This window comes from Salvelinus namaycush, chromosome 2 (assembly GCF_016432855.1).
Source record: "Salvelinus namaycush isolate Seneca chromosome 2, SaNama_1.0, whole genome shotgun sequence".
In the NCBI taxonomy this organism is placed as follows: domain Eukaryota; kingdom Metazoa; phylum Chordata; class Actinopteri; order Salmoniformes; family Salmonidae; genus Salvelinus; species Salvelinus namaycush.
Window position 1 is genome coordinate 55892075 of NC_052308.1, and position 64015 is coordinate 55956089.

General features: G+C 42.4%; 1 protein-coding gene across 1 annotated transcript; it reads right to left on the reverse strand.

The window, feature by feature from the left end:
• Positions 1-1428: 1428 nt before the first annotated feature.
• Positions 1429-51436, reverse strand: LOC120064694 (CMP-N-acetylneuraminate-beta-galactosamide-alpha-2,3-sialyltransferase 2-like). Its single transcript, XM_039015318.1, has 7 exons — positions 51339-51436; positions 14718-15581; positions 7958-8151; positions 4679-4858; positions 3975-4020; positions 3771-3890; positions 1429-2981 (listed from the first exon to the last, which is right to left on the reverse strand). Exons 2-7 carry the CDS (start codon positions 15051-15053, stop codon positions 2811-2813), a joined length of 1047 nt encoding a protein of 348 aa, XP_038871246.1. The 5' UTR covers positions 15054-15581; positions 51339-51436; the 3' UTR covers positions 1429-2810.
• Positions 51437-64015: the final 12579 nt, after the last annotated feature.

Genomic DNA, 64015 nt, shown 5'->3' on the forward strand with positions numbered 1-64015 from the left:
ATTTATTTTTTCTGTTTAAATCTTCGCCCTTGTTTCATTCAGTCTCCATATCTGCATCAATGAGTCATCCACAACCAGGCCCTGATAATGCTTTCCAGATTAGGTTTTTACCCTCGACAATATCCCTCGGCAGGCCCTGGCCAAGACATACTGTACATCGCACAAGATGTAGAGTAGCAGGGAGAGAGAAAGACAGAGGTAGATAAGAGTATGAGCACAGTGAAAGAGTGAGGGAGAACAAAGTTACTCAGGAAAGAAAACAATGGAAAGGAAGATGGACAGACAAGTATTGCGTGTCTAGTCCAACCTAAAGATCCCCTTTTGTACAGGATATCATGTGATACAACTATGCCAGAAACCCAACGTGTGGGGAGGGGGGGGGGGGGGTTATAGAAGAATCACTTCCTCCTCTGGATTCTCAATTGGCCATCTGGTTTTCCAATGGAATCTCCCTGGAGATATTTGCAGTCACAAAAACAGACCAACTGAACTAACAAACATACAAAGTGGGTGTGGATGGGTCTACAGTAGATTTTGTGTGCAACCCATCGACATTTAATTTTGTCCTCCCAGTATGGATACGTTGAGGGCCAGCCAAACAAGAAAGGCCTGTTCCCTTCATCTTTCGTTCATGCGATGTCTGACAAGCCAAAAGAGGGACATGTTCTGTAAGGCAACCTGCCACCCTTCCCAATGACTTCAGGACCAAGCTCAAACTACCCGAGGATCATGGGGCACTCTGGAACTTTGGTTCTGATCGTGAACATACTCCGTTTGAAAATCACTGCTCACATTTTCCTCATCTTGGGGAAGCCATGTTTTGCATTAAGAACAATGGCTGTGGTTGTTGCACACACTACACAGCCTTTGTAACAAGGCAAGTTTTGCCCAAAGATATTGCGTCAAATTACACTGCCAGTCAAAAGGGTCACTGTATTTACCTACACAAGCATTTCACGTTGTTATAAAAACTTAGGCCAGGATTCAATCCTACCCTACATTACTCATCTCATATGTATATGTATATACTGTATATCATCCACTGCATCTTGCCATCTTTATGTAATACATGTATCACTAGCCACTTTAAACTATGCCACTTTATGTTTACATACCCTACATTACTCATCTCATATGTATAGACTGTACACTATACCATCTACTGCATCTTGCCTATGCCGTTCTGTACCATCACTCATTCATATATCTTTATGTACATATTCTTCATTCCTTTACACTTGTGTGTATAAGGTAGTAGTTGTGGAATTGTTAGGTTAGATTACTTGTTGGTTATTACTGCATTGTCGGAACTAGAAGCACAAGCATTTCGCTACACTCACATTAACATCTGCTAACCATGTGTCTGTGACAAATAAGATTTGATTTGAACCCGTTTCAAAATTAAAAAGGGAGGCGGTGTGGTGATTGTTCAGTATGCTTTTTTTTTTTAAAGACACTACAGATCATAGTCAATCACACATATACTCACAAATACAAAAGGTATGGTTTCTTGGTATCGGGTACCAATTTGGTATTGGGTACCAATTTACTTTTATTTTTTAAATCCTAAATGGTTTTGAGATTTTATTTAAAATAGGAGCCGACTTTGAAACAAACAAACTTAATGTTCAGTTAATGATGATATTAAAGTTGCATTGATTGTTTCTGGTTTTAATTGAAGGTGTTCATTTTTACTTATCGGGTCACAACTGTCTAATAGTGGTCATAGATCAAACTCTAATAACAGCGGGACTCTTTGATTGACACAAAGGTTCATACATCCATATAAAAAAAGTTATCAAAACTCCCTGTTAAACTGGCTCAGAAGGCACATCACTGGAATCTCTCTTATTAAAGCATTCATTCTTTTTAAGAAATGAATCAGACACACATCGTGTGTTCCCTCCTTACACAGCGTTCAAAATTTGTATTCCTTGGGATGGCAACACAAGTGAAATTTCCATCATCTAAAACATGTTATTAGATCAAGTTTAGAGCAACATAATAATAGGCAACATAATTGGGTGTGAAAGCTGTACATTAATATGGTTTAATTGACTACTATGGCAGCTCAAAACTGTTTCTACAGAGACATTAAACCAATCCTTATAGTTCCAATGCAGTATAAATTCTTGAATTAATTTGACTCTAACTGTGCCCTTTTCCATCCTCACAAAGAAGAGAAATACACGCAGATGTGGTTTTTACACTCTTGCAACACAGGGCTTCTGTCCTTAATGTGGATTCTGTGGTTTACCCCTTCAGTCAAAGGCTCTCAGGTTCTTGAAGGGTTCTTCAGTATAAGGCTAGTTCGGTGCAGCATGCCGTGGTTTTTACACTCTTGCAACACAGGGCTTCTGTCCTTAATGTGGATTCTGTGGTTTACCCCTTCAGTCAAAGGCTCTCAGGTTCTTGAAGGGTTCTTCAGTATAAGGCTAGTTCGGTGCAGCATGCCGACAAGTACAGAACAGGGAAGAAAGCTGGCTCAGCGTAAGCCGCTCCGCATACTTTCTATGTTCGTTTTCCTGATCTGTCTAAAACGTGCATGTGTGGAGGTTTTCCGTCCCTGTTAAAATGTCTTTTCGGCCATATATTATGCTGTTGACATGCAGTGCATGTTCAAATTACATGATTCAAGTTCTTGTTTTGGTCTGAGGACTTCTGTTTGTGGTTTTGGTTGTATGTGTAGCTCACAGTGCTAGTTTCAGAGACCAGGGCGCATCACAGGTTTCATGTCCCTCTTTGACGGTCTCTGACCACCACACCCAACACTAATGGCTTTGTCCTGTACACACCACCCTTGCTCATTCTCATCTCTTGTGCAGCTTAATTTTGCCCTCTGTGTCCAGCTTTTGGATAACCTCCGTCTCAAAATCAGCATTGTGCACTCCAGTTTTCCTAAACGCACCAGCGTACTTGTTGTCCTCCCAGTAGTGGTGCCAGTTCCCCTGTTGGTCAGCTCCATAGCCAAACACAGACACCTGGAGAAGGACGGCAATGTTTAGCTTTACTAGTGTTATTAGCATTCTGTTTACTTTCAACCAGGCTTGTGATACTAAAGAGAAGTCAATTTCCACTGAGAATTTACCCCCTAAAAATCTGACTGTTTCCACATCCATGGCCCAGCTCCAGTGATTCACTGGGCTATGGCCTCAGTGGACCTGTTCTGACTTGGGGGCCAAGGCGAGGCTAAATTTACTTTTCAGTTGACATTTACATAACAATGGCTGAGCATGAGCTATTTTTATTTTTTATTTGACCAGGTAAGTTGACTGAGAACACATTCACAGTTACAGCAACAACCTGGGTAATAGTTACAGGGAAGAGGAGGGTGGATGAATGAGCCAATTGGAAGCTGGGGATGATTAGGTGGCCATGATTGGGAAATTAGCCAGGACACCTGGGTTAACACCACTACTTTTACAATAAGTGCCTGGAGATTTTTAATGACCAAAGAGTCAGGACACCCGTTTAACGTCCCATCCGAAAGACGGCACCTTACACAAGGCAATGTTCCCAATCACTGGGGCATTGGGATATCTTTTTTAGACCAGAGGAGCTAATCACCTTTCACAGTTAACACCATCTCACAAAGTAACTGTGTTGATATTGCAAAGGTTGTTGATTCTGCTCTTCACAAGTCCTCAGTGTCAGCCCTAGTTATGGAAACACAGTTCCCCAAAAATTACACTAGAGCTTACATTAACATAATCACTGGCGAGACACTGATGCTGCTATGGAAAAAACTCTTGATGTCAAAGGATACTCACCTCATCGCAGATGTGAAGGGCAAATATAACGGCCAGCATGCCCGTGGAAGGGTACCTGCCATGGCGCTCTGTCCACCGGTCGTGGGTGTACTTAAAGAACGCTGGATTCACCACTATAACCTGCAAACGAGAAGGTGATTAGCTTTAACACACAAAACGAATCAACATTCACTCAATAGTTTTGTACACCATGATAAGCCTTACCCTGTCCTTGTCAGCCTGTACTCGACCTTTCACCCTCATGTATGTCCTGAAGAAACATGCAGGGAAAACAACTATTTTATTTTACCTTTATTAAACAAGGTGGGTCAGTTGAGAACCAGTTCTCGTTTATAATGATGGCCTAGCCAAGAGGCAAAACATTGTCACGATAAAAACATGAACATTCTAAATATAGACTAAAGGACCATTGTACTTGCCTACGGAGCAGCAAGAGCACCCCTCCCTACATTCAGGCTCTGCTTAAAACCTACACCCCAACCCGAGTACTTCGTTCTGCCACCTCTGGTCTCTTGGACCTTCCACCCCTACGGGAGGGCAGCTCCCACTCACACTGTGATATGTGGTTGTCCCACCGAGCTATCTTAAGACGAATGCACTAACTGTAAGCCGCTCTGGATAAGAGCATCTGCTAAATGGCTAAAATGTAAATCTATAGACAAAGACAAGTCACATCAAAAACAGACTACGACAAGGTCAAAAAGCTCAACAATGAATTACGCCATCTGTTGTAGTCAGTCAGACCCATACCATGCATTAGTCAGTTGAGTGCTTTGACAAGTGTTGTTGTGGTCAGTAGATGTGTGTTTGTAGTCAGTAATTGTGGTCTGTATTGTGTGGTTGTCGTCAGTAGTCGTACATTTGGGAGTGACAGTGAAAAGCTTGGGATTGGCAAAGAGTGGACCTACGTTTTGATCTCTCCCGTCGAAAGGGCACTGGCCACCCACTGTAGATCGCGGAGTTTAAAGGGCAGCAGAACGAGGTGGACCCCAGGGGCGATGTCCACTGCACTTTCAGGGTACATGAAGTGGTGCGTCGTTCTGTTGCCCACGTCGGCTTCAAACCCTGCTGTGGTGGCTTTATTCATTCTTTACAGCAAAGAGAGAACATTGTTTCAGTTCACAGGCAGGTCATGAACCAACCTGTGCCTTTTTCATACTAGAACATGAAAAACGGTTCGGTACAAGAATTTGTGTTACTTTAGGTATTTCTGTCAAATGTGTCTCACGGATCAAGTCTGTCTACAGCGCACCTAGCCTGCACTGGGAGTCTAGGCTGTATCATGTTAGCTTCTCACTCACTCATTTTTTTATTTTTTTATTTCACCTTTATTTAACCAGGTAGGCTAGTTGAGAACAAGTTCCCATTTGCAACTGCGACCTGGCCAAGATAAAGCATAGCAATTCGACACATACAACACAGAGTTACACATGGAATAAACAAAACATACAGTCAATAATACAGTAGAAAAATAAGTCTATATACAATGTGAGCAAATGAGGTGAGATAAGGGAGGTAAAGGCAAAAAAAAGGCCATGGTGGCAAGGTAAATACAATATAGCAAGTAAAACACTGGAATGGTAGATGTGCAGTGGAAGAATGTGCAAAGTAGAAATAGAAATAATGGGGTGCAAAGGAGCAAAATAAATAAATAAATACAGTAGGGGAAGAGGGTAGTTGTTTTGGCTAAATTATAGATAGGCTATGTACAGGAGCAGTAATCTGTGAGCTGCTCTGACAGCTGGTGCTTAAAGCTAGTGAGGGAGATAAGTGTTTCCAGCTTCAGAGATTTTTGCAGTTCGTTCCAGTCATTGGCAGCAGAGAACTGAAAGGAAAGACGACCGAAGTAGGAATTGGCTTTGGGGGTGACCAGTGAGATATACCTGCTGGAGCGCGTGCTACGAGTGGGTGCTGCTATGGTGACCAGTGAGCTGAGATAAGGTGGGGCTTTACCTAGCAGAGACTTGTAAATAACCTGTAGCCAGTGGGTTTGGCGACGAGTATGAAGTGAGGGCCAACCAACGAGAGCATACAGGTCGCAATGGTGGGTAGTGTATGGGGCTTTGGTGACAAAACGGATGGCACTGTGATAGACTGCATCCAGTTTGTTGAGTAGAGTGTTGGAGGCTATTTTATAGATGACATCACCGAAGTCGAGGATCGGTAGGATGGTCAGTTTTACGAGGGTATGTTTGGCAGCATGAGTGAAGGATGCTTTGTTGCGATATAGGAAGCCGATTCTATATTTAATTTTGGATTGGAGATGCTTAATGTGAGTCTGGAAGGAGAGTTTACAGTCTAACCCGACACCTAGGTATTTGTAGTTGTCCACGTATTCTAAGTCAGAGCCGTCAAGAGTAGTGATGCTGGACGGGCGAGCAGGTGTGGGCAGTGATCGGTTGAATAGCATGCATTTAGTTTTACTTGTGTTTAAGAGCAGTTGGAGGCCACAGAAGGAGAGTTGTATGGCATTGAAGCTCGTCTGGAGGTTAGTTAACACGGTGCCCAAAGAGGGGCCAGAAGTATACAGAATGGTGTCGTCTGCGTAGAGGTGTATCAGAGAATCACCAGCAGCAAGAGCAACATCATTTATGTATACAGAGAAGAGAGTCGGCCCGAGGATTGAACCCTGTGGCACCCCCATAGAGACTGCCAGAGGTCCGGACAACAGGCCCTCCGATTTGACACACTGAACTCTATCAGAGAAGTAGTTGGTAAACCAGGCGAGGCAATCATTTGAGAAACCAAGGCTGTCGAGTCTGCCAATAAGAATGTGGTGATTGACAGAGTTGAAAGCTTTGGCCAGGTCGATGAATACGGCTGCGCAGTAATGTCTCTTATCGATGGCGGTTATGATGTCGTTTAGGACCTTGAGCGTGGCTGAGGTGCACCCATGACCAGCTCTGAAACCAGATTGCACAGCGGAGAAGGTACGGTGGGATTCGAAATGGTCGGTAATCTGTTTGTTAACTTGGCTTTCGAAGACCTTAGAAAGACAGGGTAGGATAGATATAGGTCTGTAGCAGTTTGGGTCTAGAGTGTCACCCCCTTTGAAGAGGGGGATGACCGCAGCAGCTTTCCAATCTTTGGGAATCTCAGACGATACGAAAGAGAGGTTGAACAGGCTAGTAATAGGGGTTGCAACAATTTCGGCAGATCATTTTAGAAAGAGAGGGTCCAGATTGTCTAGCCCGGCTGATTTGTAGGGGTCCAGATTTTGCAGCTCTTTCAGAACATCAGCTATCTGGATTTGGACAGAAGCTGAACAGAAGTTAATACACTTCAATAATGCGACACGGCATCTTAAAACTGTTAACTACTGTTTATAAAACAATGTCCATATAGGCTAGAACACTTTACAATGCAAGATACCGGTAGCTTCCAGCTCTGTAGGCCAACTTTTCTTGCTAGCTTACAGCTGAAGCTACTGTAACGTCAATTCACTACCCTAGTACTTTGTGTGCAAACCATAACGCAAAATGTTGATTGCTACCAAAACGTTATTCATTCACTTGGTCTCTAACTTCTCTCCAAAAGAGTATCTATTCCCTCAGCAAACTGAAACTGTGTGTGTAGGGCTCTGAAGGGCCGCCCCCATATTGCCTCATGAATGATGTCATTACTGGTTATAGAGACAGTGCACACTTTTATAAAATAAGCTACTTCTATGCAAATGTTGTTGATCAGTACAATAAATTAAGTCCCAAATAGAAGGGAAACAGATTGCTTGTCATCTGTACCCCCATGAAATCAGCCAAAATTAGTTAAATGCATGCACACTCCTATTGAATATGCATTCACCTGAATTGTGAATAGGCCTAGGCTACATCGTGATTTACCCTGTTTATCAAGAGACGTATCATTCAAATAAATGATTACCGTTATGTAGTTATTGTTTTTACGAAAGTCAAATTAATTGTATGATTGTATAAATTATTAATTAATTGCTGTCTTTGAAAATGTTTTACATACATCTTTTTGAATGTAATGTTGTTGAACTCAAAACATGCCCAACGATTGAACAGAGCAGTAGAAGAGTTTATCTGTCTGGCTCAAGTGCCAGTATGTGCCTTCTTTTTCTGTCGTGGTATCGAGTATTGTGATGGTATCAAGTATCGTGATACTAAACCTGGTATCGGTATAGAAGTCAAAATTCCAGTATCGTGAAAACACTAGTTAGGTCATACCTTATGACACTGTTATGTGAGTCTATCAAGGAGCCGTATTGAGAGCCGAGCAGGTTTCCTGAGTTCCCCACCACTGCACACTTCCTGCACTGAGCTTGTTTGGGTTGGACATCCACGGCAGGGGGAGCGATGACCTGGAACATCTTCTGGATCACCTCGTATATTGTCTGCTCATCGGTGGACCGCTGCAAAGCCTGATGGGGATGTTTAAAATTCACTTTAGGTGTGGGGTGACAATGATATCTCACAGGACTAAAGCCTGAGCTCACCTTTGGCAAACAAACAAAAACAGGGCAATATATACAGTTGAAGTCAGAAGTTCACATACACTTAGGTTGGAGTCATTAAAACTAGTTTTACTCCACAAAATTCTTGTTAACAAACTATAGTTTTGGCAAGTCGGTTAGGACATCTACTTTGTGTATGACAAGTAATTTTTCCAACAATTGTTAAGATTATTTCACTTATAATTCACTGTATCACAAATCATATGGGTCAAAAGTTTACATACACTAAGTTGACTGTGCCTTTTAAACAGCTTGGGAAATTCCAGAAAATTATGTCATGGCTTTAAAAGCTTCTGATAGGCTAATTGGAGGTGTACCTGTGGATGTATTTCAAGGCCTACCTTCAAACTCAGTGCCTCTTTGCTTGACATCATGGGAAATCAAAAGAAAATCAGCTAGACCTTAGAAAAAAATGTGTAGACCTCCACAAGTCTGGTTCATCCTTGGGAGCAATTTCCAAATGCCTAAAGGTACCACGTTCATCTGTACAAACAATAGTACGCAAGTATAAACACCATTGGACCACGCAGGCGTCATACCGCTCAGGAAGGTGACACTTTCGGTCTCCTAGAGATAAACGTACTATGGTGCGAAAAGTGCAAATCAATCCCAGAACAACTGCAAAGGACCTTGTGAAGATGCTGGAGGAAACAGGTACAAAAGTATCTATATCCACAGTAAAACTAGTCCTATATCGACATAACCTGAAAGTCCGCTCAGCAAGGAAGAAGCCACTGCACCAAAACCCCATAAAAAAGCCGGACTACGGTTTGCAACTGCACACGGGGACAAAGATCGTACTTTTTGGAGAAATGTCCTCTGGTCTGATGAAACAAAAATAGAACTGTTTGGCCATAATGACGTCATTATGTTTGGAGGAAAAAGGGGAATGCTTGCAAGCCGAAGAACACCATTCTAACCGTGAAACACGGGGGTGGCAGCATCGTGTTGTGGGGGTGCTTTGCTGCAGGAGGGACTGGTGCACTTCACAAAATAGATGGCATCATGAGGGAGAAAAATATGTGGATATATTGAAGCAACATCTCAAGACATCAGTCAGGAAGTTAAAGAATGGGTCTTCCAAATGGACAATGACCCCAAGCATACTTCCAAAGTTGTGGCAAAATGGCTGAAGGACAACAAAGTCAAGGAATTGGAGTGGCCATCAGAAAGTCCTGACCTCAATTCTATAGAAAATGTGTGGGCAGAACTGAAAAAGCGTGTGCGAGCAAGGAGGCCTACAAACCTGACTCAGTTACACCAGCTCTGTCAAGAGGAATGGGCCAAAATTCACCCAACTTATTGTGGGAAGCTTGTGGAAGGCTACCCGAAACGTTTGACCCAAGTTAAACAATTTAAAGGCAATGCTACCAAATACTAATTGAGTGTATGTAAACTTCTGACCCACTGAGAATGTGGTGAAAGGAAGTAAAGCTGATATAAATAATTCTCTCCACTATTATTCAGACATTAGACATTTCACATTCTTAAAATAAAGTGGTGAACCTAACTGACCTAAGACAGGGATTTTTTTTTCCGACTTCAACTGTACAAGGGGCCTTTAATATTCGGTATTAAGGGAATCACCAGCCTCCAGAGGGAGACTTGTGTTACATTGGAGACCATGTGTTAAATGTCCCCTTTCATGACCAGCCAGCCTCTTTTTGGTTATTACCTTGTTTTGGCATGGCATTCTTATCAGACCAACCATGGCAACAGTGTGTGTATGTCCTGACCACTGCTTTTCAGTGCCACGGGAGCCATCACAATGCCAAGCTTATCTTAGTGTTGCTTTCGAAACCTTGAATGCCTCAAATTATCTTTAAATAAAACATATTGAAACATGCTCAGACTGGAGAATGGCTTAAGGAGGGCGACTTCTCCTTTCTTTGCTCAGTCCCTTCAGGGAGTTTCTTTTGGAAAGTAATCACCCTGACGATTACAGTGCATGGAATCCACCGCAGTAGGTTTTAATGACATTTGGCCATGGAATGATGGTAGTAACAGAGCACATTTAGTTTTCACTGTGCAGCACAGAGGCTGTCTTTTCCAGATGTTTGCCACGGAATAAAATGTTGACTTCAAACATTGATATTTGCAGCATGCTTGAGAGATAAGAGTAGGACTACTAAGACCCTCATAGGAATAAAATGATAACAGATGAGTATATCTGGGAATACACACATTTCTCATGCATATCAGCACATTTTTGCTGGCCACATGTCTTGATTTATTTTCAAATGACTGATTATTGAATGGTGGTGAACAGGTCATGCAGTGCAATAAAAAAGGTATTTGCTTTCAGATTTTCTCTAGTCTTGCATGTTTTTTTTATACTGAATTTAATCAGATCTTCAACCAAAACCTAATATTAAATGAAGGGAAACTGAGTGAACAAATAACAAAATGTTGATGCTTATTTCATTTATTTAATAAACAACACCCAATGTCCCTGTGTGAAAAGTAATAGAGTACCACAGTATGTGTGTCATAATACCCAGAAAACCTAGTGGTCAAACAATGAATAAATTAGCTACATTTCTTTAAATTTATAATTCTGTGAACTGTCTGGTGCAAGTTTTAAATTGACACAAAACCTGTTAGCAAAGGTGTCAGCGAAAGATGACGTGCAGGAGTTTGCAGGGATTTGTAGTCTTGCATGATGTCTACTTTGATGCTTATTAGAGCACATTGATAAAAGTCACCTTGTCCGAGACAGATAAACAGGGTAAACTTACAATAAACAGTTTCTAAAATTCCCTATGGGAAAAATGAATGGTGGAAAAACGATTGGAACCATTTCCCTGTTTGACTGCTAGGTTTAATGGGTATTATGACACCTCCACTGTTGGTCTCTATAGCCCCCTTACTCTCAATAACTGGTTGTACCACCTTTAGCTGCAACGAAACGCTTCCTGTAGTTGTTGATCAGTCTTTCACATCGTTGTGGAAGAAATTTCACCCACTCAGCGACATTTGTGGGTTTTCAAAGTGGCAATGCAAATAGTCTGGGTAGCCATTTGATTAGGTGTTCAGGGGTCTCATGGCTTGGGGGTAGAAGCTGTTTACAAGCCTCTTGGACCTAGACTTGGCGCTCCGGTACCGCTTGTCATGCAGTAGCAGAGAGAACAGTCTATGACTAGGGTGGCTGGTGTCTTTGACAATTTTTAGCATGGTATAGAGGTCCTGGATGGCAGGAAGCTTGGCCCCAGTGATGTACTGGGCCAGTCGCACTACCCCCTGTAGTGCCTTGCGGTCGGAGGCCGAGCAGTTGCCATACCAGGCAGTGATGCAACCAGTCAGGATGCTCTCGATGGTGCAGCTGTAGAACCTTTTGAGGATCTGAGGACCCATGCCAAATCTTTTCAGTCTCCTGAGGGGGAATAGGTTTTGTCATGCCCTCTTCACGACTGTCTTGGTGTGCTAGGACCACGTTAGTTTATTGGTGATGTGGACACCAAGGAACTTGAAGCCCCATCGATGAGAATGGGGGTGTGCTCTGTCCTCTTTTTCCTGTAGTCCACAATCATCTCCTTTGTCTTGATCACGTTGAGGGAGAGGTTGTTGTCCTGGCACCACATGGCCAGGTCTCTGACCTCCTCCCTATAGGCTCTCGTCGTTGTCGGTGATCAGGCCTACCACTGTTGTGTCATCGGCAAACTTAATGGTGTTGGAGTCGTGCCTGGCCGTGCAGTCATTAGTGAACAGGGAGTACAGGAGGGGACTGAGCACGCACCCCTGAGGGGCCCCTGTGTTGAGGATCAGCGTGGCGAATGTGTTGTGACCTACCCTTACCACCTGGGGGCGGCACGTCAGGAACTCCAGGATTCAGTTGCAGAGGGAGGTGTTAAGTCCCATGGTCCTTAGCTTATTGATGAGCTTTGAGGGCACTATGGTGTTGAAAGCTGAGCTGTAGTCAATGAATAGCATTCTTACATAGGTGTTCCTTTTGTCCAGGTGGGAAAGGGCAGTGTGGAGTGCAATAAAGATTGCATCATCTGTGGATCTGTTGGGGCGGTATGCAAATTGGACTGGGTCTAGGGTCTCTGGAATAATGGTGTTGATGTGAGCCATGTCCAGCCTTTAAAAGCACTTCATGGCTACAGACGTGAGTGCTACGGGTCAGTAGTCGTTTAGGAAGGTTACCTTAGTGTTCATGAGGCACAGGCACTATGGTGGTCTGCTTAAAACATGTTGGTATTACAGACTCGGACAGGGAGAGGTTGAAAATGTCAGTGAAGACACTTGCCAGTTGGTCAGCGCGTGTCCTGGTAATCCGTCTGGCCCTGCGGCCTTGTGAATGTTGACCTGTTTAAAGGTCTTACTCACATCAGCTGCAGAGAGCGTGATCACATAGTCTTCTAGAACAGCTGGTGCTCTCATGCATGTTTCAGTGTTAATTGCCTCGAAGCGAACATAGAAGTATTTCAGCTCGTCTGGTAGGCTCGTGTGACTGCGCCGCTCTCGGCTGTGCTTCCCCTTGTAGTCTGTAATGGTTTTCAGGCCCTGCCACATCCGACTAGCGTCAGAGCCAGCGTAGTATGATTCGATCTTAGTCCTGTATTGACGCTTTGCCTGTTTGATGGTTCGTCGGAGGGCATAGCGGGATTTCTTATAAGCTTCCGAGTTAGAGTCCCGCTCTTTGAAAGCGGCAGCTATTGCCTTTAGCTCATGTGGATGTTGCCTATAATCCATAGCTTCTGGTTGGGGTATGTACTGTGTCACTGTCACTGTGGGAACGACGTCATCGATGCACTTATTGATGAAGACAATGACAGATGTGGTGTACTCCTCAATGCCATCGGAGGAATCCCGGGAACATATTCCAGTCTGTGCTAGCAAAACAGTCCTGTAGCTTAGCATCTGCTTCATCTGACCACTTTTTTATTGATCTAGTCACGGGTGCTTCCTGCTTTAATTTTTGCTTGTACGCAGGAATCAGGAGGATAGAATTCTGGTCAGATTTGACAAATGGAGGACGAGGGAGAGCTTTGTATGCTTCTGGTAAAATGGATTTAAGTTTCCCTGCATTAAAGTTCCCGGCTACTAGGAGTGCCGCCTCTGGGTGAGCGTTTTCTTGTTTGCTTATTGGCGGAATACATCTCATTCTATGCTGTCTTAGTGCCATCCTCTGACTGTGGTGGTATGTAAACAGATACGAATAATACAGATTAAAATTCTAGGTAGGTAGTGTGGTCTACAGCTTATCTTGAGATACTCTACCTCAGGCGAGCAATAGCTCGAAACTTCCTTTCCATGCACTAGCTGTTATTTACAAAAATACATAGTCCGCCACCCCTTGTCTCACCAGATGTCGCTGTTCTATCCTGCCGGTGCAGCGTATAACCAGCCAGCTGTATGTTGATATTGTCGTCATTCAGCCACGTCTCCGTGAAGCATAAGATATTACAGTTTTGAATGTCCCGTTGGTAGCTTAATCTTCCGCGTAGGTCATCTATTTTATTGTCCAAAGATTGCACGTTTGCTAGCAGAATGGAAGGAAGTGGGGGTTTATTCGATCGCTTACGAATTCTCAGAAGGCAGCCCGCCCTCCGGACCCTTTTTCTCCGCCTCCTCTTCACGCAAATCATGGGGATCTGGGCCTGTTCCCGAGAAAGCAGTATATCGTTTGCGTCGGCCTCGTCAGACTCGTTAAAGAAAAAAAAAGGATTCTGCCAGTCCGTGGAGAGTAATTGCAGTCCTGATGTCCAGAAATTATTTTCCGTCATAAGAGACAGTAGTGGCAACATTATGTACAAAATAAGTAAAAAAAAAAATATTTACAAACAACGCAAATAAATAAACAAAAAAACACAATCGGTTTGGGGCACATAAAACGTCTGCCTTCTTCTCCGGTGCCATCTTACCATTTTGTCATCGCCAGACTGACTTTAGTTGCAGTATAACATTAGCTAGCTAGCTAAGATTGAGGGGAGACCTCCAGATTTTAGCTAGCTAACATTAGCATATCTTGCTATTTTTTATGAACTTTGCTAGCTAATGACAACATTGCCATCTGTCTAAAGTAAATTTGACAACATGATGATGCTGGTAAAGTTGTTTCCTACGAAATATGTGCCTACTTTAGCAATGTCATAGTATTCCCAAGCCCCTATAATGTAATTTAGACTAAACAGTCATTAGCCCTGGTTTAAAGTCATTAGCCCCCGTTCCACATTTGAGCATCAATATGGCTGCGGCATCTGTAGAACGTTGATAACAATGGCAACGACACGACTGAGTGACCCATAAATAGTAATACAAATGTATTACATTGTACTGATGTACTAATATTAATGTACAGGACAGATTTTGTTTGGGAAAGTGACAGATTCCTTCATATTTTTTCTTAATTTGTCATATAATTTTCTGCTGTGTAATCCTACACCTTTAACAATAAGCTGACAGTTTTTGGCCACATACAGTATATAACCACACTATTTGGCCCCTCTCATCAATAATAAACGTCTTACCAGCCACCACTTCAGGGCCAGGGGGTCCATGTTGTTGTCTCCGTCTGTGAGAAAGGGCTGTTGCTGGGGGTCATAGTGCTGAGCGAACCACTCCGAGACCTCCATGTCCGCTATGCAGGACGGACACCCACATATCCTGTCCGGGCTGGGCACCGTGGCACTCGGTGGAGCCCATGTTCGGTTAACAGCGTGCCCTTGCACAGTCCTGGAGGTGGCATGGATCTCCATCAAAGTCAAAGACAGGATGTTGTTCTTCTGAATGGTGTGGGTGGCAATCATGACAAAGAGAATCCCACCAAACAGAGCAAACAGGCACAACTTCCTCTTGAAGAGCATGACTGGACTGTTTGAGCCAGTGCCCTGAGTAAAAGGCAGTCCAGTGTTGATGTCTTGGCACCACTGCTCCGTGAATATACTTTGTCAGTGATTCTGGAGTCGAGGGTAAGAACCAGACACATTCAGCAAATATATCAGGAATCTCCCTGTTGTTCCAGCCAGAGGGAAGGTACACTTCTTAAAATTACTGGCAAGTTATACATGTAACAAACATGCAGAATAATTAGTTGATACCAGAGTTTATAAAGGAAAGAGGGCGTTTGCTGGATCGTGATCTTGGCCTAATGTGTCCTATTTGGCCATGCTGGTCTGCCACAGGAAGAGGAGAGTGAGATTGAGTAAAATACTTTTGTCTGCCGCTTATGAAGAGACACTGCCTTGCCCTGCTCAAGGCGATCGGCGAGGAAATTAAAAATAGAGCCTTCGGTTTCCAAACACCCTGTCTAGACCAAAGAAGGCCCCTCATTGGTTCAACCTCATGTTTCTCTCCAGAGCTCTGGGCTGCATGCGCTGCACAGCTTCCTGCTCCTAGAAGACAAACACATACAGATATCAGCATCTGGAGAAAAAAAAGTCAAACCAAGATGCGTAGGTAAGAAATAAGACGGGGAGAGAAATCAATTACTCCAAAAATCACATACTGAACAGTCACCGCAGCCTTTGATTAACTTCTTATGGCTGCATCCCGCTACCGGGATCGATATGACAGCAGCCAGAGAAAGTGCAGGGCGCCAAATTCAAACAACAGAAATCTCATAATTAAAATTCCTCAAACATACATGTGTCTTATATCATTTTAAAGGTATTCTTGTTAATCCCACCAAAGTGTCCGATTTCAAATATGCTTTTCAGCGAAAGCACTACAAACGATTATGTTAGGTCACCACCAAACCACAATAAGCACAGCCATTTTTCCAGCGAAAGATAGCAGTCAGAAAAAGCAGAAAGAGATAAAATTATCTTCATTAGATGACACTCATAGGACTTCATGTTACACAATACATGCATGTTTTGTTTGATAAAGTTCATATTTATAACAAAAAATCTGAGTTTACATTGGCGCGTTACATTCACTAGTTCCAAAAACATCAAGTGATTTTGCATAGCCACATCGTTTCAACAGAAATACTCATCATAAATGTAGATGATAATACAAGTTATACACATGGAATTATAAATATACCTCTCCTTAATGCAACCGCTGTGTCAGATTTATTTTTTTAACTTATGGAAAAAGCAACTCATGCAATAATCTGAGATGGAGCTCAGAACATTAGCCAAATTAGCCGCCATGTTGGGGTCAACAGAAACCAGAAAATACATGATAAATGTTACCTTACCTTTGATGAACTTCATCAGAATGCAGTCCTAGGAATCCCAGGTCCACAATAAATGCTTGATTTGATCGATAATGTCCGTTATTTATGTACAATTAGCTACTTTGGTTAGCGCCTTTGGTAAACAATTCCAAAGTCACAAAGTGCCTCCACTATAACGTGACGAAATGGCAAAAGTTCCGTAACAGTCAGTAGAAACATGTCAAACGATGTACTGAATCAATCTTTAGAATGTTGTTAACATACATCTTGAATAACGTTCCAACCGGAGAATTAGATTGACTTCAGAAGAGCGGTGGAACGGACGTCCTCCTCATGTGAAGGCGCATGGTGAATGCGTGATCAGCTCGTGGCAGTGATTACTCATTCCTGTCTCCTTCGGCCCCCCTTCACATTAGAGTCATCAGACAAAGTTCTGTTGACTGTTGACATCTAGTGGAAGCCGTAGGAAGTGAAAACTCATATGAGTTCTGTTATATGAGTTCTGTCAGAGTGTTTTCTATCCAATATGAATAATAATATGCATATATTAGCAACTGGGACTGAGGAGCAGGCCGTTTAATATGGGCACCTCTGTGCACCTTTCATCCAAGCTACTCAATACTGCCCCTGCAGCCATAAGAAGTTAAACTCCCCATCCATGCAGGGCTCAATACATAATCTTGAAAACGTCAATCAAACTCATACTGTGTGGATGGCCATACTGTGTGAGCCTTCTGTTGTTAGAACCTTTCTCCTGTTGTGGCACAGAAAGATGAAATCTTGCAGCCTCTTTCTTCACATTGAGTTCTCAGAGCACAACACGATCATCTATGGAGAGGAAAACCAGAACAACTTGCCTCTCCGCAGGCAGTAGAAACACAATGACTAAGCCTGAGTGTCCGCTCTGCACACAAGTTCATGAATAAAGTCACACGCTGGCTCTGCATTAATGCATCTCCTATAGATACACTGCCTGCATAAACTGTAGCTACAGCTGTCAGGAAACACAAATAGAAACCTTCTTGCCTTTGTTAAGAGACCATTAACCATTAAGCAAGGCTTTCAAATTGATGCATGTCAAACATACCAACTCCCGCGGCTCCCATCCAGTGGCTTTGAATCAATACTGAGCCCCCCTTTGGGGCCAGACTCAGTGGTACCAGGGATGCAGAATCACTTGCATTGCAATAAGCCAGCCTGCTGACTTCCCTCACTGGGCTGCTGCTGCCTCTGGAGTCAGACCAAGTTCTGAGCCTGCTCTGGAAGTTGACTTTGCCAGAGCAGCCTGTGCCAGAAGCGTCAGCAGCCTTCTCCAATACTCATAGACCTCATAGGTTGTTTCACAAGTTTGAACATCACATTATGGCAGTTTAGCACAGTACAGTAGTATTATTCAGTAGAGAAGAGTACAGTATGATACAGTAGTCGAATTCAGTAGACTACAGTACATTAGAGTAAAGTAGGGTACAATACAGTACACTAATCTACATTTCCTTATTCTACTGTGTACTCTAATATACTTTACTCTGCTGTGCTCGACTGTACTGTGCAAATCTAAACCAATTATAGACGTCCATGTTTGGGCCAAATATAGGCCGATCTGTACCAGATGTCTATGGACGTTGAAAATCAATGCCGGTGTGGACTGTACCAAAATGGCTGGTCCGGACCAAAAAAAGTCGCCGCCGTCGGTAAATGCTTAGTGTGTTAGGAATATCTCATTTCAAAACAGGCCATCATGAATGATAATTCTTCACGTTTTACCAGTGAAATGTCCAAAGTGCATGTCAATCATTTGATCTCAATCAGTTGCATGGGAATATGCATTTAGATCTTAAACTACTGTTTCGTGATTGAATAAATGCAGATTGTGCCTTTCTTTGTAAGCCCATTTTGTTTCCATCATCGCATATATCCTGCCTCAGTTTTGGCCGCATGAGAAAAACATTGACAGCTTCAGATAAGAAATGACTGAGGTTTTTTGGTGTAACATATTAGAGGCCTATGGTACAGTACATGCTATTATATTAGGTTTTGTTATGTAAAATACTAATTCATCATTGTGATCTTGCGAGACATTGATTCAGCTTTAATCTAACCATTGTGAGAAGCACCATTGTGAGAAGTGATAATCTTCCACTTTTAATAATAATAATAATAATAATAAAAATAATGTGATGAGTAGGACTATTAGGTGCAGGCAACAGATCTTGATGAGGGTTATTTTAAGCGATTTGAGCGCTCTTCGAATCGTGGTGCTGAAAGGACAACACCATAACACAGTGATCACATACAGTGGTTCCTCCTTTAAAAGTTGCGAGCTTATGCCGCGGGACTTAGAGGACTCGGCGTCATGGCTTCATTGCCCCAGACCACCGCAGGGGGGAATAGGGGCACTCATTATGCATTTGGGTCCGAGGTTTTTATATAACCAATCATATTGAGTGGTTCCAATGACGAATTTGACATTATGCCACCTGTCGCTGGTGACTTTCTTCAGCAAAGATGTCTGACAAAACCATTACAGTGGAAGCAAATGTAGGTAATTATAACGTCATAACGAGTCAAGCAAAACATGTACAATTGAGAGGAATATGTTAGTTAATGTAGAGAAACGATTGTGCATATTTTTTTGTCAAAAAGTTAAACTTACGAAACTCACTATTTAGCAAGTATTTTTTCAGTCATATCCAATACCAGGTGTATCAAACTCCATTCTTTGAATGATGCTGTGTCTGCATGTATGTATTACAATTATACACTTCAGTGTTTACCACTCTGCTCCTGGGACATCAATGATTACACATTGTTACTATGCAATAGACTAGAAACATGATTTAAGAAAAGGCTGATTTGTAATTCATATATATATATATATATATATACAGAAAAAAACAACTGTACACTACACTTCCTATGCATATCTAACTCCATCTGCATTAATCTGAGGAGGTTCTCCCAGCCATGTGGACGATTGAAAACAGGGCAGCAAAGTTTGTTTGTCACCAGAGCGGTTTAGAGCATATTACTATTTGCCTGTGAATAACCAAACCTTCATACAAACTTGCTATGCTGAATTCTTGACGTACAACCGAAGGTGCTGCCATATCCTGCCAGCACGCCCACAAGCGAGCCACTCAGGTGGAGAACGACGTGTGGAAGAGGGCGAGGTGGGAGTAACAATCCAGGATATTTGCTCTGGGACCGGCATAATAATGTAATGAAAGAAGCAGGGAGCAGGTTTCGAACCCTCAACATTCTAGCCCAAAGTCCGGCACGCTATCGACTGTGCCCAAATGTATTAATTGGGGTTGGGGCCGATTGTGGCTAAAACACTATTAATTGGAATCTTTAACAATTTTTCTAGGATGGGCTATTAGCTGAATAGACTATTCAACCTTTACTAAAGAATTGTCTAATAGCCGAGCTAGGTGTGAACCCCCCCAACTTGAGCTAGAAGTGAAACCCCCTCCTCCCCAACAAATAATTTGTACAGTTGAAGTCAAAGGTTTACATACACTTAGGTTGGAGTCAATTAAAACTAATTTTTCAACCACTCCACAAATTTGTTGTTAACAAACTATAGTTTTGGCAAGTCGGTTAGGACATCTACTTTGTGCATGACAAGTAATTTTTCCAACAATTGTTTACAGACAGATTATTTCACTGTATCACAATTCCAGTGGGTCAGAAGTTTACATACACGAAGTTGACTGTGCCTTTAAACAGCTTGGAAAATTCCAGAAAATGATGTCATGGCTTTAGCAGCTTCTGCAGGCTAATTGACATCATTTAAGTCAATTGGAAGTGTAGCTGTGGATGTATTTCAAGGCCTACCTTCAAACTCAGTGCCTCTTTGCTTGACATCATGGGAAAACATGGGAAAATCAAAAGAAATCAGCCAAGACCTCAGAAAAAAATTGTAGACCTCCACAAGTCTGGTTCATCCTTGGGAGCAATTTCAAAAACGCCTGAAGGTACCACGTTCATCTGTACAAACAATAGTATGCAAGTATAAACATCATGGGACCATGCAGCCGTCATACCGCTCAGGAAGAAGACGCGTTCGGTCTCCTAGAGATGAACATACTTTGGTGTGAAAAGAGAAAATCAATCCCAGAACAACAGCAAAGGACCTTGTGAAGATGCTGGAGGAAACAGGCACAAAAGTATCTATATCCACAGTAAAACGAGTCCTATATCGACATACCATGAAAGTCCGCTCAGCAAGGAAGAAACCACTGCTCCAAAATCGCCATAAAAAAGCCAGACTACGGTTTGCAACTGCACATGGGGACAAAGATCGTACTTTTTGGAGAAATAATGACCATTGGCCGTAATGACCATGGTTATGTTTGGAGGAAAAAGGGGGAGGCTTGCATGCAGAAGAACACCATCCCAACCATGAAGCACGGGGGTGGCAGCATCATGTTGTGGGGGTGCTTTCCTGCAGGAGGGACTGGTGAACTTCACAAAATAGATGGCATCATGAGGAAGGAGAATTATGTGGATATATTGAAGCAACATCTCAAGACATCAGTCAGGAAGTTAAAGCATGGTTGCAAATGGGACTTCCAAATGGACAATGACCCCAAGCATACGTCCAAAGTTGTGGCAAAATGGCTGAAGGACAACAAAGTCAAGGTGTTGGAGTGGACATCACAAAGCCCTGACCTCAATCTTATAGAAAATGTGTAGGCAGAACTGAAAACGTGTGTGCGAGCAAGGAGGCCTACAAACCTGATTCAGTTACACCAGCTCTGTCAGGAGGAATGGGCCAACATTCACCCAACTTATTGTGGGAAGCTTGTGGAAGGATACCCGAAACGTTTGACCTAAGTTAAACAATTTAAAGGCAATGCTACCAAATACTAATTGAGTGTACGTAAACTTCTGACCCACTGGGAATGTGGTGAAAGAAATAAAAGCTGAAATAAATAATTATCTTTATCATTATTCTGACATTTCACATTCTTAAAATAAAGTGGTGGTCCTAACTGACCTAAGACAGGGAATTCTTACTAGGATTAAATGTCAGGAATTGTGAAAAACTGAGTTTAAATGTATTTGGCTAAGGTGTATGTAAACTTCAGACTTCAAATGTATCTACCTTTCCACATCTACCTACACACAGTTAATGTTCTGATTTTTTATATATATGATTGTAAATAAGAATTTGTTCTTACCTGACTTGCCTAGTTAAATAAAGGTTACATTTAAAAACAACTGGCGGAAACGCAGCACAATCATTAGGAGGCGAACAGTGGCTGGTGCTGAAAATATAGCTAACTTGTTATGCAAGTGTTGCACACCAACAGATGGAGAAAACCTACACCAGTCGAGCAATTCATTTCAACAATAATCTTTATTTTAATTTGTCTTTACAAACAACAAGAGGGCTTATTTGGAGTCTATTTCTTCGGAGCCTAGACCAATATAAAATAACTTAACTGGCTGAGGTAGGCTATGAGGCTTACAGCCTAATAGAAGTAGGATTTTTTTTTATTAGGCCTCCTTACAATTGCAACTGGTCAAAAATGTAGCATCCTACATAAAACAATCATTTAAAGAAAAAAAGTCTGCACGTTCAAACTAAAACAATTAAACGAATAATGAAAAGCGCACATTTGTAAATCCCAAATTCTAAAAGTAATTGGAAAGGTAGATACAAATTACTTGTGACATTGTGGTTACAATAAAGAATGTAAACAAGATGCTGTGTTTTTATTTACAGTAGTGATGGACAACTGGAGGCATTTTGAAAACAGGTTTTCAAACGCTTGTTTTTCACAAGTGTACTGTAGTACGTGTAGCCCATCATGCAAATGTTTCCTATTAGCAGGACAATAGACTTTTTATAGCCCGGCTACTGTAGTGAAAATCCCTCAACTTGCAATGTATTCGATGCGCAAGTACTCTAAAGTGTTCCATTTCTAACTCAAAACAGCAGTACAGTATTTCATAATCAACATCTTTATACTTTTGTTAATAAAATAAGGAGAAAAAATACATTCAAATGCGGATGTTTATTTAAACTACATTTTAGTCGCACTTCCACATGTAAAACCTTGCTGAGATGAGTAGCATTTGTGGAGAGTCAGGCGGCATTGGCGGAGAGTCAGGTGGAGAATGACGCGTTGAAAAGGGCGAGGTATGAGATGGTCACAATCCATGCCAGGGACGCCTGTGAGCTCTGGAACTCCACCTCCGACAGGCAGAGTCAACATACGTGGCGTCGTCGGTTCACCCTGACATTTCCATTCCACTTTTGACAACAGACCAACTGCTCACCAGGCACAGCAAGGGCCGCCCGGACCATTATGCTGTTCTTCTATTACAAGGATGTGTAACCGAAGAGATACCACGAGTGGGCACAGAATACAAACTGGGATGGATCCCGAGGCAAATGTGGCTTACCAGTGAACCTCCATATGTTCATCATTAATCTTGTGTCTCAGAAGTTTCTGTCCAACCCAAAAAAGCCTTGAAGACAGAGTTAATGAGTGCTTGAGGTCACTGAGAAAGTCTGGACATGGCCTGCTCTCCCTTATGTAAAGAATTAGGCACTTTCCCATGTTTACTACAGTATGTACTGTAGGCTATGCCTACTTGTCAGACTGCACAGTAGCCTAAAACAAATGCAGGTGGCTTATATCTTCAAAATCTTTTAAATGCTTTATTATTCAAATTTAAAAGCATGTACTTTACAGTACTGTATTTCTTCATCAGCATCTATGCTTTCATTAATAAAATAAAAATACTCTTTCAAAATGCTGATGTTTATTTAGTTATGGATTCATAACAAATTACTATGGGAATAAATATCACTGAATGACAGAAATATTGGAACAAAGTTGTCTAATGGAGGCAAACAATTTAGACTTCCGACCGTCACGTTGTACAGCGCCATATTTTCCATTCCATCCTAACGGAAACCCTGAGGGTTTCGTTTATTGTTTTTCTAAGATTAGAAACATTAGAAACATTTGATTAATATTAGAAATATTAATCAAATTAATTAAGCCAAATTTCTTAAGAATCAATCCCATATACTATGTTATTACAAAAAAGGTTTTAAATTCTCTGGTAATGCCAATATGGAAGACTATCAAATGCTTCTCAAAGATGCCCTCTGGTGGTCAAACTAGCACTAACTTGCATTAACAGAAAAAATGGCTGACAAATAACATGCCACAGAATGCTGCAGCAGCCTGCAAGGTGTGCTGCAGTACGACGCAACTTTTAAAGGAGGAACCACAGTATCGTTCTGGGTTCCACTGCACAAGAGGGGGTCCATGGACCTTTATGAACATCAAGGCAGACACTCTGTGAATTTGTATCCTAGATCGCATTGGTGTGATAAGGTTCATGTGGTGGATGTTTGTCTGCATACGCAATTACGTTTCTGTAAGCTAAGTACTCGGACAATTGGGCGAGTTCAAGTGCGTCGTACATGAGCCCCAAGTCCATAACAAACTGTTTTGAGGACAGCCGTTTTAGCAGCCCCTGGGAGTTCCGTCTGTGGCAGTTCTTGCTACGTCGGATTTTGGACCGCTCAAAGTCAACGGGCCTCTGCACATGCCTACTGTTATTCATCATTCACGGCACCACCAGAGAGAGAGAAGACAAGTAAACGGTGGTTTCTTCCCTACCTATAGGCTCCTATAGCCTACATATTTACTTAGTTTCTCATTCTACTGTTTTTATGACATTTTTGTGGTAATTAAATATAATTTAAGATGTATAAGAATACATTTTCCTGAAATATTTGACCAGCTCTGTGTATTCTCTAATTGAAAAAACTGAGGGAGCGCTGCTCCCCCGCACTACTGGAGCACTACATCCCTGCTCCCCACCTAGCCTCTGGCTGCCAGGCTAAAGCGGGGTTGCAGGGATAATTCGCAGAGATCAGCTGATCCTCAGCTGATGCAGTGGAAGAGTTCTGTTAGATGAGATCATATCGGTGCATGTCAGTCCTCTCTGGTCCTGCTGGAGACCAAACTGCTGGAGATCTTATCCTCAGAAGAGCGCAGCAAAAGTAACCCAGTCAGCAAACCGGCAGGCCCAGGCCCACACACTTCACAGGAGGTTGGTGGCACCTTAATTGGGGAGAATGGGCTAGTGGTAATGACTGGAGTGGAATTGTAACAAATACATCAAACAAATGGTTTCCTGGTGTTTGATGCCATTCCATTTGCTCCATTCCGGACGTTATTATGAGCCTTTCTCCCTTCAGCAGCCTCCTGTACTTCACATTCATTATGCAATCAAATGAAGGCAGGAAACCCTAAATTACAGGGCAAGATAAAACACCCACATGGGGATACACAGGGCATCACAGCAGTCTGCTATTTATGTGCCCAGGAATATACACGTATGCTTAAAAGCAGTAGCTACTACTAGATTATAGGATATAAAAAAAAATACTGTATACAATTCTGATTATCCCTAATCTGCAAAAGTGTGCTTATTTTGCAGACTATGTTGGAGTGGCAGCTATCATACAAATTTGTGTTTTGATCTGTTCCACAGAAAAGCAGATATGGGGAACGTTTTTCTCAGTCTAACAATGCTTGTGATAACTAAGCACTAAGTTCCCAGTGTAGGGTAACGTGTCTGGTGCGTAGTTATCAACAGTACAGATCTGCAAAACTTAATCTAGGCTTCTTTTGCAGTTGTTATCAGGGCAGGATTAAGAAATCATAGGCCCTTCCCGGCACACCATCATTTTCTGTAAACAAATCTGTACACCAAGATGCAATTCGATGGATGGTCAAGTTACTGTTGAAGAAAAAGGGCCTTTATAAAAAAGCCATAATAACATTTGCCATGTGGCAAAGGCTACAGTTGAGCAGAGGCGATTTTATGATTTCCACACATGGGGAACATTTGTTAGCATGGTCCGATATTTTTTTTTGCCTTTAAAAACACATTCCATGCAATTCTACATCATTAACATGAAAGAAGACATTAGCTGAATCTTTTTTAATACCACAAATGACCAACATTTTGACACTGACGAACTGAGATCAAGCTGGTCTTGAATTCAAACAAACAATAGCCCATGCCAATGAAACACATTATTGTGGGAAGCTGCTATAGACCACCAAGTGCTAACAGTATCTGGAAAACGTGTGAAATGCTTGATAATGTATGTGATATCAACAGAGAGGTATCCTTTCTGGGTGATTCAAATATTGACTGGCTTTCATCAAGCTGCCCACTCAAGAAAAAGCTTCAAACTAACTCGTGCCTGCAACCTGATTCAGGTTGGTCAGTCAACCTACCAGGGTAACCTGATCAGTCAACCTACCACGGTAATTACAAACTGCACAGGAATGAAATCATCAACCTATATTGATCACATTTTTAGTAATGCTGCAGCAATTTGCTTTAAATCAGTATCCAAATCCATCAGATGTAGTGATCACAATTTGGTAGCTATATCTAGGAAAACCAAAGTTCCAAAGGATGGGTCATACAATAAGTTTTGTAGTGATTCCTATGTTGTTGATATAAAGAATATGTGTTGGTCTGTGGTGTGTAATGACCAACCAGATGCTGCACATGACACATTTATGAAATTGATTCCAGTTACTAATAAGAAAATTTAAGAAAATTTCCTCATCAATCCCCATGGATTGCCTCATCCCCATGAAAGGGATGAGGCAAAAGGAATGGCAAATAAGTCTGTCTGTACGACCGATTGGCAAACGTACTGCAAATTGAGAAATCATTTGACTAAACTGAATAAAAAGAAGAAGAAACTATACTATGAAACAAAGATAAATTATATAAAGATTGATAGTAAAAAGCTTTGGAGCACCTTAAATGACATTTTGGGCAAAAAGGCTAACTCAGCTCCAGCATTCATTGAATCAGATGGCTCATTCATCCCAAAACCCACTGATATTACCAATTACTTTCAATTATTATTTAATTGGCAAGATTAGGTGGATTGGGAAATCAAATGGAACCCTGTTTACAACTCTTTATAGAAAAGAAACAGACAGAAATACTCTATTACAGGGTGACAGCTTCCGCCATTAAAAAGAGGACTTCCAAGAAGCCAATTTTTTAGACTGCGCCGTATATACCACTCCACAGAGGATTATCTAGAAAAAGCAGTGGAGATGCGCATGAGGTTTCTAAGAAGAGGCTATTCGTCACAATGTGTGGATGAAGCTCATAATTTGGCATTGGAAAAAACATGAGATGAACTGCTACAAAAAAGACCCGCTAAAGCCAAAGAACACTCCGTAATGTTCACAACTACATATACTTGAATTCGCGAAAAGTGGGAGTGGTGTGGTCAAGAAACAGTGGCATATTTTATCATCGGACCCAGCTTTGCCGGCTGAATTTAAATATCCACCACGTATTGTGTATAGGAGAAGTCGCAATTTACGCGCTAAATTGGTTCATGCCAACTGCCAACCACAAAAGAAAATTAGCCAAGCTCTTATATGCCCTCTACCAAATGGTAGCTATAAATGCAGAGGATGCGCACAGTGCAACAATATGATGAAGTGTGAATATTTCTGCCACCCACACACAGGAAAACGGTTCCAAATAAATGACATTATTACGTGTTCCACCACCCATGTTATTTACATTATTAAATGTCCATGTGGGCTCTGTTATGTCGGTAAAACCACCCGCTCTCTCAAACAGAGAATTAGTGAACATAAAAGTTCGATCAGGAGAAACGACAGGGATTATCCAGTCGCTGTACATTTCAATGACCTGAAGCATGACATTTCCACCTTTAGATTTTGTGGCATAGAGAAAGTTAAGATATCAGACAGGGGAGGAGATATTAATAATACTCTGAGTAAAAGAGAATTTTTGGGATTTTCACCCTCCAGACATTATTTCCTAAAGGACTTAATGATGAAATGCCTATGTATGTTATGTTGTGAATTTGAACATGAAATATGTCTCTTGTAGATTATTCTGACGTTTTTCGTACGATGTACCCAACGACTAATAAAAACTTACTATGTCCTCATTGAGATTTTACAGACATGTTCAATACGCCTTATTTATACACTTTTGTAATATTTATGAAATGCATATTGTTATATTTGGTAGCACTTATTTGTTTTTCCTTTGCCTCCAACCCCCTTCGATGTGTAGAACGGATGTGGGTGGGGCCAGGTCTACATAAGGGTGTAAATGTAAAAAAAAATCACAAAAGCTCTGACGAAGGCCGTGTGGCCGATACGTAAGCTTATTAAATATCGGTGATACTATCAAGAGCAGTGTGCGGTTTCCTTTTTCCTTCAATTGGCAAGATTAGCAAATTTAGGCATGACATGCCAGCAACAAACGCTGACTCTACACATCCAAGTATAACTGATCAAATTAAGAAAGACAAGCATTGTAATTTTGAATTCCGTAAAGTGAGTGTGGAAGAGGTGAAAAAATTGTCTATGAACAATCACAAGCCACTCTTATTTGCCATATCTTCAATCTAAGCCTACTAGAATGTGTGTGCCCTCAGGCATAGAGGGAAGCAGAAGTTATTCTGCTACCCAAGTATAGTAAAGCCCCATTTATTGGCTCAAAAAGCCAACAAATCAGCCTGTTACCAACCCTTACTAAACTTTTAAACCAGATACAATGCAATTTTACTTAAACAAATGACAACAGACTTTCAGCATGCTTATAGGGAAGGACATTCAACAAGCATGGCACTTACACAAATGACTGATGATTGGCTGAGAGAGAAATGTTTTGTTAGAGTTCAGTGAGGTTTTTGACATTATCAATCATAGTCTGCTGATGGAAAAACATATGTGTTATGACTTTACACCCTCTGCTATATTGTGGATAAAGAGTTACCTGTAACAGAACACAGAGGGTGTTCTTTAATCTCTCTGGTACAAGAGACAACAGCCAGTGAAATTGCAGTGCGCCAAATTCAAAATAACAGAAATCCCATAATTAAAATTCCTCAAACATACAAGTATTAACCACCATTTTAAAGATAAACTTCTTGTAAATCCAACCACAGTGTCCGATTTCAAAAAGGCTTTACTGCGAAAGTACACCATGCGATTATGTTAGGTCAGCACCTAGTCACAGAACCATACAGCCATTTTTCCAGCCAAAGAGAGGAGTCACAAAAAGCAGAAATAGAGATAAAATTAATCTCTAACCTTTGATGATCTTCATCAGATGGCACTAATTGGACTTCATGTTAGACAATAAATGTTCGTTTTGTTCGATAATGTCCCTCTTTATGACCAAATACCTCCTTTTCGTTCGCGCGTTTTGTCCAGTAATAAAACGGGCGTGCACTAATTCCAGATGAAAAAAAGTACAATAAAAGTTAGTAGAATCATGCCAAACGATGTTTAAAATCAATCCTCCGGTTGTTTTTGTCATAAATAATCAATAATATTTCAACCGGACAAAAGCTTCGTCAATATGAAAGGAGAAACAAGAAAGGTGCGTTCCCGATCAGGGCGCATGGCTGATGAATGGAAATTTCCACGAGCCACTGATTGAAAGTGCTGTATCTCCCTCATTTTTCAGAGTAAAAGCCTGAAACAATGCCTAAAGACTGGCCACATGTAGAGGAAGACACGGAGCTCGTGAACTGGGTTCTAAGTCTTTGTATGGTGTATAGGCTTTCAAAATAATAGTACTTCCTGGTTGGATTTTCCTTGGGTTTTCACCTGCCATATCAGTTCTGTTATACTCACAGACATTATATTAACAGTTTTGGAAACTTTAGAGTGTTTTCTATCCAAATCTACTAATTATATGTATATCCCATCTTCTGGGCCTTAGTAGCAGGCAGTTTAATTTGGGCACGCTTTTCATCCAAAATTCCAAATGCTGCCCCCTACCCTAGTGAAGTTAATGGAATCCTCTCCAAGATAATCCAGGTTGAATAAGGAATTCCCCAGGGCAGCTGTCTATGCCCCTTACTTTTGAATCTTTACTAATGACATTCCACTGGCTTTGTGTAAAGCCAGTATGTCTATGTATGCGGATGACTCAACACTATACACGTCAGCTACTACAGCGAGTTAAATGACTGCAACACTAAACAAAGACCTGCAGTTAGTTTCACAATGGGTAGCAAGGAATAAATTGGTCCTAAATATTTCAGAAACTGAAAGCATTGTATTTGGGACAAATGGTTCACTAAACCCTAAACCTCAACTAAATCTTGTAATAAATAAGTTGTGACTAAACTGCTTGGAGTAACCCTGGATTGTAAACTGTCATGGTCAAAACATATTGATACAACAGTAGCTAAGATGGGGAGAAGACTATCAATAATAAAGCGCTGGTCTACCTTCTTAACTGCACTATCAACAAGCCAGGTCCTACAGGCTCTAGTTTTGTCGCACCTGGACTACTGTTCAGTCTTGTGGTCAGTTGCAATTGGCTCAGAACAGGGCAGCACGGCTGGCCCTTGGATGTACGCAGAGAGCAAACATTAATAATATGCATGTCAATCTCTCCTGGCTCAAAGTAAACTGTCAAAACATGTTGATACAACAGTAGCTAAGATGCAGAGAAGTTTGTCCATAATAAAAGTGCAGCTCTGCCTTTTTTAACACTATCAACAAGGCAGGTCCTACAGGCCCTAGTTTTGTCGCACCTGGACTACTAAGATTGTATAACTGCCTTAATTTTGCTGGACCCCCGGAAGTTGTGTGGTCAGGTGCCACAAAGAGGGACCTCGGAAAATTACAATTGGCTCAGAACAGGGCACCCCGGCTGGCCGTTAAATGTACACGGAGAGCTAACATTGATGGCTCAAAGTGGAGGAGAGACTGACTTCACCACTACTTGTTTTTGTAAGAAGTGTTGACATGCTGAATGCACCAAGGTGTCTGTTTAAACTACTAACACAGCTTGGACACATGCATACTCCACAAGATATGCCACCAAAGGTCTTTTCACAATCCCCAAGTCAAGAACAGACTATGGGAGGCGCACAGTACTACATACAGCCATGTCTACATGGAACTCTATTCCACATAAGGTAACTGATGCAAGCAGTAGAATCATATGTATAAAACATACACCTTATGGAACAGCGGGACTGAAGAGAAAACACACACAGGCACAGACACACATACACATGATAAGACACGCACTCTACACATACTTACTCCTGGATTTTGTATTGTAGATATGTGGTACTAGAGTAGTCGCCTGAGGGAACACACTTAATGTGTTGTGAAATGTATTATGAAATGTAATATCATGTAATGTTTTAAATTGTATACAGCATAACTACCTTAATGTTGCTGGACCCCAGGAAGAGTAGCTGCTGCCTTGGCAGGAGGCTATATTAGGTTGTAATAAATATACAGTGCATTCGGAAAGTATTCACACCTTCACTTTTTCCACATTTTGTTGCGTTACAGCCTCATTCTAAAATGTATTAAATACATTTTTTCCCTCATCAATCTACACACAATGACACGGTGAAAACAGTTTTTTAGAAATGTTTGCTAATTTATGAAAAATAAAATATCTTGGGGATATATATCTTATTAACATAACTATTCAAACCCTTTGCTATGAGACTCTAAATTGAGCCAGGTGAATTATTTCCATTGATCATCCTTGAGATGTTTCTACAACTTGATTGGAGTCCACCGGTAGTAAATTCAATTGATTGGACATTATTTGCAAAGGCAGACACCGGTCTATATAAGCAAAAACCAAGCCATGAGGTCAAAGGAATTGTCCATAGGAACAGATCTGGGGAAGGGTAAAATGTCTGCAGCATTGAAGGTCCCCAAGACCACAGTGGCCTCCATCATTCTTAAATGGAAGTATGGAACCACCAAGACTCTTCCTAGAGCTGGCTGCCCGGCCAAACTGAGCAATTGGGGGAGAAGGGTGTTGACCAAGAACCCTATGGTTACTCTGACAGAGCTCAAGATGTGGAGATGGTTGTCCTCCTGGAAGTTTTCCCATCTCTGCAACACTCCACCAATCAAGCCTTTATGGTAGAGTGGTCAGACGGAAGCCATTCCTCAGTAAAAGACACATGACAGCCAGCTTGGAGTTTGTCCAAAGGCACCTAAAGGACTCTCAGACCATGAGAAACTAGATTCAATGGTCTGATGAAACCAAGATTGAACTCTTTGGCCTGAATGCCAAGTGGTCACGTCTGGAGGAAACCAGGCACCGCTCATCACCTGGCCAGTACCATCCCTAGCCTGGTGGTGAAGCATGGTGGTGGCAGCATCATAGGGATGTTTTTCAGTGGCAGGGACTGGGAGACTAGTCAGAATCGAGGGAAAGATGAACGGAGCAAAGTACAGAGAGATTCTTGATGAAAACCTGCTCCAGAGCGCTCAGGACCTCAGACTGGGGCAAAGGTTCATCTTCCAACAGGACTACCTTAAGCACACACCCAAGACAACGCAGGAATGGCTTCGGGACAATTGTCTGTATGCCCTTGAGTGGCCCAGCCAGAGCCCGGACTTGAACCCGAACATCTCTGGAGAGACCTGAAAATAGCTGTGTAGTGACGCTCCCCATCCATCCTGCGAGCATCTGCAGAAAAGAATGGGAGAAACTCCTCAAATACAGGTGTGCCAAGATTGTAGCGTCATACCCAAGAAGACTTGAGGCTGTAATCGCTGCCAAATGTGCTTTAACAAAGTACTGAGTAAAGGATCTGAATACTTATGTAAATGTGACATTTCAGTTCAGTATTTAAATCAATTAGAAAAAAAATCTAAAAAACTGTTTTTACTTTGTCATTATGGGGTGTTGTGTGAAGATTGATGAGGGGGAAAAAACTATTTAAATAATTTTAGAATAAGGCTGTAACATTACAAAATTTTGAAAAAGTGAAGGGTTCTGAATACTTTCCGAATGCACTGTATATGTATTATTTTTATTACTACAAATAGAAGATTCACTTCTCACAATGTTGCTTGTTTAGTAAAGTTAGATTAAAGCTGGATCACAATTTATTAGTATTTTACATAACTGAATATAATAGCATATACTGTAGCATTGTATACCTATAATATGTTACAACAAAAACACCTCAGTCATTTCCTATCTGAAGGTGTCAATGTTTTCCTCATGCAGCCAAAACTGAACAGCGGGCATCAATAGGCAGGATATATGCTTTGATTGGGAAAAAAAAATAGGTCTACAACGAACTGATATTATAGCCTACAGTAGGCTACTAAATACAATTTCCAGTGGCACACTGACTCACCTAATGATGAAGACATAGGCTACTACTCACGGTGATTGCCGATAGGCTATTGCCAAGACGAGCTACTTTGACAAACAGTGCTGCTGTTTGGAAAAAAATTGGGAGTTGAGAAGAAAGAATTCTATTGGTTCTACAGACAGATTAGTCTTCTCTTTCCAGCAGTAGGCATTTGCTTTCCAAACGCTACGTTTTCCCACGATTGTATTTTCTATTTTGAAATTTGAAAAAGGCAAACAGACAGCCACAACCAACCATAGAAATATAATCTATAGATAGCAGTTCCCATTCAAGTGCACCCATTAGTTTAACACTCAAATTGGCAGGGTAAGAGGTTCCAAAATCTTTCTATGGACTATATGTCTATGGCCACAACGCAACAAGCTGTATATTTGGCGCGCATACTGCCCAAATTGCAGCCTCCCCGACTGTAGGCAACCGGTAACTGCCAAAATAAAACGCTTGAGTAAATGAGGGATACAGAGTTTGTTGTGTGGGGTGCATTTACTCCCATACCATAACCTCACCGCCACTATGGGGCACTCTGTTCAAACATTAACATAAGCAAACCCCTCACCCACACAACACCATACACACTGTCTGCCATCTGCCCGGTACAGTTGAAATCTGGATTCATCCATGAAGAGCACACTTTTCCAGCATACCAGTGGCCATCGAAGGTGAGCATTTTACCCACTGAAGTTCGTTACGTTGCCAAACTGAAGTCAGGTCAAGACCCTGGTGAAGATGACGAGCATGCAGATGAGCTTCCCTGAGACGGTTTCTGACAGTTTGTGCAAAAATGATTCGGTTGTGCAAACCCAAACTCATCAGCTGTCTGGGTGGCTGGTCTCAGACGATCCCACAGGTGAAGAAGCCTGGCGTGGTTACACCTGGGCTGCGTTTGTGAGCCCGGTTGGACGTAATGCTAAATTCTCTAAAACGCATTGGAGGTAGTTTAAAAGCTCTGGTGGACATTCCTGCAGTCAGCATGCCAACTGCACGCTCCCTCAAAACTTGAGACATCTGTGGCATTGTGGTCTGTGACAAAACTGCACATTTTAGAGTGGCCTTTTATTGTCCCCAGCACAAGGTGCATCTGTGTAATGATAATGCTGTAATTTGTGCACAAAATTTAAGAGAAGCACATTTATTTTTGCATATGGAACATTTCTGGGATATTTTATTTTGGCTTATGAAACATGGGACTTTACACTTTACATGTTGCGTTTATATTTTTGTTCAGTATATTATTAAGGAGATTTTCCCCTACTTTTGTCCAGATTGGCTTGTGAACCCACAACCTTCTGGGCCCTATAAAAATTCCTGCATTGCCTTGTAATGCTTACAGGACAAATAAGAGTTTCTAAACGGCATATCTAAGGCACTGGCCTGTCCAAGAAGTGGGGGTAAATGGTAGACATGTTCTCTGCTATCCACTTTGTTTTAATTATTATTTTGGGTATAGGAGAGGGTCACTTGTTTTTATTCAAGCGTTCAGGGAGCATTTAGGTCAAATATATTTAGCTGAAGGGAGGGCCATCCATTTCATTTCAGAAAAGGTCCGATATTCTCCATGTAACCCATAATATAAAAAACGTTCACTCCCTTATATTTTCAGTTATTTGATAGTCAACTTGTCTATAATTAGACACATGCAGCTTCTCTTCCATTATACACTGAGTGTACAAAACATTAAGGACACCTGCACTTTCCATGACACACAGACCAGGTGAATCCAGGTGAAAGTTATGATCCCATATTTATGTCACCTGTTAAATCCACTTCAATCCGTGTAGACAGGTTAAAAGGAGGACAGATTTAAGTGCTTTTGAACAGGGTATGGTAGTAGGTGCCAGGTGCAATGGTTTGTGACAAGACCTGCAACGCTGTTGGGTTTTTCACGCTCAACAGTTTCCTGTGTGTATCAAGAATGGTCCATCACCCAAAGGACACCTAGCAAACTTGACACAACTGTGGGAAGCATTGGAGTCAATATGGGCCAGCATCCCATACACTCAGTGTATGTTGTCCTAGAAGACTAAAACCCTTGCTCACCTGAACGTCATACATTGATAGAATGAATGCTTCAATCTAGTTAACATCTGTAAAGTTCTGTCATCCATGCTTCTTTTATGGAGCAAAGACGTTTGGGACCGGGGAGAAAATGCAATTACATTTATAAAAATGTTAAACAAAATATTTTCTGTGCATGACAATTTGATTGGTTGTAAGGAAATAGAAAGCTGTGAAAACAACCCAACATCTGAAAAGATTTCAGTTCGGCTTGGATGCATATTTAGTCAGTGTCCAGAGTTCAGTTTCCATGATGTGCCATAGGCCTATTTGAAGTCCACATCTTTTGACTGTCGAATTTGTATAGCTCCTCACAATCCTCAGATAACTTTTTGACGTCATGAAAAATATCTGGTTTTTGGTTGAAATCTGATTGAACTACTGACCAGTTATCTAAAAGCTACTCAATTAATAGACACCAATCTATATAAACATGTGCATAGTGTTTGTGGGCCCTACATGCATTGCATAGAAGACATTAGAACCATTACAATTAAATTAATGTTCTTTTTCAGCAGGGGCTGCATGATTCAGCTTAGCACACTTGGCAAACAACAGCTGGCAGAGCACAACAAATTGCGTTAGTAGCATATTGTACCCAGTCAACACTCTGGTCTCGGGCCTATTCCGTTTGAGACTCGAGGGACTCTAATTTGGGGGGCTTCTTGTGGGCCAAGTCTGGCAGAATCATATTACTCCGGGATCCGGCTAATGGTACTCAGGCCGAGGTCACTTCAGGTAATATCAGATTAACTTTTCAGGAGTAGGGACATTTTACGTTTTTATTCGGCAGGTGATGAAATACCAATTTAAAAAACTACGAATTTTGATATTTCACCCCCAAGTCAGATTTTGCTAGGTAATTAAAAGCCATAATTTGTGACAGTCTCTGCAGTCATATAGCTATCAGAGATGGTCCCTAATTTAGAGAATCTCCAAATCTATGCTTTTACTACAGGCTATGGCAATGTTTTCTGTAGTTGCAGTCCACCACAATTGAAGTGCACATTCACTTCCATTACATTTGTTCTAGGCTACCAGCCTGTAAAATAATAATGCACAATAATACAGGATTCCCTTACAAAACTTCACTGCTGTTAAAATGCAGTAAAACTGCAGTACAATTAAATAATGGTTATTTAATTAATGATATCTGGTAAGTTGCTGTGTGTGTTGGCTTCCAATGACCATCTTTTGTTGATGTTAATTTCTCTGTTTATTGTGTTGCACATTTTCTTCTGTTCCACTGAATGAAATGTTGATGTTCTATTATGTCCAACTACATTTGTTTTCAGAATTTGTTTAATTACACGTAGGCCTTTAATTTCAATATCATACTAAAATCCACCAGAATTTACAGAATCCTATTTTTATTCCATTTATTTCCATCAATAATTAGTACAAAATTATTGCACCTGAATTTGACCCTGAGAATATGACAATTATAGTTTCCCTTAAAGATTTTAATGAATTAACAATGCGTGCAGTAATTATATTTTACATTCAGTAGCTAAATAAGGAGGTAGGCATATCAGTTCCAGCTAAAACTTGTATTGGAATCGGTTCCTCGCACAACAATAGTTCTTTGCTTGCAAGCAGCCTGCTTTCATCAACATTCCATACGGCATGTCGGGACAAAGCAGCCAGTAAGCTACACAACACTGCTGGGAAACAACACAGGTTCTTGAAATGTATGTTGTTGTGTTTTTATAGATTTGACTGCTAAAATGGTAGTTAGTCCCTGTTCACCAGCATTCTTGTTTTCTTTTTGTAAGTAAAGTGCCAGTTTGTTGGGGAGATGAGCATCAAGGAAAGTTTTTCTAGCTGGCTAATTTTAGCTAGCTAACGTTAGCTCTCTGGCAAATCCTTCATGGACTTGGTAAATTTTCATTTTTAATTTAATTTATTTCACCTTTATTTAACCAGGTAGGCTAGTTGAGAACAAGTTCTCATTTACAACTGCGACCTGGCCAAGATAAAGCATAGCAGTGTGAACAGACAACAACACAGAGTTACACATGGAGTAAACAATAAACAAGTCAATAACACAGTAGGGGGAAAAAATGAGTCTATATACATTGTGTGCAAAAGGCATGAGGAGGTAGGCAATAAATAGGCCATAGGAGCGAATAATTACAATTTAGCAGATTAACACTGGAGTGATAAATCATCAGATGATCATGTGCAAGTAGAGATACTGGTGTGCAAAAGAGCAGAAAAGTAAATAAATAAAAACAGTAAGGGGATGAGGTAGGTAAATTGGGTGGGCTGTTTACAGATGGACTATGTACAGCTGCAGCGATCGGTTAGCTGCTCCGATAGCAGATGTTTAAAGTTGGTGAGGGAAATAAAAGTCTCCAACTTCAGCGATTTTTGCAATTCGTTCCAGTCACAGGCAGCAGAGAACTGGAAGGAAAGGCAGTCAAATGAGGTGTTGGCTTTTGGGATGATCAGTGAGATATACCTGCTGGAGCACGTGTTGTACCTGTTGTAGCTAGCTAGCTAACTTATTGACATTTTGATCTGTTAAGTTAATGACAGTAAATGTGTGTGTTTCTCTCTTTCTGTGTGTGTGTGTGTGTGAGAGAGAGGGATGATCATAACTTCTAGAAAAGATTGTGACCATGTCAACATTGTGTCATGCTAGCTACTGTATGTGTGTGAGAGAGATGGTTAATGAATACACATACACTACCGTTCAAAAGTTTGGGGTCACTTAGAAATGTTCTTGTTTTCCATGAAAACATACATGAAATTAGTTTCAAAATGAATAGGAAATATAGTCAAGATGTTGACAAAGTTATAAATAATGATTTTTAATTAAATAATAGTGTCCTTCAAACGTTGCTTTCGTCAAAGAATCCTCCATTTGCAGCATTTACAGCCATGCAGACCTTTGGCATTCTAGTTATCAATTTGTTGAGGTAATCTGAAGAGATTTCACCCCATGCTTCCTGAAGCACCTCCCACAAGTTGGATTGGCTTGATGGGCACTTCTTACGTACCATACTGTCAAGCTGCTCCCACAACAGCTCAATAGGGTTTAGATCCGGTGACTGTGCTGACCACTCCATTATAGACAGAATACCAGCTGACTGCTTCTTCCCTAAATTGTTTTTGCATAGTTTGGAGCTGTGCTTCAAAAGGTTTTACTGCTAACCTACAAAGCATTACATGGGCTTGCTCCTACCTATCTTTCTGATTTGGTCCTGCCGTACATACCTACACGTACACTATGATCACAAGACGCAGGCCTCCTAATTGTCCCTAGAATTTCTAAGCAAACAGCTGGAGGCAGGGCTTTCTCCTATAGAGCTCCATTTTTATGGAATGGTCTGCCTACCCATGTGAGAGACGCAGACTCGGTCTCAACCCTTAAGTCTTTACTGAAGACTCATCTCTTCAGTAGGTCATATGATTGAGTGTAGTCTGGCCCAGGAGTGTGAAGGTGAACGGAAAGGCTCTGGAGCAACGAACCGCCCTTGCCGTCTCTGCCTGGCCGGTTCCCCTCTCTCCACTGGGATTCTCTGCCTCTAACCCTATTACAGGGGCTGAGTCACTGGCTTACTGGTGCTTTTCCATGCCGTCCCTAGGAGGGGTGCGTCACTTGAGTGGGTTGAGTTACTGACGTGATCTTTCTGTCTGGGTTGGCGCCCCCCCTTGGGTTGTGCCGTGGCGGAGATCTTTGTGGGCTATACTCGGCCTTGTCTCAGGATGGTAAGTTGGTGGATGAAGATATCCCTCTCGTGGTGTGGGGGCTGTGCTTTGGCAAAGTGGGTGGGGTTATATCCTGCCTGTTTGGCCCTGTCCGGGGGTATCATCGGACGGGGCCACAGTGTCTCCTGACCCCTCCTGTCTCAGCCTCCAGTATTTATGTTGCAGTAGTTTATGTGTCGGGGGCTAGGGTCAGTCTGTTATATCTGGAGTATTTCTCCTGTCTTATCCGGTGTCCTGTGTGAATTTAAGTATGCTCTCTAATTCTCTCTTTCCTTCTCTCTCTCCGAGGACCTGAGCCCTAGGACATTGCCTCAGGACTACCTGGCATGATGACTCCTTCCTGTCCCCAGTCCACCTGGCCGTGCTGCTGCTCCAGTTTCAACTGTTCTGCCTGCGGCTATGGAACCCTGACCTGTTCACCGGACGTGCTACCTGTCCCATACCTGCTGTTTTCAACTCTCTAGAGACAGCAGGAGCGGTAGAGATACTCTTAATGATCAGCTATGAAAAGCCAACTGACATTTACTCCTGAGGTTCTGACTTGTTGCACCCTCGACAACTACTGTGATTATTATTATTTGACCATGTTGGTCATTTATGAACATCTTGGCCATGTTCTGTTATAATCGCCACCCGGCACAGCCAGAAAAGGACTGGCCACCCCTCATAGCCTGGTTCCTCTCTAGGTTTCTTCCTAGGTTTTGGCCTTTCTAGGGAGTTTTTCCGAGCCACCGTGCTTCTACACCTGCATTGCTTGTTGTTTGGGGTTTTAGGCTGGGTTTCTGTACAGCACTTTGTGATCTCAGCTGATGTAGAAGGGCTTCATAAATAAATTTGATTTGGGTCATTGTCCTGTTGTTGGAGGAAATTGGCTCCAATTAAGCGCCTTCCACAGGGTATGGCATGGCGTTGCAAAATGGAGTGATAGCCTTCCTTCTTCAGATCCCTTTTACCCTGTACAAATATCCCACTTTACCACCACCAACGCACCCCCAGACCATCACACCATGCTTGACAGATGGCGTACTCCTCCAGTATCTTTTAAAAAAATTCTGCGTCTCACGAATGTTCTTCTTTGTGATCCGAACACCTCAAACTTAGATTCGTCTGTCCATAACACTTTTTTCCAATCTTCCTCTGTCTGTTCTTTTGCCCATCTTAATCTTTTCTTTTTATTTGCCAGTCTGATATATGGCTTTTTCTTTGCAACTCTGCCTAGAAGGCCAGGATCCCGGAGTCACCTCTTTACTGTTAATGTTGAGACTGGTGTTTTGCATGTACTGTTTAATGAAGTTGCCAGTTGAGGACTTGTGAGGCGTCTGTTTCTCAAACTAGACACTAATGTACTTGTCCTCTTGCTCAGTTGTGCACCGGTGCCTCCCACTCCTCGTTCTATTCTGGTTAGAGCCAGTTTGCGCTGTTCTGTGAAGGGAGTAGTGCACAGTATTGTACGAGATTTTCAGTTTCTTGGCAATTTCTCACATGGAATAGCCTTCATTTCTCTGAACAAGAATAGACTGACGAGTTTCAGAAGGTCTTTGTTTCTGTCAATTTTGAGCCTGTAATCGAACCCACAAATGCTGATGCTCCAGATACTCAACTAGTCTAAAGGCCAGTTTTATTGCTTCTTTAAATCAGGACAACAGTTTTCAGCTGTGCTACCATAATTGCAAAAGGGTTTTCTAATGATCAATTCACCTTTTGAAATGATAAATTTGGATTAGCTAACACAACGTGCCATTGTAACACAGGAGTGATGGTTGCTGATAATGGGCCTCTGTACGCCTATGTAGATATTCCATTTTAAAAATCTGCCGTTTCCAGCTACAATAGTCATTTACAACATGAACAATGTCTACACTATTTCTGATCAATTTGATGCTATTTTAATGGACCAAAAATGTGCTTTTCTTTTAAAAACAAGGACATTTCTAAGTGACCCAAAACTTTTGAACGGTAGTGTATACGAAACATTGATTGTGTGTGTGTGTGTCAGTGAGAGACATTTTAAGCTAGCCCATTTCTTGAAAAGTACCCCTCAATATGGAGGCAAAATTTTTCTTGATTCATCAGGGATCCTTGTATATTTTGTATCTGACAATACATTTTGCCTATCCCTTCTCCCCCTCAACTCTCATTCTAACATTACAACACAACTGCCTTTTTCAATTCTTGACTGTCTTTTTGCAGGAATCTTCTAGCTTGGATGGCAGGATGGAGAAGGGCACAAAAGGGAAGGAGTACAGAAGTTATCCAGCCAGCTGACTAAGAAACGTAAATAGCCTATGTTTTGCTGTCCATTTGTCCATATGTCTGCCAGATTGCTGAGGGGCAACATAGAAAACATACTTGCTAGTCTAAATCTAATTTAGTGAAGACCTTAGGTAAAGGTTAATCATGATTTGGCTCTGTCTTTTCAGTCAATGACCTGATGCATGGCCTCTACAGCAGCGCTTGGCCACCCACTCAGTTACCAGTGACCTATTCTGCCACATCAGTGGAGGCTGCCGAGGGGAAAACGGCTCATAATAATGGTCTGCATGGAGTGACTTGAATGGTATCAAACATGGTTTTCATGCTTGATACCTTTACATTCACTCCATGCCAGCAATGATTATGAGCCGTCCTCCCCTCAGCGGCCTCCACTGCATCACATCCCAGGGAAAGGAGAGAGCAGAACCACCATTTCCTTAAATACATAGTCAAGTTGTGTGCACATTTTTTTTCTTCCTGTTTGATACTATGATCTTCAATGTGTATTAATTCCTATTGGCCAGCCAGCTTTGTAAGAGCTAGGTTTGTACTAGCTATGCTGATGAGCATTAACATTATTTCTCTGCTTCAGGTCTCACTGAGACTGGATTCCCCAAGAGACATGCTATTCAGCTGCCCATGATTGCCTGATCTTACTTAGAAAAACACTAAACAAAAATATAAATGCAAGAGATAGTGTTGGTCCCATGTTTCATGAGCGGAAAGAAAAGATCCCAGAAATGTTCCACACACACAAAAAGTGTATTTCTCTAAAATGTTGTGCACAAATTTGTTTATAGCCCTGTTAGTGAGCATTTCTCATTTGCCAAGAAAATCCATCCACCTGACAGGTGTGGCATATCAAGAAGCTGATTAAAGCAAGATCATTACACAGGTGCACATTGTGCTGGGGACAATTAAAGGCCACTCTAAAATGTGCAGTTGTGTCACAATACCACAGATGTCTCAAGTTGAGGGAGCGCGCAACTGGCATGCTGGCTGCAGGAATGTCCACCAGAGCGGTTGCCAGGGAATTGAATGTTAATTTCTCTGAATTGAATGTTCATTGCCACCCCCAATGTCATTTCAGAGAATATGGCAGTATTTCCAACTGGCCTGATGAAACTGTGGGTTTGCACAACTGAAGAATTTCTGCACAAATTGTCAGTAACCGTCTCAGGGAAGCTCATCTGTGTGCTCGTCGTCCTCACTAGGGTCTTGACCTGACTGCAGTTTGGCGTCGTATCCGACTTCAGTAGTCAAATGCTCACCTTCACTGCCCACTGGCACGCTGGAGAAGTGTGCTCTTCACGGATTAATCCTGGTTTCAACTGTACCGGGCAGATGGCAGACAGCGTGTATGGCGTTGTATGGGCAAGCGGTTTGCTGATGTCAACATTGTGACCAGAGTGCCCCATAGTGGCGATGGGGGTATGGGCAGGCATAAGCTACGGACAACGAATACAAATATATTTTATCGCTGGAAATTTGAATGCACAGAGATACCGTGATGAGATCCTGAGGCCCATTGTCGTGCTATTTATCCGCCTCCAGCACCTCATGAGTCAGCATGATAATGCACGGCCCCATGACGCAAGGACCTGTACACAATTCCTGGAAGCTGAAAATGTCCCAGTTCTTACATGGCCTGCATACTCACCAGACATGTCACCCATTGAGCAGGTTTGGGAGGCTCTGCATCAACGTGAACAACAGCGTGTTCCTGTTCCCGCCAATATCCCAAAACTTCACAAAGCCTTTGGGACAACATTCCACAATCAATAGCCTGATCAACTATGCGAACGAGATGTGTCGTGCTGCATGAGGAAAATGGTGGTCAGAAGTTTACATACACTAAGTAGACTGTGCCTTTAACACAGCTTGGAAAATTATGTCATGGCTTTAGAAGCTTCTGATAAATTATGTCAATTAGCCTAAGTCAATTGGAGGTGTACCTGTGGATGTAATTCAAGGCCTACCTTCAAACTCAGTGCCTCTTTGCTTGACATCATGGGAAAATCAAAAGAAATCAGCCAAGACCTCAGAAAAATAATTGTAGTCTGGTTCATCCTTGGGAGCAATTTCCAAATGCCTGAAGGTACCAGGTTCATCTGTACAAACAATAGTACGCAAATATAAACACCATGGGAACACGCAGCCGTCATAGCGCTCAGGAAGGAGACGCGTTCTGTCTCCTAGAGATGAACGTACTTTGGTGTGAAAAGTGCAAATCAATCCCAGAACAACTGCAAAGGACCTTGTGAAGATGCTGGAGGAAACAGGTACAAAAGTATCTATATCCACAGTAAAACGAGTCCTATATCGACATAACCTGAAAGGCCGCTCAGCAAGGAAGAAGCCACTGCTCCAAAACCGAAATAAAAAAGCCAGACTACGTTTTACAACTGCACATGGGGACAAAGATGGTACTTTTTGGAGAAATGTCCTCTGGTCTGATGAAACAAAAATAGAACTGTTTGGCCAAAATGACCATTGTTATGTTTGGAGGGAAAAGGGGAATGCTTGCAAGCAGAAGAACACCATCCTGACCTTGAAGCACAGGGGGGCAGCATCATGTTGTGGGGGTGCTTTGCTGCAGGAGGGACTGGTGAACTTCACAAAATAGATGGCATCATGAGGGAGAAAATTTATGTGGATATATTGAAGCAACAAACGGGTCTTCAAATGGACAATGACCCCAAGCATACTTCCAAAGTTGGCTGAAGGACAACAAAGTCAAGGTATTGGAGTGGACATCACAAAGCCCTGACCTCAATCCCATAGATAACTTGTAGGCAGAACTGAAAAAGCGTGTGCAAGCAAGGAGGCCTACAATCCTGACTCAGTTACACCAGCTCTGTCAGGAGGAATGGGCCAACATTCACCCAACTTATTGTGGGAAGCTTGTGGAAGGATACCTGAAACGTTTGACCCAAGTTAAACAATTTAAAGGCAATGCTACCAAATATGAATTGAGTGTATGTAAACCTCTGACCCACTGGGAATGTGATGAAAGAAATAAAAGCTGAAATAAAAAATTATCTGTACTATTATTCTGACATTTCACATTCTTAAAATAAAGTGGTGATCTTAACTGACCTAAAACAGGGAATTTTTACTAGGATTAAATGTCAGGAATTGTGAAAAACTGAGTTTAAATGTATTTGGCTAAGGTGTATGTAAACTTTCGACTTCAACTGTATGTATGTATGTATGTATGTATGTATGTATGTGTATATATAAATAAATATATATATATATATATATATATATATATATATATATATATATATATATATATATATATATATATTTTTTTTTTTTTTTATTTTTTATTTTAAATCGGCCGATTAATCGGTATCGGCTTTTTTTGGTCCTCCAATAAATCGGTATCGGTGTTGAAAAATCATACTCCGTCGACCTCTAGCATGTAATGTCAGGGTTGAATTATGAAACAATTACTGTATGCAGATCTGCAAACATTTTTGATGTAGATTTGCACTGCTTTATCTATTTTAAAATGAAAGAATATGGCCTCCCGAGTGGCGCACTGCATCGCAATGCTAGCTGTGCCACTAGAGATTCTGGGTTCGAGTCCAGGTTCTGTCGTGACCGGTAGACCCATGGGGCGGCACAGAATTGGCCCAGCGTCGCCCGGGTTAGGGGAGGGTTTGGCCGGCAGGGATGTCCTTGTCCCAACGCGCACTAGCGACTCCTGTGGCGGGCCGGGCACAGTGCACGCTAACACAATCGCGAGGTGCACAATGTTTCCTCCAACACATTGGTGCGGCTGGCTTCCAGGTTAAGTGGGCATTGCGTCAAGAAGCAGGGCGGCTAGGCTGGGTTGTGTTTCGGAGGACACACGCCTCTCTGCCTTCGCCTCTCCCGAGTCCGTACGGGAGTTGCAGCGATGAGACAAGACTGTAACTACCAATTGGATACCATGAAACTTGGGAGAAAACGGGGTAAAGGAAACAAAAATGTAAGAATATGTTGTATATATAAACTTTATATTGGTGACTACGGAAACAGAATTATGACCAGCTGGTTGTGTGGTGGTCAGAAAAATAAGTAATATTCTGTCCAGAAAAAAAACATCCCTTTTCAACCAGTTTTCAACCATGTCCATTCTTTTTTCTTTTCAGGTTTTGCCCACTGGGTTCTCGGTGTGGCCAGTCTACTTTTCTTGGGTAAAATGCTCGATTAACTTTAAGCAAAACATTAGGAAATGTAGCGGGCTACATTCTTTCTACGATAAACATTAGAAATATGATGGCCATGCCTCGTTTTTGTCACAAAGACCTTGCTTTTTCATTGTAAGTTAATTTACTTCTGTGGCTGCCAGCCAAATAGCATTGCATGTCTGTTGTCATCTGATGAAAATTAAGCTATTTTCTGCCAAATGTTTTGCAGTAATGTATTTTCTGTTAAGGAAAACTATAGTTGCATGTCCCTGATCACTCTTGAAGCAACAAAAAAAACACTTAGCTTAGCAACTGAGCCACACGGTCCCGTGTGGCTCAGTTGGTAGAGCATGGCGCTTGCAACGCCAGGGTTGTGGGTTCATTCCCCACGGGGGGACCAGGATGAATATGTATGAACTTTCCAATTTGTAAGTCGCTCTGGATAAGAGCGTCTGCTAAATGACTTAAATGTAAATGTAAATGTAATATAAAATGTGACCCTTTCAAATAAACATCTGGACTCTCCTTCCCGCTTTCTCCCATTTACAAACACACGACTGGCTCAACTGTTCTGGACAACTACGGTAAGCTTCATAAAGTAAAATAATGTGACAGGTGAAAAAAAGAACGCGATCTGCTCTATCTCCTAACGTATTGCAAAGTCTACTGCAGGCATTTACTTAAAGTAGCAACAAATATGAACATTTATTGAATAACGTAATAGTTTCAACGGCATTGAAAAACCATCCCATGGCTATTTCCAAATACCCCGGTATACGGTACACCGCCCAAGCCTAATCAGTGATTTTTACCCAAGTGGGGCTGGGCGATATTGCCAAAATATTATATCACGGTATTTTTTTTTAAATTGGACGGTATGACGGTATTTTACTGTATTTTTTGTTTTTGAATAATACAAGTTCTACATTTGCTTTATGAGTAGTGAGTGATCCTAGGGTGGCAACACATACATTCTAAGTGATATCAATGAGTCTTTCTCCATTCTGATTGTATTATACTGTTCAATTCAACTTTAACCAAAACAAATTTCAGCACTTTTATCATTTCTGCATTTCCTGCACTCAATTGCAGTGGTGGAAAAAGTACCCAATTGTCATATTTCAGTAAAAGTAAAAATACGTTAATAGAAAATGACTCAAGTAAAAGTGAAAGTCACCCAGTAAAATACTACTTGAGTAAAAGTCTAAAAGTATTTGGTTTTAAATATACACTGCTCAAAAAAATAAAGGGAACACATCCTAGATCTGAATGAATGAAATATTCTTATTAAATACTTTTTTCTTTACATAGTTGAATGTGCTGACAACAAAATCACACAAAAATTCTCAATGGAAATCAAATTTATCAACCCATGGAGGTCTGGATTTGGAGTCACACTCAAAATGAAAGTGGAAAACCACACTACAGGCTGATCCAACTTTGATGTAATGTCCTTAAAACAAGTCAAAATGAGGCTCAGTAGTGTGTGTGGCCTCCACGTGCCTGTATGACCTCCCTACAACGCCTGGGCATGCTCCTGATGAGGTGGCGGATGGTCTCCTGATGGATCTCCTCCCAGACCTGGATTAAAGCATCCGCCAACTCCTGGACAGTCTGTGGTGCAACGTGGCGTTGGTGGATGGAGCGAGACATGATGTCCCAGATGTGCTCAATTGGATTCAGGTCTGGGGAACGGGCGGGCCAGTCCATAGCATCAATGCCTTCCTCTTGCAGGAACTGCTGACACACTCCAGCCACATGAGGTCTAGCATTGTCTTGCATTAGGAGGAACCCAGGGCCAACCGCACCAGCATATGGTCTCACAAGGGGTCTGAGGATCTCATCTCGGTACCTAATGGCAGTCAGGCTACCTCTGGCGAGCACATGGAGGGCTGTGCGGCCCCCCAAAGAAATGCCACCCCACACCATGACTGACTCACCGCCAAACCGGTCATGCTGGAGGATGTTGCAGGCAGCAGAACGTTCTCCACGGCGTCTCCAGACTGTCATGTCTGTCACATGTGCTCAGTGTGAACCTGCTTTCATCTGTGAAGAGCACAGGGCGCCAGTGGTGAATTTGCCAATCTTGGTGTTCTCTGGCAAATGCCAAACGTCCTGCACGGTGTTGGGCTGTAAGCACAACCCCCACCTGTGGATGTCGGGCCCTCATACCACCCTCATGGAGTCTGTTTCTGACACATGCACATTTGTGGCCTGCTGAAGGTCATTTTGCAGGGCTCTGGCAGTGCACCTCCTTGCACAAAGGCGGAGGTAGCGGTCCTGCTGCTGGGTTGTTGCCCTCCTACGGCCTCCTCCACGTCTCCTGATGTACTGGCCTGTCTCCTGGTAGCGCCTCCATGCTCTGGACACTACGCTGACAGACACAGCAAACCTTCTTGCCACAGCTCGCATTGATGTGCCATCCTGGATGAGCTGCACTACCTGAGCCACTTGTGTGGGTTGTAGACTCCGTCTCATGCTACCACTAGAGTGAAAGCACCGCCAGCATTCAAAAGTGACCAAAACATCAGCCAGGAAGCATAGGAACTGAGAAGTGGTCTGTGGTCACCACCTGCAGAACCACTCCTTTATTGGGGGTGTCTTGCTAATTGCCTATAATTTCCACCTGTTGTCTATTCCATTTGCACAACAGCATGTGAAATTTATTGTCAATCAGTGTTGCTTCCTAAGTGGACAGTTTGATTTCACAGAAGTGTGATTGACTTGGAGTTACATTGTTTAAGTGTTCCCTTTATTTTTTTGAGCAGTGTACTTAAGTATCAAAAGTAAAAGTATAAATAATTTCAAATTCCTTAGATTAAGCAAACCAGATAGCACCATTTTCTTGTTTTTTTTAATTGACGGATAGCCAGGGGCACACTCCAACACTCAGACATCATTTACAAACAAAGCATTTGTGTTTAGTGAGTTCTCCAGGTCAGAGATGACCAGGGATGTTCTCTTGACAAGTGCGTGAATTGGACCATTTTCCTGTCCTGCTAAGCATTCAAAATGTAACGAGTACCTTTAGGTGTCAGAGAAAAAAAGTACAGTATTTTGTTAAGGAATGTAGTGAAGTATAAGTTGTCAAAAATAAAAATAGTAAAGTACAGATACCAAAAAAAACTTAAGTAGTACTTGAAAGTATTTTTACGCCACTGCTCAATTGAGATAATTTCCACACTGGAAATAGGACTGCACGATATGGGCAAATAATCTAGGACTTATTTTTAACCAAATGTTGCAATTGCAATTTGACTTGCAAATTAGAATTAGAGCAAAACTGTTGGACTCATGGAAATAGAATGACTATTTTAATTATATAGTTAGAATATAATAGTGGGCACTTTTAATACAGTGTTATTTGAGATGAAAAGGAATTAAAATGCCAGGTAGGAGTTATTGTGACAGGGTAGGAAATAAAGTGCTGATAAGTGTTTCATAGGGGACCCTATAAGCTTTGGCTACATTGCATGTTCTCTACTTCATGTAGCTAACATATTCTTGCTTTGCATAGTCCTCTTTGATTTAGAAGATACTGTTGCACAAACAACATGCTGATTTAGGTCTACACCATCACTGGTATTATCAGGATGTATTAGCTAGCTACGTTTGCTCTTACTCAGTACATATTAGCGGCTAACAATTAGCATCTCACAAGATTTAGGGCAACTTGCTAAGAAAAGACAAACTAGCTGTTTGCTGATGTAAGTGTAACCGATGTGAAATGGCTAGCTAGTTAGTGGTGGTGCGCGCTAATAGTGTTTCAATTGGGTGACGTCACTCACTCTGACACCTGAAGTAGTTGTTCCCCTTGCTCTGCAAGGGCCACGGCTTTTGTGGAGCGGTGGGTAACGATGTTTCGAGGGTGGCTGTTCTCGATGTGTGCAGAGGGTCCCTGGTTCGAGCCCAGGTAGGGGCGAGGAGAGGGACGGAAGCTATACTGTTACATTGATGCTGTTGACCCGGATTACTGGTTGCTGCGGAAAAGGAGGAGGTCGAAAGGGGGGTGAGTGTAACCGATGTGAAATGGTTAGCAGTGGTGCGCGCTAATAGCGTTTCAATCGGGTGACGTCACTCGCTCTGAGACCTGAAGTAGTGGTTCCCCTTGCCCTGCAAGGTCCGCGGCTTTTGTGGAGCGATGGGTAACGATGCTTCGTGGGTGTCTGTTGTCTATGTGTGCAGAGGGTCCCTGGTTCGAGCCCAGGTAGGGGCAAGGAGAGGGACTGAAGCAATACTGTTACATAAGAAACAAACTAATAGTGTCATTATAGAATGCTAGTGGATTTATATTAAGAAGCAAAGTGAAAACAGCATTGTCGTCATCAACATTGTTGCATGTGCTGCATTGACCTTTCAGACTGAACGCAAGTATCTGTGGTTGAGGAACATCAAATTGCGCTCCTTATGTGACAGGGGGCGTGGCTAGGTCTGTGTGGAAAGTGGCACAGAGAGAAAGAGCGGAGAGAGATGACTCAAGTAGTGAAGTAAACTATAAAAATTGACATTACACCTGGCGTAGCACATTTAACAACCAAACATTCAAATACCGGTATAGAAGGTAAAGTAAAAACCCAAACCGGTCCCTGCATCAATACCGGTATATCATAAAATACGGTATACCGCCTAGCTCTATACAGTGCCGCTACTGGACAAAGCCTGGAGCCTATAGAAAACGTTTCTGACTCTCACATTACAGAAACCAGAAACCCACAACTATGCTCTACCAACAATATTAAGTAGCATTGGTTCATAGGGGTCTTAGCCAAGCAAATTCCAAATTCATATTCAATTCAGGAGGGGGAACCTTTGTGTCTGACTTTGCATTACAACTCACTTTTTAACAGCAAAATGTAGTTAAGTGAGCTCTGTAAAAGGAGTCTCTTCATTTCACACAAGTCAAACTGGCAACTTAGGGGGGAGAAAAAGTAAGTAGGACCAACATTTTCACAGAATTAAAGTAAACAACTAAAAATGAGAGCTGAGGAAGGGGATAAACAAGAACAACAAATCCCCTCTTAGAAGATTTAGACTAGAAGCGGAGCTGAGTAAATAATACTCAAATGCAAGGGCCTGTTATTTCCTGTGGCATGCAGGGTGGTGTATGTCGGAATTTAGGAGAGAGCTTCAAGAGGGTGACGGAGAGGGTTGTTATCTTTTGGGCGGCTAGGACAGTAGCAACATAGGTATTGGTTTCCAGCAGTTGCGTCAGTATAGACCACACACAAAAGACAGAGCGGGCCTTCACCTTCCAAATACAGGAAAGCTCACCCCACTCAAATTGGAAATATGCTTGCAACCAACCATCACCTCCAGCACCAGCCCAACATTGCATGACTACAGGAATGTAACAGCTGTTACTTTGTGATGTGCTTAGTCCATAGTAAAAGGACGCTCTGGTTGTAAATGTATAACAATAGGCACAATACCGTTCACCAGCCACATCCTCACATTGTTGTTATGACAAGTCACTATATGTTATATGAGCACAGAACATATGGGTTCTCCACAATGGGCCATAGTGGGTGTGGAGAGATTAAATACTATGGCTTTACTTGCTAAAACCAGCTACCTTGCATTCATTGCTAATGAGGAATGAATGGACTTGAGAACCATAGATTCAAGCCACAGGTATGTTCCTTTTTATAGTGCAGCGCTCTTCTTTTGTGTAGGAAGAAGTGCTAGAAGGGCACTTCCTTTAACTCTTCTTGCAGCTGTTTTGATTGTGCACTTCTCTTAAAATTCAGCCTGGATGATGGAAACAATTCACCAACATACAGTATCGCTAGTGCTTACATGAATGTAAATTCTGCAGTGACTCCAGTGCTGAGTATGGGGGGGGGGGGGGGGGGAGAACTGTGTGTACATAAACGCATTACTGACAACAAAAAAACTGGATGGCGACGCCTCACACTACGTTAGTAACTCATAATAAAAACGGCTCTATTTAACACAGATTATTCCATTGTAGTAATTTGTTTATGGGTCATGTGCTAATCTCATTTCACTTCAAAATAGATACCTCGGTGGTGCTGTTCTTTTTTTGTGTACGACTAAAAAACGGAGGGGATTACACAAAATATAGTTTTTTCCAATACAGCAAAATGTCGTATAGCTTTGCAACAATTTTCACAACGATCGTTAACGGTGCCATCCAATCTTTCTTTTCAAGATCCTCGAAGAAAACTTTTATGAACACGTCATTCACATAGCGGGTTTCTCGTAACTTCTATGCAGTTGACTATCTCCCATAGCGTTCATAGGGCGGATACATTTTGAAAAATCGAATGAAACTAATATACCAATAGTTTACTTACTATAATAAAAAAAAACATTCCGGAATCGTATATAGTAAGTAAACTACGTGCCTTCTCAAAGTTGATACATTGTAACTTTGGATGAAAACGTTTTCAACCCTTGCTATGATGGCTACACAACACATTCGATACCACGTCTTCCCCGTTTTTGAGTCATTTGTACAAAGGCAAATAGTCACACGAAAAGGAGACATACTTACATAGCGCGGGACGACAGCTCAGCAGCATAACTGTTTTTGGTAAAGCATGACCAGAAGGTACATGAGGTCGGGGTGCTTATTTGCCCTGCCTCCAATTTCGTGTGCGAGCGCTCACGCGTGCGTGGATGTTTTAGAAATAGCCATTGAGAAACGCAAAATGTTTATCATGGAATGACTGACTCATTTTCCCTTGGTAGCCTAACGTCTGAGTTAGATTATTTAAGTAAATTTTCCATGACTCTCACAAAAAAATACAGTTTATAACTGTGGCAATGAACACAACAACACAGGGTATCTGTTGTCTGGCAGCAAACATTTACTACAGGCTATGGTGTATCCACTACCATATCTTCACTAGCATCACTTGTTTTCTCAATTATTTTAATCGCTTTTGCATAGGAGATTCGATTGAGGTGGCAAAAGTTAGAACGGGCAATCTCCTTCATCCTTACAGGGCACTCCAGGAACTCAGGATCATGATCCCCACCACAATTGCAACACGTCATCCTTCTACACACCGTTTTCAGTATACACTGTTCGTCTGCACACACTTGAAACATGGCCAAATCTTTTACAATTCTTACACTGCATTGGTTTGGGGACTAAATCTCTTACAGTGTATCTTACAGAACCAAGCTTCACATGTGTAGGTATTTGCTCTTTATCAAAAAACAATATTCATCCAGCAGGTCAGACGCCAGGCACTAACCCCACCAGGAATTCTATTCAGGTATTCAACCTGAGCATCTGTCGTCACCACTGAGGTGACTCTACTCCGAAGTTCAAAACACAAAACTTCTGTTGTTTTTTGAGGCCCACTGCAATCTTCCTCTACTCTTAAGAAATACAATTAATCAAAATAAAGTCACTCGGACAGACTCCACTTTTCCAAGCGCATACTTCACCATTTTCAAAACCTCAAACGGGTTTCCCACAAATGCATCCTTACTCAATGAAACCATCCCATCAAGAAGTGATTCATTATCACTCACACACGTATCCTCCACTCCAACAGTTCCAGTACTACTGTTGTTCATTGAAGACATTCGTCTTCACCAAATTTGCTCGACGCGCTGCTTGATTCAAACTCCGCATTCACTTCCGCCATCTTCCCACCAAGCCTCCCGAAAAAGAGCTTTCATACACAGCCCTTGATAGCTAACCTGTCTCTTATTCCACTCTTCCTTCCATCCTCCATGCTCCTCTCTCACTTGGCAGATCGCATCCAACTTTTAGGTGCATACACCGCCACCTACTGTACTAGTGTGCGAGGCCGTTCACGGCCTAACTACATTAAATTCTTGATGCAGTAATACAACATTGGGAAAAAGGAAAATTGCCCTTCCAACTATTAACCCTCTCTAAAAAAACACCACCGCATTCCACTATTTAACCCTATCTAATCCTACTCCAGACCAACGGTCTGAGAGGACAGAACACTACCACTCAACCCCCCTGCTACTGTTCTGCAGTAAATCCTCACAATCCCAAGTACTTCTCTATGAATGTTAAAAAGCCTACATTAATGAAGGACATGATCTTCCCATCACTCTCTCTTGGTCGCTGCCTATCCACAGGAATACTCTCAGTATCCCTCACCCTGTACCCATCTTCCTCTACCTCGCTCTTCAATGCTTTGTCATACAACACTTTCTGTACTACTCTTGCAACCTCAACCTGACTTTCTCTCACCGGACACCACGGAGCTCCAGCCCCATGGGCACCCCCACATCTGTCACACACAACTTTCTCCACCGATACTGCACATTCCTTCGTCTCATGCCTCCTTGCACACATCTAGGAATCTCCCTCCTACACACTGCTGTAACATGCCCATAAACTTGACAGCTAAAACACTGTAGTATTTTCGGAACAAAAGCTCTCAAGGAATAACTTACACTTCCTTACTTGACCTTGTCCGGCAAAGACTCTACATCAAAACTCAGCAGGACAGACATTGTCTTCTCCGTTTCCCCACCCTCTCGAACGGATCTGTGTTGCACCAAACGGCAGGCATCACAGACACCGGGAATCTTCCATTTATACTGATCCTCCTCAACACTTAATGCCACCCTCGTTGTTACTCCTTTCAATGGCGCCCTGCTCCGGAGAGCAAAGCAAGTCACATTTCTTGTTCCTAATCATGTGGTCCAGAGTGCCCTCTCCCTCTGGACTGAAGAAACACAATAAATCATCACTAATCCACTCTGAGTTACTCTCACCAACTCAACAGTCCCCAACCTCTTCTTCACCCAACCTGACACCACATATGGATCAGCCAAAATGCAAGGATCCATTCTCTCCACAAACCTCACTCCCACTGTGCCATAATTATGTCAACAAATCATGGCCCCTTTTGCTAAGCTCTATGTGCAAATCGCCCCTCTGCCCCCTTCGCTTCACTTCATTGAATGGGGCTTCATCACCCCCAACGCGTTCAAAGGATCACGGGCCCTACACGGATTGACCATGCCTCCACAGCCAAAGATCCTGTCGAAGGACCCTAGAGCTAGTGTGTGGTCAGAATAGGTGCTTGGAGTTCGTCGGTCCCCAAGTCTGTACCAGTAACGCTAGCTTGGTGTGCAGTGACCGGTGGTGGTGAGTATAACCAGAGATACTGGAATATAATCACCTCTCTGGTATAATTTAGCTAGCAATGTTAGATAACGTTATTACTGGTTATGTAGGTAGCCATCTTTTGATAAAGCAAGGCAGGCTAGCTAACATTAGCTAGCGAGGCAGGCTAGCTAATGTTACCTAGCGAGGCAGGCTAGCTATCGTTTTAGCTAACGTTAGCGTAGCTAGCTACCTCGTTATAATTTAGTTAGGTCGTAGCTCATACTTTTATTGTGTATTGTCTAGATACTGCTGGTTAGATACTGCTGCACCCTCTACAACCACTGTGATTATTATTATTTGATCCTGCTGGTAATCTATGAACATTTGAAAATCTTGGCCTTTTTCTGTTATAATCTCCATCCGTCACAGCCAGAAGAGGGCTGGCCACCCCCCATAGCCTGGTTCCTCTCTAGGTTTCTTCCTAGGTTTCGGCCTTTCTAGGGAGTTTTTCCGAGCCACCGTGCTTCTACACCTGCATTGCTTGCTGTTTGGGGTTTTAGGCTGGGTTTCTGTACAGCACTTTGTGACATTAGCTGATGTAAGAAGGGCTTTATAAATACATTTGATTGATTGATTGATTGATTGATTGATTGATTGATTGATGGAACAGCGGGGTCTGTGAAGTAACACAAACATAGGCACAGATACATGCATACAAACACATGATACCATACGCACTAACACACATGTACACATGAATTTTGCATTGTAGATATGTGGTAGTGGAGTATAGGCCTGAGGGCACACACTTAGTGTGTTGTGAATTCTGTAATGAATGTATTGCAATGGTTTTAAAATTGCATAACTGCCTTAATTTTGCCAAATCCCAGGAAGAGTAGCTGCTGCCAATCCTTTGTAGGCTAATAATCTATTCAAAGCTTCCTCATCTCACCATACATCTGCCTGTAGTTATTGAACTTGACTTGCAGGAGGTTCGTTTGTTGTGATTGAGTGGGGGGAAACAGCTGTGGACAAGGTTCTGACAGATGGGTGTGTCTTGGTGGTGGCAAGGACACACCCACATCAAACCACACCCCAAAGCCAACTCACATTTGGCTTCTGTCATAGCCGCCAGCATTTCTTGAGGAGCAAGCCAAAAAATGAGGCCAAATCAGCAGGTGCAGTTCCCCTTTAAGGCAACAGCAATGAGGAAACAGTTGGTGGTTGTATTTGATTAATGTTTTATTAAAAAGTATGGATTTCAGCTAACAAAGAAAGTCACGCAGCTACAGAGGACAAGCATAGGAACACGGTAAGTGTTTAAGAAGTATCAACTGCACAGCAACTCAAAGGAGTCGGAGGTTCACTCCAAAAACTCTAGTCTCCACTCAACTCCGTGGATGAATCATCATGGAGTATAGATACTTGGCTAAAGTTAGCAGTGGCTATTGGAACAAATTCGAACAGTGGGTTACAGTTTATTGAGGTCTGTAGACTAATTTCAAGGTAAAATAAGAAATATAAAAATACCAAACTTGTCCTTTAACCATCTACAGAAAATGTTAATAATTCGTTTTAAAAGAATTTAGTCCACACAGTAAAACAATTTAGTCCACACAGTGACTAAACATACAGTATATTTTAGGGATCCTCGCTACATGAGCCTCGTTACCATTCCAACCAAGTGGTTAACACTTGGTGTGAAACATAGGGCGTTTGTCTTTCAATCCAGAGACAAGGGTTTACTTCCTGCTCTCTCCGTTTGCCAGTGGTGTAAAATACTTGAGTAAAAATACTTTAAAGTACTAATTAAGTAGTTTTTTTGGGTATCTGCACTTTACTATTTATATTTTGACAACTTACTTTTACTTCACTACATTCCAAAATAAAATTAGGTACTTTTTACTCCATACATTTTCCCTGACACCCAAAAGTACTCGTTACATTTTGGATGCTTAGCAGGACAGGAAAATGTTCCAATTCACGCAAATATCAAGAGAACATCCCTGGTCATCCCCTGTCTCTGATCTGGCAGACTCACTAAACCTAAATGTTTCGCTAGTAAATTATGTCTGCATGTTGTAGTGTGACCCTGGCTATCCTTACATAAAAAAATTAAAATTAAATTGTGCTGTCTGGTTTGCTTAATATAAGCAATTTGAAGTGATTCATACTTTTACTTTTGATACTTAAGTATATTTTTGCAATTACATTTACTTTTGATACATAAGTATATTTAAAACCAAATACTTTTAGACTTTTACTCAAGTAGAATTTTACTTGGTGACTTTCACTTTTACTTGAGTCATTTTCTATTAAGGTATCTTTACTTTTACTCAAATATGGCAATTGGGTTATTTTTCCACCACTGCCATATTTTTATTTTTTATTTAACCTTTATTTAACTAGGCAAGTTAGTTAAGAACAAATTCTTATTTACAATGACGGCCTACCCCTAGTGGGTCTAGGGTTTCTGGGATAATGGTGTTGATGTGAGCCATGACCAGCCTTTCAAAGCACTTCTTGGCTACAGACGTGAGTGCTACGTGTCGGTAGTCATTTAGGCAGGTTACGTTAGTGTTCTTGGGCACAGGGACTATGGTGGTCTGCTTAAAACATGTTGGTATTACAGACTTGGACAGGGAGAGGTTGAAAATGTCAATGAAGACACTTGCTAGTTGGTCAGTGCATGCTCGCAGTACACGTCCTGGTAATTCGTCTGGCCCTGCGGCCTTGTGAATGTTGACCTGTGTAAAGGTCTTACGCACATCGGCTGCGGAGAGCGTGATCACACAGTCGTCCGGAACAGCTGGTGCTCTCATGCATGTTTCAGTGTTATTTGCCTCGAAACGAGCATAGAAGTAGTTTAGCTCGTCTGGTAGGCTTGTGTCACCGGGCAGCTCTTGGCTGTGCTTGCCTTTGTAGTCTGTAATGGTTTGCAAGCCCTGCCACATCCGATGAGCGTCGGAGCCGGTGTAGTACAATTCGATCTTAGTCCTGTATTGACACTTTGCCTGTTTGATGGTTCATCTGACGGCATAACGGGATTTCTTATAAGCTTCCGGGTTAGAGTCCCGCTCCTTGAAAGCGGCAGCTCTAGTCTTTAGCTCAGTGTGGATGTTACCTGTAATCCATGGCTTCTGGTTGGGGTATGTACGTACGGTCACTGTGTGGACAACGTCATCGATGCACTTATTGATGAAACCAGTGACTGATGTGGTGTACTCCTCAATGCCATCGGAAGAATCCCAGAACATATTGGAGTCTGTGCTAGCAAAACATTCCTGTAGCTTAGCATCTGCTTCATCTGACCACTTTTTTATTGATCGAGTCACTGGTGCTTCCTGCTTTAATTTTTGCTTGTACGCAGGAATCAGGAGAATAGAATAGAATAGAATTTCACTTTTACTTGAGTCATTTTCTATTAAGGTATCTTTACTTTTACTCAAATATGGCAATTGGGTTATTTTTCCACCACTGCCATATTTTTATTTTTTATTTAACCTTTATTTAACTAGGCAAGTTAGTTAAGAACAAATTCTTATTTACAATGACGGCCTACCCCTACCCCTACCCCAACCAAACCCTAACCCGGACGACAGCGCCCTATGGGACTCCCAATCACGGCCGGTTGTGATACAGCCTGAGATGCAGTGCCTTAGACCACTGCACCACTCGGGAGCCCATTTGCTTCATTGGTGTTAAAAATGGAATGGTGGCTGTGAGGCCATCGGAACGCTTTGATGTGTGAGGGGGCTGAGGTCAGTTAAAGCATGTGGAGGGGGCAGTGAAGCCCTTCTCTCTGTATGAGTCACGTTACAATTCCCATCAATTGTGTTAACCCTATTGGCACAATGCGTAGGGGGTTTGACTTTCCCACCAGAAACCCGGGTTTGCTTCCCACTCCCTCTGTTCGCTACAATACCATTGAACTTTCTTTGGATATATCTACCCCAGTTTGGTTTCAGAATTTAGAACCGTAGAGCCTGAGGTAATTTCCTAACCTATTCAGTTGTCAGTCAAAGTCAGTCAATACATTCTTGACATGCCTTCTCCATATGGTTCTGAGGTCACACGGCCATACTGTAGGATAGGGCTATCAGGTTACTGGAAATACTGAGCTATAAATCAGCATGCAAAGGACATAGGCACCATTAGGTTTTTATCTCCTTGCTTGGCTTCCTTCCTGTGTCTGGCTTGTGTAGTGCCCATATAACATTCCGTTAAATGGAATGGGGTCGTTACAAGCCATGCAGTCTGTTCAGAGTGCATTGGTTACCCAAAATGAATTATCTTGATGCTAATTGGGAAGATAAAAGGACTGTTGGGTTAATGTAACTGCATAGAGAAGTACACCAGGCCATGTCTGACCAATAGATCTTCTCTGTAATGAAGTACCATGCTATACAGTTTGGGGTACACAGGTTTGTATTACATTTTTGGGAAATCATGTCCTGTTTTTTGTGTTTAACTTTGGATTTGCATACAGCTGTTACACACTGATGAAAATTATGTTTTCAATCTGATGACGTGTGCTTTCTCACAACTTTATGATGGAGATAATATGTACATGTAGGTAGAGTTATTAAAGTGACTATGCATAGATAATAACAGAGAGTAGCAGTGGCGTAAAAGAGGGGGTGGGGTGTGCAATGCAAATAGTCTGGGTAGCCATTTAATTAGATGTTCAGGAGTCTTATGGCTTGGGGATAGAAGTTGTTTAGAAGCCTCTTGGACCTAGACTTGGTGCTCCGGTACCACTTGCCGTGCGGTAGCAGAGAGGACAGTCTATGACTAGGGTGGCTGGAGTCTTTGACAATTTTTAGGGCCTTCGTCTGACACTGCCTGGTATAGAGGTGCTTGGCCCCAGTGATGTACTGGGCCGTAGGCACTACCCTCTGTAGTGCCTTGCGGTCGGAGGCCGAGCAGTTGCCATACCAGGCAGTGATGCAACCAGTCAGGATGCTCTCGATGGTGCAGCTGTAGAACCTTTTGAGGATCTGAGGACCCATGCTAAATCTTTTCAGTTTGCTGAGGGGCAATATGTTTTTCATGCCCTCTTCACGACTGTCTTGGTGTGCTTGGACCATGTTAGTTTGTTGGTGATGTGGACACAATCATCTCCTTTGTCTTGATCACATTGAGGGAGAGGTTGTTGTCCTGGCACTACACGGCCAGGTCTCTGACCTCCTCCCTATAGGCTGTCTCGTCATTGTTGGTGATCAGGCCTACCGCTGTTGTGTCGTCAGCAAACTTAATGATGGTGTTGGAGTAGTGCTTGGCCACGCAGTCGTGAGTGAACAGGGAGTACAGGAGGGGACTAAGCACGCACCCTGAGGGGCCCCCATCTTGAAGATCAGCGTGGCAGACGACCTCCCGGGTGGCGCAGTGGTCTAGGGCACTGCATCGCAGTGCTAGCTGCGCCACCAGAGTCTCTGGGTTCGCGCCCAGGCTGGGCTGGGTTCGCGCCCAGGCTCTGTCGCAGCCGGCCGCAACCGGGAGGTCCGTGGGGCGACGTACAATTGGCACAGCGTCGTCCGGGTTAGGGAGGGTTTGGCCGGTAGGGATATCCTTGTCTCAGTATGTAAAATGTAATAAAATGTATGCACTCTACTGTAAGTCACTCTGGATAAGAGCGTCTGCTAAATGACTAAAATGTAAATGTAAATGTTGTTGCCTACCCTTACCACCTGGGGGCGGCCCATCAGGAAGTCCAAGATACAGTTGCAGAGGGAGGTGTTTAGTCCCAGGGTCCTTAGCTTATTGATGAGCTTTGAGGGCACTATGGTGTTGAACACTGAGCTGTAGTCAATGAATAACATTCTCACATAGATGTTCCTTTTGTTCTTGTGGGAAAGGGTGGTGTGGAGTGCAATAGAGATTGCATCATCTGTGGATCTGTTAGGGCGGTATGCAAATTGGAGTGGGTCTAGGGTTTCTGGGATAATGGTGTTGATGTGAGCCATGACCAGCCTTTCAAAGCACTTCTAGGCTACAGACGTGAGTGCTACGTGTCGGTAGTCATTTAGGCAGGTTACGTTAGTGTTCTTGGGCACAGGGACTATGGTGGTCTGCTTAAAACATGTTGGTATTACAGACTTGGACAGGGAGAGGTTGAAAATGTCAATGAAGACATTTGCTAGTTGGTCAGTGCATGCTCGCAGTACACGTCCTGGTAATTCGTCTGGCCCTGCGGCCTTGTGAATGTTGACCTGTGTAAAGGTCTTACGCACATCGGCTGCGGAGAGCGTGATCACACAGTCGTCCGGAACAGCTGGTGCTCTCATGCATGTTTCAGTGTTATTTGCCTCGAAACGAGCATAGAAGTAGTTTAGCTCGTCTGGTAGGCTTGTGTCACCGGGCAGCTCTTGGCTGTGCTTGCCTTTGTAGTCTGTAATGGTTTGCAAGCCCTACCACATCCGATGAGCGTCGGAGCCGGTGTAGTACAATTCGATCTTAGTCCTGTATTGACACTTTGCCTGTTTGATGGTTCGTCTGACGGCATAACGGGATTTCTTATAAGCTTCCGGGTTAGAGTCCCGCTCCTTGAAAGCGGCAGCTCTAGTCTTTAGCTCAGTGTGGATGTTACCTGTAATCCATGGCTTCTGGTTGGGGTATGTACGTACGGTCACTGTGTGGACAACGTCATCGATGCACTTATTGATGAAACCAGTGACTGATGTGGTGTGAATCAGGAGAATAGAATTATGGTCAGATTTGCCAAATGGAGGGCGAGGGAGATCTTTGTACACGTCTCTGTGTGTGGAGTGAAGGTGGTCTAGAGTTTTTTTCCCTCTGGTTGCACATTTAATATGCTGATAGAAATTTGGTAAAACGGATTTAAGTTTCCCTGCATTAAAGTCCCCGGCCTCTAGGATTGCCGCCTCTGGATGAGCGTTTTCCTGTTTTTTTTATGGCGCAATACAGCTCATTGAGTGTCTTAGTGCCAGCATCTGTCTGTGGTGGTATGTAGACAGCTATGAAATATACAGATGAAAACTCTTTCGGTAGATAGTGTGATCTACAGCTTATCATGAGATACTCTATCTCAGACGAGCAAAACCTCATAAGTTTTATAACAAATATACATAGTGTGCCCCCCCTTTGCCCCCCTTGTCTTACCAGATGCCTCTGTTCTATCCTGCCAATATAGCGTAAACCAGCCAGCTGTATGTTGATAATGTCGTCGTTCAGCCACGACTCCGTGTAGCATAAGATATTACAGGTTTTAATGTCCCGTTGGTAGTTTCCTCGTAGGTCGTCGATTTTATTTTCCAATGATTGCATGTTAGCTAGTAGAACAGAAGGCAGTGGTGGTTTATTCGATCGCCTATGAATTCTCAGAAGGTAGCCCGACCTCCGTCTTCTTTTTCTCTGTCTTATCTTAACAAAAATGACAGGGATTTGGGCCTGTTCCCAGGAAAGCAGTATGTCCTTCACGTCGGGCTCGTCTGACTCGTTAAAGAAAAAAAAAGCTTCTGCCAGTCCGTGGTGAGTAATAGCTATTCTGATGTCCAGAAGTTATTTTCAGTCATAAGAGACGTTAGCAGCAACATTATGTACAGAATAAGTTAAAAAAAAATACGTTTCAAACAATCCCAAAAAACTAACTAAAAAACACATTTGGTTAGGAGCATGTAAAACGTCAGCCATCTTCTCCGGCGCTATGATACAAAGTCCAAAGTCAACCGCCTCATTCCCCTCCAAATAATATTATAATATTGGACCCCTGCCATTTCGCTAACAGACTTTGTTCTCTGAAAACAAATAAAGCACCACTTTAAAGCATCTGGTTTCCGAGCTGGCCATGGGTGCACCTCAGCCACGCTCAAGGTCTTAAACGATATCATAACCACCAGCGACAAGAGACAGTACTGTGCAGCTGTATTCATCAACCTTCACCAACTACTTCTCAGACAGAGTTCAGTGTGTCAAATCGGAGGGCCTGTTGTCCGGACCTCTGGCAGTCTCTATGGGGGAGCCACAGGGTTCAATCCTCAGGCCGACTCTTTTCTCTGTATACATCAATGATGTCGCTCTTGCTGCTGGTGATTCTCTGATCCACCTCTACACAGACAACACCATTCTGTATACTACTGGCCATTCTTTGGACACTGTGTTAACCAACCTCCAGACAAGCTTCAATGCCATACAACTCTCCTTCCGTGGCCTCCAACTGCTCTTAAATGCAATTAAAACTAAATGCATGCTCTTCAACCGATTTCTGCCCACACCTGCCCGCCCGTCCAGCATCACTACTCTGGACGGGTCTGACTTAGAATATGTGGACAACTACAAATACCTAGGTGTCTGGTTAGACGTAAACTCTACTTCCAGACTCACATTAAGCATCGCCAATCCAAAATTAAATCTAGAATCGGCTTCCTTTTTCGCAACAAAGCATCCTTCACTCATGCTGCCAAACATACCCTCGTAAAACTGACTATCCTAGACTTCGGTGATGTCATTTACAAAATAGCCTCCAACACTCTACTCAGCAAATTGGATGTCGTCTATCACAGTGCCATCCGTTTTGTCACCAAAGCCCCATATACTACCCACCACTGCGACCTGTATGCTCTCGTTGGCTGGCCCTCGCTTCATATTCATCACCAAACCCACTGGCTCCAGGTCATCTATAAGTCTTTGCTAGTTAAAGCCCCGCCTTATCTCAGCTCACTGGTCAACATAGCAGCACCCATCCGTAGCACACGCTCAAGCAGGTATATTTCACTGGTCACCCCCAAATCCAATTCCTCCTTTGGCCGCCTTTCCTTCCAGTTCTCTGCTGCCAATGACTGGAACAAACTGCAAAAATCACTGAAGCTGGAGACTCATATCTCCCTCACTAGCTTGAAGCACCAGCTTGAAGCACCAGCTGTCAGAGCAGCTCACAGATTACTGCACCTGTACATAGCCCACCTGTAAATAGCCCATCCAACTACCTCATCCCCATACTGTTATGTATTAGATTTATTTTGCTCCTTTGCACTCCAGTATCTCTACTTGCACACTCATCTTCTGCACATCTATCACTCCAGTGTTTAATTGCTATATTGTAATTATTTCACCACTATGGTCTATTTATTGCCTTACCTCCCTTATCCTCCCTTATTTGCACACACTGTATATAGACTTTTTCTATTGTATTATTGACTGTATGATTGTTTATTCCATGTGTAACTCTGTGTTGTTGTTTGTGTCGCACTGCTTTGCTTTATCTTGGCCTTGTCGCAGTTGTAAATGAGAACTTGTTCTCAACTAGCCTACCTGGTAAATAAAGGTGCATTTTTAAAATTTTTAAATAACATTGAATGGGACACTTTGAAAACTTTCAAATTAGATAAATGACTACCTAGGCCAGGGGTAGGCAACCCTTGTCCTGGAGTGCAGCAGGCACTTTAACCGACCTGGAAGACCAAGTGTGGTGAATTTAGGCAATCACTGAACTGATCAATTAGCTCAGTTGGTCAGTTGGGGTGAGAAGATTAAACAAAATCCTGCAGTACCTGCTGCACTCCAGAAACAGGGTTGCCTACCCCTGACTTAGGCCAAAGTTCAGTGGGCTATCAATGTTCTGTGGCGTCCCTGGCTAATTGTGGCTGTATTCCCTGCTGCCTGTTGCTTTTTCCCTGCAAGCTGACCTGGCTGGAACTGCGCTGGATAGCTACCCACATTAGCTGATGCTGCTACCAACAGTACGTGCAAAGACACTGCTTTCGTGCTCACTGCTGTGAGAGGATTTAAAGGACAACATACACTACCGTTCAAATAGAAAGAGGAGTGGGAGGCCCCGGTGCACAACTGAGCAAGAGGACAAGTACATTAGAGTGTTTAGTTTGAGAAACAGACGCCTCACAAGTCCTCAACTGGCAGCTTCATTAAATAGTACCCGCAAAACACCAGTGTCAACGTCAACAGTGAAGAGGTGACTCCGGGATGCTGGCCTTCTAGGCAGAGTTGCAAAGAAAAAGCCATATCTCAGACTGGCCAATAAAAAGAAAAGATTAAGATGGGCAAAAGAACACAGACACTGGACAGAGGAACAATGCATCTTCACTGTTGACATTGAGACTGGTGTTTTGCGGGTACTATTTAATGAAGCTGCAAGTTGAGGA

Coding starts and splice junctions, on each gene's coding strand:
- LOC120064694 (XM_039015318.1), bottom strand. CDS start 15,053: ATGCTCTTCAAGAGGAAGTTGTGCCTGTTTGCTCTGTTTGGTGGGATT. Junction 3,891..3,974: donor TACAGGCTGACAAGGACAGG/GTAAGGCTTATC, acceptor TCTCGTTTGCAG/GTTATAGTGGTGAATCCAGC. Junction 2,982..3,770: donor CCCTTCACATCTGCGATGAG/GTGAGTATCCTT, acceptor GTCCTTCTCCAG/GTGTCTGTGTTTGGCTATGG.